General features: G+C 47.2%; 2 protein-coding genes and 1 pseudogene across 2 annotated transcripts; 2 read left to right on the forward strand and 1 right to left on the reverse strand.

The window, feature by feature from the left end:
- Positions 1-31,142: 31,142 nt before the first annotated feature.
- On the forward strand, positions 31,143-34,716 carry LOC121837996 (peroxynitrite isomerase THAP4-like). The gene is made up of 5 exons (XM_042293943.1): positions 31,143-31,475; positions 33,340-33,511; positions 33,657-33,740; positions 33,815-34,160; positions 34,254-34,716. The coding sequence occupies exons 1-5, from the start codon at positions 31,143-31,145 to the stop codon at positions 34,714-34,716; spliced, it is 1,398 nt and encodes a 465-aa protein (XP_042149877.1).
- Positions 34,717-36,286: 1,570 nt separating this feature from the next.
- On the forward strand, positions 36,287-53,467 carry LOC121833397 (annotated as a pseudogene).
- A 6,232-nt stretch (positions 53,468-59,699) lies between these two features.
- LOC121833399 (P2X purinoceptor 7-like) lies at positions 59,700-61,276 on the reverse strand. Its single transcript, XM_042286639.1, has 3 exons — positions 61,271-61,276; positions 60,249-60,470; positions 59,700-59,894 (listed from the first exon to the last, which is right to left on the reverse strand). Exons 2-3 carry the CDS (start codon positions 60,440-60,442, stop codon positions 59,735-59,737), a joined length of 354 nt encoding a protein of 117 aa, XP_042142573.1. The 5' UTR covers positions 60,443-60,470; positions 61,271-61,276; the 3' UTR covers positions 59,700-59,734.
- Positions 61,277-71,701: the final 10,425 nt, after the last annotated feature.

Genomic DNA, 71,701 nt, shown 5'->3' on the forward strand with positions numbered 1-71,701 from the left:
TTGCGCAGCGCTCTTTCTTCAAGTCTCACAGACAGCGGCCACTCTTCCGCGGCAACAATTGACGCCACGTTCTCTGCTGAAGGAGGGAGCCCCAAGCAGGTTCGTAGTGCGGACCGGTGAAAAGTATCGATGTCTCGGATTTGTGCCCTTGCAACAGCCAGTAGTGGCAGTGAATAGAGCAGCCCGAACATAATGAGCCCTTTGTACATTTGAAGTAGTGCACGTTGGGATGCACCCGAGGAGGAGCCTCCAAGCTGTCTCACGACACGTAGCAGTTGACGGCAACTTTGAAGTCTCTTGCGTACTTCAGGTCTCCATGTCACCCGATCATCGATAATAACGCCGAGATACGTGTGGAGTTTCACTCTTTTAACTGGCGTTCCAGCAAGTTTTAGTCGTAGGGCATTCTATGGTGCTCGGCCTGTGGGTTGGTAGAGGAGTGAGGCAGTCTTTTCCGCAGATAGAGTAGGGCCTAGTTGCGCTATGGCCAGTGCAGTAGAGTCCAGCGCCACCTGGAGTCGATTACGAATCCCTATAGCGTTCCTTGAGGGCCCGACACACCACAACGCAACATCGTCCGCGTAGATTGCCATGCCTATCCGAAGAGCTTGATTCTTTGCTAGAAGACATCGAGGGAGGACGCTCATGGCAAGATTGAAAAGAAGAGGGCTCAATACACTTCCTTGGGGTACCCCTTGAGCAATATGTCCAGATGTGCTAGTAGCATCGGCCAATTTCACGCTCATGGACCGTCCAGACAAAAAAGCCCCAATAAAAGATAAGAGTCTGCCACAAACCCCAAAATGCTTTAGTCGGTGGATGATGGTTGGATGTGGCAATGTATCAGATGCACGACTGATGTCGAGGAACACGCAGTGTACCATTTGCCCGTAGCCTTGGCTTCTTCTAGGGTTGAGGCAAGGTCTCCTATTGCATCCCCAGTGCACCTCTTGGCTCTAAAGCCAGCAAGTTTGTGCGAGAAGGCAGTCACTCTATCCAAAAGCCAGGTTAGACGCTGAAGAACCATTCGTTCAAAAACTTTTTTCAAGCAACTTGTAAAGGAAACCGGCCTGTAGGATGAGGATTTTTCTATCGGCTTCCCTTGTTTGAGTATGTGAATTACTATCGATTCTTTCCATGCATCTCGAAATGCTCCTGTCCTTCATATGTCGTTGATCTTTTCAAGTATGCCTGGGTAGTGTATAGGATCCAGGTTCCTGAGCGACTGGTAGGTTATGCCATCGGTGCCCGGAGCGCTTCTCTTTCGACAGTGATGGAGTGCTTGAGTGAGCTCCTTTAGGGTGAAATCTGAGTAAGTTGCCACCCTTAGCGAAAAGTCGTTCAAAATCAGTATACTGAAAGTATACTAATAGTGAACTTAGGGTATGTACTGAAATCGTTCTAGTTTCACACTTTTATGAAACAAAATAGTATACCTTTAGTACACCCCAAGTACATATGTAGTATACCATAAGTGCACCTCGAGCGTACTTATAGCACACTACAAATGCACGTTTAGTACACTACGTGTATGCTTTTAGTGTACTAAATGTACACTACCAGTACATATAGGCGGAGTGTCCCAAATAACTTGCAACAAACTTTAAAAAATAAATGGAGCGTTCTGCGGGAGTGAAACCAACTGTACGCTGTTAAAAAGTCTCTTGCGAAAGTGCACGAAATTGTTTTAGTGCGCCTATTTATTTAAATAAGATTAACAAGCTAACTTTTGAAATCTTCGTTTAAAGGCCGAGGTGTGAAATGGAAAGTTGTAGAGCGCATTAAGAAACACCCAATTCAACCATTTTCAACAAGGTGCACTTTGCAAGCTCCTTTTCCCTAGCCTTCAAAAAAACGCCCGCGAAATACAAAAAAATACCCCGTGACAACTCTCTTCACCAATCACGGCGTGCGAGCGCGCCGCGAATGTGCGTTCTTTGGAGGCGGGAAAAAAGCACAAAACGTATTATGTTTCAAACACTTTAATTGGGTGTTTCTCAATGCGCCCTGCAACTTTACAATTGATATCTTGGCCCTTAAAAGAATATTTGAAGGGTTAGCTCATTAATCTTAGCTATTTACATAACCAGGCACATTAAGAAAATCTGTGCACTTTCTCAAGACACTTGCTAACGACAGTTGATTTCACTCCTGCAGAGCCCTCCGGTGTTTTTTTAAGTATGGTGCAAGTTATCTGGGACGCCGTGTATGTCGGGCGTTCTGAATGGAAAGAACGGTCTCAAATTGACCAGAAAAATCGGCGCCTGCATTTAAAAAGCTGACTTTTCAAAGGTGTTTCTTTGAACGGCTGTATTCCAACCTGTGAAATTTCATCTCATACAGCTCCATTCTCGTGCAATGTTAAGAAACGCCGTTGACAACTCAATTGATGATGGTAATACAGAGGCGCCACCATCGGGAGATGCACTCTTAAAAATGAGTCGGGAAATTAACGAGGAAATCTATGGCAGCTCTATTCCTCGTGAGAATGACGTACTGGCGTCTTCTGAAACTGTCTGAGAAAAGCCATTAAGAAGAGGTGCATTGCATTTTTCAACTGAAAGTATGTATGTGTAGCATACAAACATTATGATCAGTGTTCTTCGCATAATTGATAAGACAGAAATTGAAATCCTACTTATCACTTTATTCAAGTTTCCGAGCCTGCCTCACTGTACACTCTCGTTTGTGATGATGGTATGCCATTACATCCTGCGTAAAAAGAGAAGAGAAAATTACCCTATGCCAATCTATGATATAACATCACATAATTCGCTCAAAGGACCACTATGTGAGGAAGGCAAGATAGTAACAACCTCATCCCGACAAAAGGGCGAGGAAAATCGGACAATATCGTTTCTGAAAACCTGATACCTGAAAGAAGCTCTAACACAGCACAAACAAAATGATTGGCATTTTCTTAATACCTCCTTTTATTTTGCTGTGAACGCACATACAAGTCATACGCTATTACACATTCAGTGGTGCGGCTTAATTTATGATAAGTACTTTTTTTATATAACTTCGAGCTTTTAGAGAAAAGATTCAATATAATGGGTCGGACTTAAATGGTTGCTATGAACTATCCTATATATTTACACATTATCTGATATCACAAAAGCAGTAGAGCAGGGTAGGGCTGTACAGCATGAATTTTAAATTTCTAACCATTTAAAAGTTGGCATTTATTTAATTCATTAGTATTGGCTATTATTCTTTGACAAAGAATAACTGGGCGAGTTGGTACATTGGTAGTCTTTCAACTTCATCGAATAATCAGGTCCTTTTAATATTTTTTTCATGCTTTTGCTTTTTCTAACTGCTCTGCCGTTTGTAGCGGCTTTCGCCGCCACTAAAAAACGTGACATCCAAACTCACTTTATTCACAACACAAAATCGCAAACTTGGAAAGCGTGCCGCTTCGGCATACACAAACAGATCGTCCGTCCCTACGGCGCAGGCATCAGCACGGGCAAGAAATCATGCTGCTCGCTCTTGTAACGTTTTTCACGCTCCCGCTTTATGAAACAAATCGTTGACGAGAGACTGTTGGAACCACACGTCAGAACTAGCATGACCTGTGATTGCTTGAACTGCCGTCAGACTGTACTTGAGCGCTCCGCAAAAGCGCCGTCGGGCGACCGTCGTAGGGACGGCGACCAGGACAGGCCCTCGGCTGGCCCTCGGTTCCGCAGCACGCGAATCTTTCTCACTCAGCGGAGAGAGCCATAAATTTTGTAGATACGCTATTTTAAAATAACGAAATAAAACCGGGTAGAGCATAGTGAGAGTCAAGCATAGCTTAGCAAGCACACGGTACAAGGCAAAGTTTGAAACAGCGGCGCACTTCGGCAGAAACAAAAGGAACTTCCTCACCTTCGCTTTCACCAGTTGGCCATGACTGTCCGCCACTTACGACGCTGTGTCTCCCAGCTCTCAGCAATCGCTTCCTAATATTGAACACGGTATTCGTAAGTAAGCTATCTAAAATATCCGCAAAAACTGCTAAAACGTAAAAAGGAAGCGTTGCTCGAACTCTCTGAAACTCCAACGGCGGCCGAATGGAAACTGATTGCAATAGCGATGGTCTTGCGCAGTTTTCAAGTCTCTTCTTTTTGTTCTTTGTTTTTTTTTTTGTTTTTTTTTTTGAAGAAAAAATTAAGCAAATTAATATATTAATAATAGTAATGTCACTTTATTATATTCGTAAAAAATTAACAAAACGTTTAGTCTATCTTAGGTGTTATCAAAACTTTCGATTTTCTTTTTCAGTGTAAAACCGAAACTATCTCAAGCAATTTCTCCCTTGTCGCCAAGGCTATTTTGATTTATCAGCGCATGCTTGCACCGTTGGTATTTCGGCTTTTCTGGAAGGATCGGCTCTCGCGGCACATAAGTAATGAGAGCAACGTCGTGTTTTGAAACAATGAGCGTGTCCGTCTTTTTTGACGAGGGAAAGACACGTAAAATTTACGTCGCTTTTTTACAGTGTGGAAATCTCGATCGACGGTGTTGTTCGTTGTTGCAATCGTAGGTCTCTTTTCACGTTACTTGAGATGTCTTAAAGTTTTGCAAGATAAACCTAAACCATGAAACACTTTCGGTGAAAGCTTGAGGTTGTTACATAAAGGCGCCGATTTCTCCAGCCAATTTCAGAGCGAGCTTCCATTCATAACATCACTTCGCTTACGCGGTTCGGAAGTTGATTTGCGCTGCATGCGACCATGCAAGGTGGAGCATCTTATGTCCCCATTATTAGCCGTGGTTTCTTTTGCCTCCTGTCCTACTGATTGCTGTGGATGCAGATATCTGAAACAGCGTATGTCATGTTGATGCACTCTTCATGTGTGTCGTGCGACTCGGCGGACATTACATGGGTGAATAACCGTGGCAACATATTTCTAAGTAATTAAAATCCGTAAATTTACTTTTTTATTATTATTGCTGTTTTAAAGGCGGTCGTTATTGGAGCCTAACACAATCAAAACTATTCACGAGACAGAAAGGGGCTTTAAAATATTTATTTATCAAATTTCGCACTTCTTCCCTCGATTCAAGAACCACGCGTGGCAGGGGCGGGCAAAGTGGAGAGTGAAATTAGCGGTTTTGACATGGCATATCGGTGATGGCATGTTTGTTTGTGTTAGCGAGAACTTCTCATACTGGAGTTCTATGCATTATTTACTTTTCTAGTGAAGTTACAACCCTCATAAAGTGCTGTTGCATTCAGCATGAACGAAGTTGCACTCTTTTAAAAGCGTGCCCTTGGTGGATGCTCCAGCATCATACTTCCAGCGGTTCGACTGAAGGGAATAATTATGAATAGCATCCTGCGCTCTGTCCAGTGCGCTGTTTTTAATCAGGCGACGAAAGGCAGAGTTTTAGCTATGAATAACCTAAAACTCGTCACCTTTTTGCAAATTGTTTCAGTTGGGCTAGAGTTTATTTATAGCCCCTTTAAAATTGAAAATTCAACATGGTCAATTACAATGTCAATTAAAAAAGCTAATTAGACAACGTACTGTGACGTTTATTTACTCATCTAATGTCCACCGAGCCCCACAATACTTTGTGAAAACGGCATCGGCCTATCTATCGCGTTTTTAGTGTGTTGATGTTAAAAATCGCACTATATATATATATATATATATATATATATATATATATATATACATATATATATATATATATATATATATATATATATATATATACCCATTATTATAATTTGAGTACACCAACTGCAAGCACTGAAAGTAGGCCTTTAGTATACTGAAGAGCACTTTCAGTATACTGATTTTGAACTACTTCTTGCCGCGGGCACTACGATTCTACTACATGTACTAGTTTTGTACGGACGAGTATACTTTCAGTCCTCCGCCATTTTTACTGGAAGTATACTTTAAGTACACTTAAAGTATACAATCAGTACAAAGACCGCACTGAGAGTATACTTTTAGTATACTTCAGTACACTTCGAGCGTACTGATTTTGAACGACCTTTCGCTAAGGGCAATGATGTCTTTTTGTCTTGAGGTTGACTCACCTGGGTTTGCGGTGGATTTGTCAGTCTTTCTCGGTAATGACGTGGTGGAATAGAGCAGCGTGAAAATTCATCCGCTAATAGCTCTGCCACTTCCGTCATGGAGATATCAGATTTGATTGCAAACCCTGCAATAGGGTGTCGTGGAACCTCCGCGCCGGAGAGGGCTCGAGCGATCTTCCAAGTGCGCTTGCCTCCACCTGGACCACCAAGCGATGCGCAGTCCTGGCTCCACTGCCACCGCTGAAGTGCCTTGGTGTGTCACCTGAATTTAGCCTCAATTCGGTTGTAGCGAGTCCAGTCCCATGAGGCGTTGGTGTGAAGCGCCCTTCGTTGTGCCTGCCGTCGGGCTGCTCGTAGGTTAAGCCACTCGAGGTCAGGAGAGGGGCTTGTAACTGGAACTGTGACGGATCGCGTTCAAAGCCGCAGGCACCCCGCAAGGCATGTAGTAAGGTCATTATAGTTGCTGCCTACAATGGCAGAAGAGAGGTACTGGCAGAATAGGTCCTAGTTAGTAACTTTGCAGACCTTGAGGTTCTTTGAAGGTGCTCTGGGGTGTGTTAACCTGATGGGATCATGATCACTCCCTCCAGTGTCCGGTTGGGCTGTCCACAAGCCGGCAACTTGTGACGATACCCAAGTTATGTCTAATGTGCTGGCGCAAGTTCTACATCTACAAAATGTCTTCGACCCGTCATTAAGAGCTCGCAGTTGTAGGGCTGCCGCAGTATCTTTGAGCTGTCGTCCCCTGGCGTCCGTTCGGGTACCACCCCAGGATTCATTGTCTGCGTTGAAATCTCCCCATATAATAAGGTGTCCTCGGCTACGTTTTTGAATTTCTTCTAGCACCTTTGCGTCCCATACGCCAGGCGGGGAAATATATGCAGAAATAACCGTTGTGACGTGCCGGCCAACTGCGATTATCACCCCGGCGTATTTTGCAATCTCTGAAGACAACTCCGAAAGATCAAGGGGGGCATGATCACGGACATTGTCAAGGACCAATATTGCAACTCGCGATCTTCCATCGGTACTTGGAGTTGCACTGTGATGAAAGACATAGGGAGACAAATGGACCTCTCCTGGGATCACGTACGTTTCTTGTAGAGCCAGTACATCTCTTCGTTCAGTTGCAAGAGTTTGGCGGAGAACGAGCAAACGTGTGCGTAAACATTCCACTGAAGGATAGAAGGAAACAATGGGCTACGTCTTCCTCTATGGGGAGTTTTCTGCTGTATTCTTTGTGCACTGTTTCGGGATTTCTTGTTCGTTGGCAGCGTTGGTCATTCAAGACTCCTGCTAACATACCCCAAGAAGAGAAATCACAGTTTGCGGAATCGCCGTGACTGTGCGGGCCCATGATGCCTCGATGTTTTGCAATATAGCAAACGCTATGTTCGCAGCTCCTCTGATTATGGACGTCCATCCAGAGGCTTCGCCAGGAGATGCGCTTTTGTCCTTAGCGCCTCCCCCTTGTGTGGAAGAGCGCTGTCTTGTTTGTGGCGGTTGCTTGGGTGTTTGCTTCTAAGGCTCCGATGTAGCCGCTGCGTGCGCACCGTTCCCATCACTTCCGTGGGCTGCTTCTGTATTAGGAGGCGAAGAATGGGTGTTTCCAGTTACAGACGCGTAGGTAACAGCTCTTGACTTCCAATGCTGTTTTGCCTGTTCACTCAGTATCTCTGGCTGGGCATTCTCTTCGCCAGACCGAAATGCCTTCTGGCCCTCCAAGGCTGACCTGGCCGCACGAAATCCAATTGAATTGGTCTTGGAGTAAGTGAGTATCTTCCGCTTTTTGAGCCACTTCGGGCAGGCATGTGATGTAGCCTCGTGATCTCCCTCGCAGTTGAAACATCTCAGTGTCGGTGACTGACACATGGCATCGGTTGCTTCGTGGTGTTCTCCGCATCGTTTACAAGCCATAGCGCGCTTCCAGGAGACCTTCTTGTGACCAAATCCACCGCAGTTGTGGCATTGGAGCGGTTTCTCCTTATAAGGCAACACAGGGTGACGAGCATACCCCAGCAGAACATAGTTTGGCACCTGACTGCCTTAAAATATGAGTTTCACGACGCGTGATTTTCCAAGTCGTCTGATGTCGGCGATCTTGCTCTCTGAGCGGAGAGGATGTTCCAGCTGTTCTTCCGTAGCGTCCATGTCAACGCCCCGGATGACGCCAACTGTTGTGGGCCCAGACAAAGCTAAGTAAAATCGAACCGGTATATGACATAAGTCCATGGTTTTCAGAAGCGCCTGTGCAGCTTGTTCGTTCAGACCTTCGACGGCAATCAGGTTGAGACGGTCGTTGTACCGGACCTGACAGGCAGATTCCTGACATATGCCTTTCAGTGCTCCCGTAAGCTTCAGGCTACTGAGAGATATTAATCTTGTTTCTTGATTAACTGGCACGAATTAATGATAAAATCATCGGTTTGTCGCTTTGATGGACGTAGCGTTTCCGTGCTTGACCACGAACACGTCCTTTTTGTCCTGTTTCTGGTTACGAGATTCCATTCCCCAGTGGAGCCTTCGCTGTCCATGTCCACAATCTCCGCGACGGAGGGCGTCGATGCAGAGTGCGAACATGCAGTATCTTTGCAGTCCAGGACTGGCTCCTGTTCTAAACTGCCCGCTGAACTTTGTCCAGCTGGTAGGATGTTGCTTATCTCTGGTGTGGACATACCTTAAGTTCGGCGGCGTGCCGCGGCCTGCGGATGCCTTAAATGCTGAGATCCACCCAGAATACCTGGTCCAAAGAACCAGTAAAAAACGTTTCCAACCCAAATTTCTGAAGAGGTAGAGATTCAGCGTCTCTAGATTGGCTAACTTCGTTGCCCAATCCCATTCCTTACGGCTTTTGCTTTTGACTTAAAACGAAAGGGAATTTTTCTACCACGTGGGGGCGCTGTCGCACCACCCCTACTAGTACTGTCTGAACCACCCTGAACAACTCTTTCGACCACCGTGATTGAAAGTGTGCGCCAATGTACTCATATGAAACGACTGTAGTGAGTTGATAGAAATATTTTTAATGCATTAGCATTAGAACGTTCGTTGCGACAAAAACTAGGAGGTGTCTTTTGTTTATAAGCGCCGAAAAAAAGGGGAGAAGGACGGGGAGAGGATTACACGTGCGACGCTCCGATTGGCTTGAAACGCTGACGTCAGCATACGACAACCTCTCTCTCTCTCCCCGGCATTGACAAACTGACAAATATCGCCGGTTTTTTTTTTTTTTTTGTGACAATGAGTTCTTTCGTTTTTGTCAGAGTCGTCGCACAGCTGGCGTGGCGCCAGAGATGAGAAGGCGCCGCGGCGAGGTGGAACGCGGGCGTGCTTAGTTGCGGCTCTGCCAATGCCGGTTGCTCTTCGCTCTTGGTTACCGTCGTAGCGGTGCGTGGGCTGTCATATGTGTGTGTGTAGTTAAACGCTGACTGCGGTTGCCTCTACCACTGATATATATGCGGTTCCTTTCACGATCGGTTAGGATGTGGCTATTTTCATGAGATATGAATGATCGCATTCAAGTACGTCGACGTACTCTGAACGGCGGAGTACGAAAAAGGGGTGGAAAAAACTACAGGAAGATCCATTAGTTGACTCTTAGGGAATGCGTTAGCATTCCCTAGAGAAACGCGACGCTTTGGGAAACGCTAACATTGACCTTTTAACGAGGCCAAAATTAAACAGCGAAGAATAGAGGAACCAACGGAGAAAGCCAGCGCAGAAAATTGAGGAGGTCACCGTTAGCGAATCCCAAAGGGGGACGTGTGTGGCGTTTCTCAGGGGTCATGCTAACACATTGACTTCTTAAAACGATACACTGAATGGATGAGCAAATACTTGTACATAATCTATAATATGTTTTTTAGCACGTGTCAGCTACCCGTTGAATGAAAAAAAAGTAAACTCATGCCGATACACAAATAAGGTGACATCATCAGTCCTTCTAACTTTATACCGATTGCTGTCACCTGTATCTGTTGTAAACTACTTGTGCACATTATTCTAAAGCATATTAGAACATTTCTTGATGAGCACCATATTCTTTCTCCTCAACAACATGGATATAGAGATGGTTTCCTAACAGTCACCCCAACTGCTTGAAACTTTGCATAACGTGATCCCTAGCATTAACAACAGAAAGCATGTAGACATACTACTGCTTGGTTTCTCAAAAGCATTTTATAGACTATCACATTTCAAGCTGATCTTTAAGCTAAAAAAAACGCTATTGGCGGAAGACTGATAATCAGTTGGATTGAAAGCTACCTACCAAACAGTTCCCAGTTTGTGCAACATGGAAACGAGGCCTCAGGAGCTGTCAGTCACTTCAACCGTTCCTCAAGGTTCCATTCTTGCGCAAGCCCCCTTCCCATTTTTTTTATAAATGATAGTTCAACTAACAATGTTGTTAAAATTAGAATATTTGCAGATGATTGTATCATATACGTGAAATGAACCCATCGAATTGTAGAGGTCACCACCCAATGACTTTGTAAATAGTCTGCCGCATTCCTGTGGCGCCCCCTCTCGCTGTACTTACTTGTTGTCGCCTGATTAAAGGCATTCCTCTGGTGCGTTCTAAAACGTGTCGGTCGCAATCTGGCTCGCTACACCCTGTCCTCACGGTACGGGCCCTCAATCCATCAAACATGGTGTCAGAAGTGGGATCCATGGTCCGGATGACTTCCACTTTGCTGGGATCCGGCCTGATGCCTTCTGCCGAAACAATAACTCCCAGGAAGGAGACCTCGGAGACTCCGAACCGGCATTTGTCTTTGTTCAACGTGATGCCAGCTCCTGCTAGACGAGACAACACCTGCTTGAGCCGAGCGTCGTGTTCCTTCTGGTTACGTCCAAAAACGAGAATATCGTCGATCATATTGGCGACGCCCTTTTGACCTTCGAGGATTCTGGCCATTTGTTTCTGAAAGTACTCCGGCGCCGAGGTGATGCCGAAGGGGAGTCTACAGAAACAATAACGACCAAAAGGAGTGATGAAGGTTGTGAGCTCCTGCGGGCCGGCTGCCAGCGTGACCTGATGGAAGCTTGCTGTGGCGTCCAACTTCGAGAATATGGCCGCGTCGCCCAGGAGCCCAAGGACCTGCTCGACTGTCGGCAGGATGTGGCGCTCTCTGAGCACCACTTCGTTGAGCCGTGTCAGGTCGACGCAGAGTCGATACGCTCCGGTAGGCTTCGGGACGACGACGAGTCCGGAGCACCATGGGGTTGGTTTGTCGACGCGACGAATCACTCCGTCGCTTTCCAACTTATCTAGCTCGTGCCTGACGACCTCTCGCAGCGGGATGGGAATCCGACGAGGTGCGCTGAGCGAAAATGGCACGGCGTCTGGCTTCAGGCGAATGGTGTACTCGTCCTTGAGTGTGCCCAGTCCGCGAAACAATTCGCCATTTATTGTTGTCTCGGGAGCATCCACAGCACCTAGGAATTGTACAACCTTGAGAGCCTCAATCGCCGGAAGACCCACAAGAGGTACAGAAAGGGAGTCGATCACATAGAGCCGCTCAGATCTTGTTTTCCCTTGCCACTGCAGTCGTGCCAGATACGACCCCAACACACGCAGCGGTTGACCTCCGGGTCCTGTCAGCAGGCTTTCAACCTTGTCAAGCTTGGCCGGCACGTTGGGAAAGTCACTCGGTACGGCAGACACTTCCGCTTCAGAGTCCACCTTGAATTCCGCGGTGTAGTTATTCACGGTGACGTCCACGTACCTAGCCTTAGCGGATGTTCCCACAGCGTGCAGCTGGATAGAGCCTTGCTTGCCTTGCTTGACTTTCTTTGCACGGCACACCTCAGGGAAGTGTCCCTTCTTTCTGCAGTAGTTGCAGAGCGAGTCCCGTGCTGGGCAGTCTGAACGCGCGTGAGGCGCGCGACCGCAAAACGAACAGGCCGATGACTCACGGAGATGCCCTGCTCTGGCTGGATCCTCCGAGTGACATCGCTGGCGTCAGACGCCTCCTTGGGATGGTAAACCACCTAGCAAGATTCCTGCCACACATCTCTGACGTCACTGTTTCCATTCGAGTCCTCTTGAACAAAACTACGAGCTGGACTTGGCAGCATGAACAAGAAGCAGTGTTCGCAAAGATCAAGGAGCTGCTCACTTCAGACCGGTGCATGGCCAAGTACCACCCGGCGTATGCCACGACGGTTTCTGCAGACGCAAGCTCTTTTGGACTCGGTGCCGTCTTGCTGCAGACTCAGCCGTCGGGAGAACGTCGACCGGTCGCCTTCGCTTCGCGGTCAATGACAGACACCGAGCAACGATACAGTCAAACGGAAAAGGAGGCATTGGCGACGGCGTGGGCCATCCAGCGGTTCGACGAGTTCGTTCGTGGTATAAACTTCGACGTGGAGACGGACCACCAGCCCCTTGTTTCGCTGTTTGGAAAGATGGAGCTTGACATGCTACCTCCGCGGGTACAGAGACTCAGGCTCAACACTCTGCTCTATCAGTTCCAGATGCTCTTTGTGCCTGGAAAGCTGCTGGCTACAGCAGACACCTTTGCGCGGATTCCTCCTAAGGCGCCCTGTCCTTTGGACACTGTGGAACTTTTTGCCACAGAGGTAGCTGAGAGCACATCCGAAGTTCTGCCTGTCAGCTTGGAGGATGTGAGGAAAGCACAAGGCTCTGATGGCGAGTGCAGTGCACTCATCTCCTTCTGCCAGCGCGGGTGGCCGCAGAAGTCAAAGTTACCGCTGCATCTCGAAAAGTATGCTGCCGTGATGGATCAACTATCTGTTTGCAACGGTGTTCTTCTTAAGGGTGCCTACTTAGTCATCCCTTCTTCACTGCGGCTGCAAGTGCTGACGTTGCTGCACGAGGGACATCAGGGAATTAAACGTAGCAAAGCCCGGGCTCGAGAATCGGTATGGTGGACAGGCATAATTGCGGAGATCACTTCCATGGTTACCAATTGTGAACAGTGCGCCTCCACTCGTGTGAACTTGTCGGAGCCGCTGGTCTCCACCCCTCTCCCCGGTCGTCCGTGGGAAATGCTCGGCAAGGACCTATTCCACCTCAACGGACAAACCTTCATCCTGGTGGTGGACTACTACTCCCGATTCCCAGAGGTTGTAACGCTAAGAAGCACGACAGCTCAGGTTGTCATCGACGTGATCAAGAGCATCTTCGCTCGCCATGGAATTCCTCAGCGCGTAATGTCTGACAACGGTCCACCATTTTCTTCGAGAGAGTTCACATCTTTCGCTAAATCTTACGGGTTTGACCACATCACCAGCAGCCCTCTCTTCGCCCAGTCTAATGGAGAAGCTGAGAGAATGATCCGGACGGTAAAAGACCTCTTTCGGAAGGCAGATGACCCCCATCTAGCCCTCCTCAGCTACCGAGACACCCCAGGAGTGAACGGTTTCAGCCCAGCCCAGGTTTTGATGGGGAGGCAGCTGAAGAACCGAATTCCTAAGCGCGACGAGCAGCTCCGTCCATACTGGCCAGTGAAAGACAAGGTTGCCAGCAATGATTTAGCCTACAAAAGACAACAGGCTGCAGACTACAACCGGCGTCACGCGGCCAGGGACCTGCCGTCCCTTCGAACCGGAGAGCAAGTCTGGGTGAGACCTGATCAAGTGCGCGCGACAGTGTTGAGCCCTGCTCAGCGACCACGAAGTTATAATGTGGAAACAGAACGGGGTGGTGTTTTTCAGCGAAACCGCCGCCATCTCGTTCCTTTCGGTGGAGAGGCACAACCACAAGATCAGCCCGAATCAGCGCAACATGTCTTGGTTCCTGAACAACCACGACCTGCAAGCCCGACAGGGCCGCCCCCTGCCACTGAGCCGGTCCCGGTCCCAACTGACAGCGACGGTGTTGTGCGAACTCGTAGTGGTCGACGTGTTGTTCGGCCGACTCGTTTAAATTTGTGAAGTATTATGTAGTGGGCTTCCTCCATCATTCACCTTTCATAAAGGGGGGAGATGTAGATGTAGCCACCTATTGACTTTGTAAGTAGTCTGCCGCGTTCCTGTGGCGCCCCCTCTCGCTGTACTTACTTGTTGTCGCTTGATTAAAGGCATTCCTCTGGTGTGTTCTAAAACGTATCGGTCGCATCCTGGCTCGCTACACCCTGTCCTCACGGTACGGGCCCTCAATCCATCAAACACGAATGATCACCTAGTGTTAATTAACTCTTCAATTGATCAATGAGAGGTGCGCTGATTCGCTCAACGTGAGAAAAACCGTTTCCATCTCTGTAACAAGGAAAAAATCAATTTGTGAACTTCAGTGCAGCTTTGATGATGTAACGCTCTCACAGATGACTGAGTGTAAATATTTAGGCTTAATTATTACTTCAGATTTAAGATGGCTGCTACACGTAAATCATGTAACTTTAGAGGTACTAAAAAAATGTATGGACATAAAAATAACACTCAAGCTAGCTGCCACATCCACTTAACGCCTGGCATACACTGGTCTTGTTATACCAACGCTAGAATAGGCAAACATCCTATGGTTTCCTCACTCGAAGAATAATATAGCTAAACTTGAAAATATACATCACCAAGCAGTACGATTTTTTTTAAATAAATACAGGCGCACCATTAACCAAGTGAACTTTTTAAAACGTCTGGTCTCCTCACACTAGCTAATATGGCTAGCAACTTAGGCTTAAGTTCTTGTAATTTCTGCTACTCGATGCTTTCAAATTTTGTCAAATTCATGTACGCTTCTCTTTTGCATACTGTACAGACTAGGCACAAACATTGTAAAGCCTTGACTCAGAAATGTTTAAAAACGATTGCTTCCGTTAATCTTTCTTTCTTTTAGCTACGAAACAATAGAATCAACTAGGTTCTGTCATTACTAACACCACCTCTATCAGATAATTTCTATCTGAGATGGAAGGTGTATTGCGCAGTGATGTGTAATTAAAAATGACTTGTTTTGCATATTTGTTTTTAGTTTCAGTTGTGTTTATACGGTGGTTGTATTATATGGCTTAAAACTGTATGTTTACCCTTGTGCATTATTCTTAAAGGTATTGCTACCCTTCTTTAAATCCCAGTGCTTATTGAACAAATTACTTTCATTTATATGTTGCGGGTTTGATGAAATGTGAACGAGTGTGCGGTTATTTTTGCGTGCTCGTTCCTGATGAAATCCCTAAGGAATTGGCAGTATTTTCAAATAAATAAATAAATCCACCATTGTATCTTCTTGTAATATTTTGGCTTACATAAAGTAGACGCTTGTTTATGGAAATGCATTTTATGAAAATACAAAGAACACGTGTTCTGCGTAAGTCCCCGCAGGCAGACGGCCTCAATGCCTGTAGCTCTAACTGGTTTCTACATTCCTTCAATTCAAACCTGGAGCCCAGAAGCCCATGGGGTGAGACTACGGTGTCTTACTAGAACGAGCTAATGCACTGTAAAGGAGTAAGGTCGCAGCGACCTCACCAAGCTACGGTGGCAGAGAGAAACACCCCCTAATGTGACGGCATTAAGAAAGCGCGCCTTTCCATTCTAGCCCGGTCGCAGACGTACATGCACTTTCGGCTTCTGCGAAATACCCGCACTGTCTGCTCATCTAAACACCAGGGTATCTTGCTGTGTATATGCTGTGTATATAATATGTATATAATATGTATATAATGTATATGCTGTGTATATAATATTGTGTTCTGCAAATTGTGTTTGTCACGTTCTGCAAATCAAAAACAGAAGAAGAGAAAACAGAACTGGAGAGGAAGCCACAAGGGGGCAAATTTCAGCAACAACCCGAACAGGCAAACGATCTCGGCGGTGACCCAAGAGTTCGTCTGTTTTTTTCGCAGGCGGTTGTCATGACGTCAGAACGCTGAGCTCTGTTTGGCTCTGATTGATGAATAGTGGGCAGATCTCGAATGAAAAAGAAACCAGGATTATGGCTTCGCCATTCATTTATTTAATTCAGAATACTGTATGCCAGATGCCTGGCCCAAGCAGGTAATCATAATTAACGAACAAACAAGAAATGCAGATATGAATGCAATGAAAGAACCAACGCGCCAATAAAAATTAAAAAAAAAATAATCGGCGGGACGGCAATTCTGATTAGTAAATTGCTGTTCCAGAGATTGTTTGAACTTAGGTGACGGAAAACGGGCTTCCGAAAGAGAGTTCCATTCGGATATGGTATGAGGAAAAAAACTGCATAAACGAATTTATTTTTGCGAAAATGAGTTGTAATTAATGTTTAGCTGGTCCCTGGTGTGATGGGTTTTCCTCGAGCCTAATGGTTAAAAAAAAGTTTTCTGAAATTATGTTTGTGTTATATGACAATCGACCCCTTCAAAATTCTGCTGTTTGTTGGCAGCTTTGCAATCCCTGCTCAATGGCGGACTAAAATGATAACATGACGGCACGCTTTACGCATTTATTTGGATAAGAAGGCAAAGACACACCCACGAGAAAAATGTGATCAGCGCATTGATGTTGCACTTTTGACGCTGCTTGATGGGTTCTTCGTTTCCGAGCATTGGTTGCATTCCGACGTTTGCTACCTCATGGAATGACTTGCCTTCTCCAGAATATCAGTTGTTCCGCCATTGCGCAATAATTCCGGCGCTCTAATAATTGGAACGTGACTTTCTAAAGGAGTTTACATGTTATTAAAAGCAATATTCAACCTAATTATGTTCGTAATTGTTGGGATGGAACCTGGTTGTCTGTCATAAGCTTTGATGGTGACGTTATTCATTTATATTTCCAAAATATTAAAAGAATGTCGTTGATTTTAATTACTTCAAGTTGGTGGATGTCCTTTTTAGTATATGGGTTCCATATGACCGATGCAGACTCGAGTTTAAAACCTGATAAAATTGGTGTGTGCAAGAAGCTTAGAGTTACTATGGGCGTGTTTGAGGCTTGTCCTTTTAAAGCACAGCTCTGTGAATGCAGAAACAAATATTTCAAAATGTGTGTTCTCCAAGTGATATTGCCAGTAAGGGTAATATCAGTGTAATTACATTTAGTAGCTTCAGGTATACTAAAATTGCGGAGGTGATACTGAAATGAGTTGGCATGTTTCTTCCGTGTGATTCGGAAACACAAAGTTCGGTTAATATTGAGATTCACTTGTTACACCATCCTTCAATTTCATCTATAGACGTATAAAGCGCTGCAAGGTCCTTGGCAGCAATGATTTTCTTAAAAAGAATACAATTATCTTCAAAGAGTTTTATTAACACAGACTGGCAAAATACATCAACTAAATCATTTATGTTAACTAAAAATAGCAATGGTCATCGCACACTTCCCTGGGATACACAAGACGGAACAGCAAGGATTTCGGAAACAGAACCATAATTATTGAAAATTGTGCTCTACATTGTAAGTACGCACATATCCGATATACAAGATAAAAACAAGTTTTCAAACACTTAAGCTTATACAGTAGTTTTTGTATGAGAAACCTTTTCGAAGGCTTTACGAAAGTCTTATACCCCATTCACACGACCGTAAAGGTGCCTTCAGCTAAGGGACCTTTATTCTCTGCGGCCGATCAGTTAACGATCTTCCGCGCGTGGCGTGTGCTCGCGACCCAAGAGCACGGGCTGATTCGCCGATAGTAAAGGGACCTATCTTAAAGGTACCTTTATGTTGACCGTGTGAATGGGGTATTAAAGGAGTATATATACTTGTCCCGACTGATAACGCTGCCTAGAAAATTTTTGAACTGTTGTTCCCAGTTGTTTAACTGTGGACATTTCTTTCCAGAGCCTACGGTGGTGTGGCGGTCAAATGATATTTTTTTCGTAAAAATACAGCTTGTGTAACCTGCCACAAGATGCTCTACTAACTACAGATCGGTATGACTCGGACGCAGTTCCAGTTATCTGGCAATCTACCCATAACCCCCAAAAATACTTTAAAAAATCTTGGTAAAAAATTTAGATAACTGCAAAACAAAGCGTTAAAAAACAAAAATCAGCAAAGAAAAAACTTTAGGAAGATTGTTTGGGTCGGGTAACTATTTACTCTGCGCTACAACCACAAAACTCCACCTTTCATATTAGTTAAGTTATTCTAGTAGAACCTCCCAGAAAAATTTCCTGGTCGTCCTTCACGATAACTCCGATGACGTCCTCAGCTAACTCAGTTTATAAGAAACGAAAAAATTTACCCCGCCTAGCCGGATTCGATTCAACGACCTATAAATGACACCAATATTTTTTTCTTTTTTTCTATTGTGCTGTTTTACCAACTCATCTATCGAAAGGTTGATTGTTTTTTTTTAAATTTTTTATTCTCCACAGCTTGTGGGTCGCTACCTAATCGACGCCCATTCGGGACGTGCCTCGCTCGCTCCCCGAGAGGTCACTCACATAGTGCGTGTTCAGAACAGTTTACTGAAACTCACGTCGTTGAAGAGCCGCTCGTCGCTGTCGTCCCGATGACCTCCGTGACCGGTCCCTTGTGAAGTCGCCAGCGAAAGCCCCCTCCTTTGTCTCCGTTCCCCTTTTTAAGACCTTCCTAAGCCCTTGTCCCGCCGACCATCCAATCGGGAACCTTGCTGCGAGCCGATCCTCCGACGTCAGAGCTGGGTGAGGGGGCGCTTGCCCCGTTCCTCCCGGAGGGCTCGGACGTTCCGCGACAGGACGGCGACGGGGAACGGGAAGGTCGCGGGCAACGAAGGAGCGCCCGACAGTACGGCAGCGGGGAGCGGCAAGGTCACGGAGAGCGGAGGAGCCAGGCAGAGGGTCCCCACAAGCTATATACCATTTCTTTCTACCTTTGATAACGCTTCGGCGTCTCGTGAACCTTGATTGCGCATGCGACGCCAGATAGCGGCCAAAAAGTAACGAGCGCATGCTGTGGGTCAGGCGTTCGATAGTGACGCCCTGATGTTCACACTACACTGTTAGCAAAATAACACGTCCAGACGTGTAAACCGTTATTCCATAGCGGACACGTCAAAACGCGTTCGTTTTACACGCAGCCGTGTGTGCTATCCGTCTACACACGAGGTGCCCTGCAACCTTAACACGCTACACCGTGTATGCCTTCCGTAAAACACGGTTTGAGCGTGTTTTACGCTGCGAACGACCACGACTAGACAGCAACCCTACATACATCGCAGACAACACGAGTACCACGTATTACACAGCACCGACATATACACAAACACAACAACGACACTGCGCCCGACACTTCCTACACGACATTCATTTCTCCCCGCGACGCATATAGGCTTGACATGTGCTGGTGAGCTCTTTGGTAGCTGACCGTTACAGATTGATAGAAGAAGACACAAATGGTGAGCTCTTCGGTCGCTGACCGTTACAGATTGATAGAATTAACAGCAACCGTAGACGACCTTAACAACCGGCTACGACTAAACAATATTATCATCAAAGGGATCGTAGAAGAATCCACTGAAATCCCTGAAATGCTAAAGACAACCGTCAGAACGTTCCTCTCAGATAATCTAAACGTGACGCCTGGCGTTTTTGAACGTATTCACCGCTTAGGGCAGAAGCGTCAGGATTTCCATCGACCTATCATCATAAAGCTCTTGGACTTCGGGGACAAGATGGCTATATTCAGAAACGCTCCCAAGCTAAAAAACCTTAACATTAAGGTATGGATAGAAAACGACTATTCTCCGAAGATACGCCTCGCACGTGGCAAGCTTTGGGAATACGGCTCTACGTTTCGAGCGGACAGGATGAGAACCAGACTTCTGCACGACAAATTGTACGTAGGCGATAAGGTGTTTGTTTACGACGTTCCGAGCGAAAGTGCGATTGAAAAACACTGTGTCAGCGGCACGCGCCCTTGACTACCTCCCTCAAGGTCACCTGATCGTGCCTCCCATGCACACCAACTTTCATTTTTGTTCACAAACTTTGGCAGCATTTTTAACAAACAAGATAAACAAGAACAAGACGTCGTCGTGTTTCTTCCACCCAGTCTCAGGTGGTCTAAAAAAATGGTAAAGATATTTTACTTGATCATGTGCACATGTGCAATTCTGAGATTATTTTAGGCACAGAGACATGGCTGAATAGTGACGTTCCAAGTGAACTGCTTCTTGATTCAGATTTTTCTATATACCGTAAAGATCGTACTCATCGCAGAGGAGGAGGCGTTTTGATTGCTATGAAAGGTTTAGAGTCTGCTGCTGTGACAGTCACTACTAATCTTGAACTTCTATGGGTTGAAATTAAAATATCGTTTCAAAAATTTGTGCTGGGAGTGTGTTATCGCCCCCCCAACTCTGGAAGAGATTTTGTTGATGAACTTGGCACCAGCTTGGAAGAAGTGTTTGTGACTTATCCTGACAACATTATCATCCTAGCAGGAGATTTCAACTTTCCCGGCATTAACTGGGCGGACAGTTCTGTTGTTCCTTCATGTAGTAACCCCTTAGAGTGTTTAGAATTTATGCACCTGCTTTCTGCATATGGACTTCATCAACAAATTGCTCAGTCAACACGTGGCGATTCAACATTAGACTTGTTTTTTATCACTTATCCTGAACATATCTCTTCCATACATTTCCTATCGCCAATTAGTGATCATGCCCTCATAGCCATCAATCTTTCACAAAAGGTACCAGACAAAGAGAAGACCTCGAAAGTCATTTGGGACTACCCTAAGGCAAATATACAGGATCTGAATTCCGCTCTCCTCCGGGCATTCGTAGACTTCGAAAACTCCTTCAATGACCGTTCAGTCGAGGTCAATTGGACTTTTTTCAAGGACGCACTGCTTAGCTCCGCGAACCAGTTTATTCCTAAAAAGATACTTACCTCAGACTCATCTCCCCCCTGGTTCACAGTGAAAATAAAGCGCATTTTAAATAAGAAAAAAGCGTTTATACCGCAAGGCTGTACAGTGAAACACTGGTGAAATTCGGCTTCATTTTCACGCGTTTTCCGAAGAGTGCAAACGCGTAATCCAGTCAGCGAAACATAAGTTTTTTAATGTTGACCTAAAAAAGGTACTAACTGAAAATCCCAAAAAGTTTTGGTCTATAATTTATCCTACACCCAGGGGCGCCAAACCTCCCACCGTAGATCCACAAGATAACCCATTATCATCCGCGGTAATTGCCTCCAATGTTAACGCGTATTTTGGTGAGATATTTACACGCGAAACTTTTCCAGAACCTTGCCTATCTAGCATCGAAAGCCCAACGGTCATGCAGGATATTTACCTCTCCATAGACGGAATTTCGAATGTTATTGATCGACTCCCTGTGAACTCTTCACCTGGCTGTGAAGGAATTAACTCCAGACTCTTAAAAATAACGAAATATACTTCCGCCAAATTTCTGCTAATTATTTTCGAGCAATCCCTAGCTTTCTCCCAATTGCCGTCTGATTGGCTAAATGCTAACGTAGTACCCATCTTCAAATCAGGTAATCCGAATGAGCTAAAAAATTACAGGCCCATCTCACTGACCAGTGTGTCATGCAAAATTTTAGAGCACATCGTCTTTAGCAGCATAATGTCACATCTCGATAGTAACGATTTGTTGTTCTCTAATCGGCATGGCTTCCGCAAAAAACTGTCTTGTGTTACCCAGTTATTCAAACTCACCCACGATCTTCATACCAACATGCACTCTTTAAAACAAACTGATGCAATATTCATAGACTTCTCAAAAGCTTTTGATCGTGTTCCCCATAACAGATTAATACTTAAGCTCCTCCATCTAAACGTCAGTAGTAACCTTGTCTCGTGGATTCGGGCCTTCCTGTCTCATCGCACCCAATCTGTGATTGTCAATAATGTCACCTCCTCTGCACTGAATGTCATCTCCGGCGTCCCTCAGGGTTCAGTTCTAGGCCCACTTCTTTTCCTAATTTATATAAACGACATTGCTTCTTCCCTCTCTGCCACCATGAGATTGTATCCTGACGACCTTGTGCTCTATTGCAAAATTTCTTCCATCAATGATTGCATAATTCTACAAGACGATCTAGAAAAATTAACTACCTGGTGTGAATCTTGGCTCATGACGATTAATCTGGATAAATCTAAAATTATGTCGTTCTCCAGATCAGAAAATAAACTCACTTACACCTATTCTATTTCATCTTGTGAACTAGAACGTGTGTCCACTTTTAAATATCTAGGAGTGTTCCTTTCTGCAGACTTGTCATGGAAGTGCCACGTTGACTATATCTGCTCTAAAGCAAATAGAACATTAGGAATTTTAAGACGACATCTTTATCTCGCAGACCCGTATGTCAAACGTTTAGGATACACTACGTTAGTTCGGACGAAACTGGAATACGCGTCCATCATATGGAATTCTCATCAATTGTATCTCATTAACCAACTCGAAGCTGTCCAAAATCGTGCCACTAGTTTTATTACTCGCGATTATTTTTAGGAAAGGATTTCCTGTCTAAAACAGTCCATATCTATCCATACATTCGAAACTCGTAGAAAAAACGAAAGGCTCTCTTTTATGCACAAACTATACTACAACCCATGGTCACCAAAAACATTTATTTTCCCGGCTCACCATATTTCATCTCGCCTAGATCATCCATGTAAAGTCGAACCCATTTTCTCTAGAACTAACGCCTACACATACTCACCTCTCTCTCTATGCATATCTGAATGGAATAGCATGCCCTCAAGCCTGGTGACGATATGTGACCATAACCATTTTACGCAGGAGCTTGTTAAGTTGTTTGAGTAATCTCTGTTTAATGATGCTTTCTCATTGTTCTCATTCAATGTTTTCCCCAATTTTCGTGAATTCGATGTACCCCCCTTATGTAATGCCTCACGTAGAGGCCCTTAAGGTAATAAAATGAAAGGAAAAATGAAATGAAAAAACACGGCGCAATGGACAGCCGTGTGTTAGAACTGCTTGCGTTTAAAAGGTCTGGAGGCAAAATCTATAATGTTAGTCCGTTGCGACAAATAACGATATATTAACATTAAATCTTAAACCGGTCATAAAAAAGTTCAATTTTTTGTTATTTTCTTTCTTGACCAGTGTTATGAGCACTTTGAAAAGCTTGGATCAGATAGCACTATTGGAACAACGTACAAGAAACATACCTGCTGCTTCTACAGTTCTGGTATGACACAAACATAATTTCTTGTTATTATACATGCCGATAGTTTGGTTTTTACGTTCTACATAACTGGAGATACCGGCACGGCTATGGCTCTGCGTCTGTCTATACTGGCAGCCAGTTTGCTTGCCGATATGATTTTTGTGGCTGGTATCATTTTGCGTCCGATGACGTAGGCAACCACCGTCTTTCCAACGCAACGCTTTACCTCAGGACCACCGGTATCACCAAATCATACATGCAGAAAGGCGACCGCCATCTTCCAACTAAATGTCCATCGTCTACAACCGGTATCGTTACATATGCCATACATGTCGAAACGGAACATAGACCGACGTTGAGCTCACACGAATTCCTCGGTCAACTCTTCACTTCGACGTCTTGGGGCGACTGTCTTGAATAATGAGCACCGCAAGTATTCAACAGCCGTACCAGCCGTGCTGCATAGCAAAGCCAACGTGCACGGCCACAAACCGATCGTGACACCAAGCCGAAGGTACCGCGTCACCGGTCGACAGCAGCAAACGGCCCGTTGCTCGTACCGTGGCTCGTACACGGCCAACTCGGCGTCTTTTCGTGGTTCCTCTCGTCGCAACCAGCTGCAACCGCACGATTCCTCAACCGATACCGGCGTCGGCTAAAAACGAAACGTAAAGCGGCCGCCCAGTGACTTCCGCTTCCGCTGCTCGGCTGGCTCGGCCAGCTCGGCTTCCCCGCTTACCCACCTCCCGTCGTCAAGGAGAAGATGGCGGAGATAGGGGGACGTCTGCTCGTTCGTTGTACGGGACAGACGTTTGGCGGTCCGTTTCTACTGCGACTCTGGTTCTCAACTCGACGGCGCCTCTCATAGTTCATCCAGGTGTGGTCAGCCTGGGCAGCGTCAGCGCAGCACGGCCGGCCCGCCTCGTCCGATCGCCGGACCGTCGACGACTTCGAAATGCGAAGTTCGGCCGGTAGGCCTAGGATCCGAAGGTGTCTGTCTTTCCTTGAAGCGGTAAGCAAATCTCGCCCCCTTTTCGTTCTACTTTTAAATTAAGTTAGGTGCGCTTCAGTGTAAGCATGCGTGCCAAGTGTTCGTGACAATTTTGAGCTAGAATAATTGTGCTTCATCACGGTTTGTCATCTACCGAAAATGTAAATACTGCCGATGAACGAGGAGCCATGCTTGAAAACAATGTCTGTACGGTGTTAACTTAGACATGGGCGGCTTAAAAAAAAATAAAAAAAGACTGGTGACGGTTGGATGCGAGGCTGCTCCCAATGCAATGGGACCAGCCTCGCATCCGCAGCCTTACATGCGTTCCGAAAGGCACTTAGAGTGCCTTTCGGAACGCATGTAAGCAATATTGTCACGGGTGGTGACCAATACACGAGAAATAAACAGGAATAAATAAACGTTTAATGTGGCGAACTTGTGCCAAAAATAAAAGGGTATAAAATATAACAACAGAGCGTCGCGGGCGTCGAAGTCGGCGAAGCAGCAGGATCGACCGCTGAGGCGAAACTGACTCGACAAGGCCGTGGGCGGCCTCTTATCTAGAGTGAGTCACTATCTCAAAAATTCCGTGGGGAAGGTTCGAGCGTAGCGCGCTCGGGGCGAGAATGAACACGCACTTTCTAGAACAACAAAAGCAGGGATGAACGATAGAAGTTATGTTCGCATCAAGAATAAACGAGAACCTTCTGCAAGTCTGCGCCCTGCATTATCTCCCTCCTTTAAAAGCGCATCGTCTCGATGCAGCACAAACCGAAAACAAAGCAAAAAGAAAAAAACGGTAAACTAAACAGTCCTTTTGAACTCATAAGGTCTACAGTCCTATCGAGCGTAGTACGGCTTCAGGCGTACGACGTGGACGACTTCTGGTCGTGAAGGGCGGCTTGATGAAGTCCGTGTTCCATCGGGCATCACCTCGTAGTTCAGATCCCCGAGTCGACGAAGCACTTTGTAGGGTCCGAAGTAGCGCTTCAGTAGTTTCTCGCTGAGACCACGGTGGCGGATCGGTGTCCACACCCATATCCGGTCTCCGGGTTGAAAGTGGACGTCCCAGCGACGAAGGTTATCTTGACTCTTGCCAGTTGATGAGCTTCCTCCGCGCGCTGGGAGATCAGTTGAACGTCGTCGTTGCCATCACCGGTTGGCACGTGAGGCAGCATGGCGTCGAGCGTCGTGGTAACCATCCGGCCGTGTACCAGTGGGAACCGTGTCATTCCCGCGGTATCTTGAACAGCTGCGTTGTACGCAAACGTGACGTACGGCAGCACCTCGTCCCATGTCGTGTGCTCTACGTCGACGTACAATCAGCACGGAATGAAACCCGAACGCCGGAACGCGTGGCCATCGATACAGGCTGCTCCTCCTGGAGGGCCCCTGAGAACTAATGAAAATGCACCTTGGTGCGAGGGTGCGGGTCCTACTAAGATATCCTCAACCCTCGCGCTGGGCGTCTGGTACTTTCGCGTTTCGCCGGTGGCGCGCTGTAACCGCCGTCACTCGGGGTGCTCTTCTGTCGCCGCACTGTCGCCCGGTCGACACCGGGCGGCCGCTTAACCTGGCTATAGCATTTTGCGATAGGCTCTGCTCAGGCAGGGTAATGAATTTATTCCACTCCGGAATTTATACGCCTGGCATATCGGTGGTTACCGAAGAGTACCTCGGCGAGCAATTTCGATTTTTTTAAGAATCGACTGATAACCTCGCACGAAAGAATGCGCATTGCTCATAAAACCGAGGCATCCGCGTCGGTCTGTTGCAGCATTTTTTTTTCATAAAGAATATGAATGTGCGAATAAACAAAATTTATTTCGCGTTTATGACGTTTCACTATTTCTCAGAAACCGCGCGTGGCACGATGTTTCCGTTTACACGTCATCGAGCTCTCCGGGTCTTCTGTGCACGAAATGTTTTAATTTTAATTTCGCCCTTGCGATACGCAAAGTGATAATGAATGACAGCGCTGCAGAAATATCACTGGGAATCCGATACACAAAGCGAGTGACAGTGCTTTTTGTATCGAATGTGATGGCGCTTACAGCGCGCCACCGGCGAAGAGCGGAACTCCCAGACGCGCCGCGCGATGGTCGAGCTCATCTCAGTAGGCCCCGCACTCTCGAACCCCGGTGCACTTCCATTAGTTCTCAGGGGCCCTTCAGGTGGAGCAGCCTGTATCAGCGGCCACGCGTTCCGGCCTTCGGGTTTCATTTCGTGCTGATTGTACATGGAAATCATGTCGGCGATCGTCTTGTTGAGCCGCTCCGTTAGCCCGTTGGTCTGCGGATGATGAACGGTTGTTCGTCGATGGCTGGTATGACTGAGCCGAAGAACTTCTTGAGTCAGCTGTGCCATGAAGGATGACCCGCGATCTTTAATCAGTATTTAAGGTGCGCCGTGTCGAAGGAGAATGGACTCGACGAAAAGTTTGGCGACTTCTACGGCTGTTCCCGATGGCAGGGCTTTCGTGTCGGCGTATCGTGTAAGATAATCGGTCGCGACGATAATCCTCCGATTTCCTTGCGTCGATGTTGGGAATGGCCCAAGCAAATTCATTCCGACCTGCTGGAAAGGCCTAGTCGGGGCAGGTATCGGCTGCAGGAGTCCTGCTGGCTTCGTCGGAGGCTTCTTACGTCGTTGGCACTCATGGCACGACCTTGTTTACAGATGGACTGTTTTCGAGAGTCTCGGCCAGTAGTACTTGTCACGAATCCCAGCGAGCGTCCGGCTGTAGCCAAGGTGTCCAGCCATCGGGTCGTCGTGGCATGCTTGAAATATTTCTTCTCGCAGGCTGGCCGGAACAACCAGCAGCAAAGCAGGGTTGCTCGTTCCGAAGTTCTTCTTGAAGAGCACGCCTCGCCGCAGAACGAAGCTTGACAAGTCTCAGGCCAAGAATCGCGGAACTGAACTTCCTTGGCCTTCGAGGTGTTCGATCACGGCGCGAAGTTCCCGGTCGTCTCGTTGAAGTGCTCCCATGTCGGTATCTGTCACTGCACCGAGAAAACGGGCGTCGTCGTCTTTGTCAGTGCTTTCGGGAAGAGATTCGACTGGGGCCCTAGACAAACAGTCGGCGTCGTTATGCTTGCGGCCAGACTTATGCACAATGGTCACGTCGAATTCTTGCAGTCGCCGACTCCAGCGACCGAGGCGTCCTGACGGGTCCTTGAGGTTGGCGAGCTAACAGAGAGCCTGGTTATCGGTGACAACACGAAACGGGATCCCGTACAGGTACGGGCGGAACTTGGTTAACGCCCAGATGACAGCGAGACACTCATTGTCGGTCGTCGAGTAATTTTTCTCTGCCTTGGACAGTGCCCGGCTTGCGTAAGCGATCACCCTCTCTGCTCCGTCTTGTCTTTGGACGAGTACCGCGCCGAGTCCGGCGTTGCTGGCGTCCGTGTGAACTTCCGTTTCCGCTGATGGATCGAAGTGTCCGAGGATAGAGGGCGACTGGAGTCTTTCCCTCAATTCGTTGAACGCTTTTTCTTGCTCCTCCCCCCACTGGACGTTCACGACGTCCTTGGTCAGATGCGTGAGCGGTGCAGAACTCTTGGCAAAATCGCGAACAAAACGCCTGTAGTAAGCGCACAGTCCAAGAAATCTTCTTACGGCGTTCTTGTCTGATGGCTTCGGAAATTCTGCAACAGCAGATGTCTTAGCAGGATCAGGGCTTACACCTTGAGCACTCACGACATGGCCCAGGAATTTGAGCTCGCCGTAAGTGAACCGACATTTTGACGGCTTTAGTGTCAATCCAGCATTCTGGATAGCCTGTATCACGGCTCGGAAACGTCTCAGGTGCTCGTCGAAGTCGCTGGCGAATACCACGACGCCGTCGAGATAGACGAGGCAGCTTTGCCATTTCAAGCCGGAAAGAGTGGTGTCCATTACGCGCTGGAACGTCCCCGGTGCTGTGCACAGTCCGAACGGCATCACTTTAAATTCGTACAGTCCGTCCGGCGTGACGAAGGCAGTCTTCTCACGATCCCGTTCGTCGACCTCGATCTGCCAGTACCCACTCTTCAGGTCCATCGACGAATAGTATCCGGCATGGCGCAACCGGTCCAGAGTGTCGTCGATGCGTGGCAGCGGGTAGACGTCCTTTTTCGTTACGGAGTTTAGTCGGCGATAGTCCACGCAGAACCGAGGAGTCCCGTCTTTCTTTTTCACCAGGACTACCGGTGAAGCCCACGGGCTGCTTGAGGGCTGCACAATGTCGTCATCGAGCATTTCTTAGACCTGCTTCTGGATTACTTCTCGCTCTTTCACAGAGACACGGTACGGCGACCGATGAACAGGAAACGCGTTGTCTTTAGTGACAATTCGATGTTTCGCAACAGTCATTTGGCGCACCTTTGATGACGTAGAGAAGCACTCATTGAACTCGGCGAGAAGTCACTGAGTTATCGTCGTTGTGGGGTAGGCAGGGTTGGGTCGATGTCAAGCTGCGAAGGCGGCGTTGTCTTAGGTGGCCACGAAGAGAGGTCTTCTGATATTCCGGCGATTGCGGCTGCGTCCGGGAGTTCCTCGGCATGACCCACGGCGGTGCCTCTCGTAAGGTGCTGGGCCTCCTGTCGGAAGTTCGTTACGAGTGCGACAGTGCGTCCGTCTTGGAGCTCCGTGACGCCTCTTGCGATGCCGATCCCTCTTCCTAGAAGCAACTGGGTGCTTCCTTCGAGCAAAACGCCGCCGCAAAAAGTCTCATCGACCCCAACGGGTACGACAACACTTGACCGCGGCGGTAGGTTCACATGGTTTGTGAGGACTGGTACCACGGATGACGTCACTTTGGGGTCCTCCTGTAGTGGAGCAGGCTTTCGAAGCGTCAGCCGGTTTGCTCCGAGGTCGATGACGGCACCATACTCGCAGAGAAAGTCCATTCCGAGGATAACGTCCCTCGAACAGTCTTGCAGAACGACGAACTTGACAGGGCACGTCTCACTGTCGATCTCGATGCGCGCAGTGCATCTCCCGACCGGTGTGATAAGGTGCCCTCTGGCGGTTCGTATCTGAGGCCCATCCCACGGCGTCGTGACTTTTCGAAGGCGGCGGGAGAGCCTCCCACTCAAGACTGAGTAGTCTGCTCCGGTGTCCACGAACGCAGATGTATCGTGGCCGTCGATGACGACGTTTAGGCTATTGGACACCGTTGCAGGGGCGTCGTTTCGATCTCTGGTAGCGTTCGAGTGGGGGCCCTCCGACGTTCGTGGAGGATTTTGGCGTCGGTCGTCTTCGGCAATCCACCTCCAGGGGTTGCTGCGCCTAGTTTCCCCGGCGAGGAGCGAGGGGTGACAGGCTTTCACGTCGGGGTCGGTGCATCGGCGAAGCTGGACGTCGTGGTGACGGCGATCGGAACTCTCGGCGGGACGCAGGCTCGGAGGACTGAGGTCGTCGCAGGTACTCGTCGATCTCCCGAGGTCGTTCACCACAACGGGGGCCGGGTCCTTCCGGTGGAACCCGCGAAGCCCAAGTCGTCGGTATGGGCATCGGCGGTAGGTGTGGTCTGCTTCCCCGCAATGGAAGCACAGAGGGCGTCGGTCGGGCGTTCGCCACACGTCGGTTTTCCGGGGTGCGCGAGGCTCCGGGCGGGCGTACTGCACCGGGTTGTCGTGGCGTCTGTCGTGTTGCGGCGCAGAAGACTGACGTCGGAGCGGCGCGACATTGGTGCGAGGAGGCGGCGGTGGCCGTCGAGCCACTGCGGCGGAAGTCAACGTGGGCTCTTCGGGGGCTGCCAGGATGACGGGAGCCTATGGCTGCAAAGTTCTCTGGACATCTTCCCGCACAACCTCGGCGATGGAGAGTGAGGCCCGGCGTACTGCAGCGGGCAGGAGCTTCTTGAGTTCCTCCTGGACGACTTCACGGATCATTTCACGCATGCCGGGGAGGGTGGTGGCAAGGTCGGATCCGGATGTCGCCAGAGTGGTTACGCCGGGTGTCGCTGGTAGTGTTTGGCGCGTGCTTGTAGGGCCCGTTTCATATTCGTCGCCTTTGTGACGAACCCGTCGACGGTTGTCGGGGGTTTGCGAATGAGGCCGCCGAATATCTCACTTTTCACACCCCTCATCAAGTGATGCAGCTTCTTCTCCTCGGTAGCCTGAGGATCGGCGCGGGCGCTCACGCGGAGAACATCCTCAACGAAGCTGGTGACGCTCTCATGTAGGTCTTGTGTTCTTGTTCGCAGGAGATCTTCGGTCCTTTCACGTCGGTGTTGGCAGGCAAACGTCTTCTTCAATTCTTGCTTGCACGCCTCCCACGACGTCAAAGAAGCCTCGTGCTTTTCCAACCAGTGCCTCGCAGTTCGTTCCATCGAAAAGTAAAGGTTCTGCAAGCAGTGCTCGGCTGACCACCCGTTATGGCGGGCCACCCGTTCATAGTGTTGCAGCCAGTCCTCGATGTCCTCGTGTGCGTGTCCGTGAAACGGCGTCGGAGTTTTGGGTGCGACGGGCAGGTATACGACGGCAGGAGCGGCCGGGGCCTGCGCCTGGTTGTCTATCATCGTCTTCTTCGGCTTGGGCTTGTACAGTAGCAAACCGTATTCAGGATCCTCTCCCTTGATGCGCCGGCTTGTCCGAGTTTCGGGTTCCGCGGGGAGTGGTCTTCTCACTGGGCTCGGAACCAGACTTGAACTGCGGACTCTTGGAGGGGAACGCTGCACAGGCATGCGGTACCCCGCACCTCCATCAAAATGTCACGGGTGGTGACCAATAAACAAGAAATAAACAGGAATAAATAAACGTTTAAACCGATATCTGAACTTTTCAAAATAAGCCCCGGACGAGCTGCCCGGGACGTTACTATACCTAAAAATCAAGACCATACCAAGGGATGGTGATCGGATTATTATATTTCTTTGATTGAAGAGCCGCGATCGGGCAATCCGTCGGCCGGAAGCCGCCGGTGCGATTGACGCCACCGCGGAGGAGCCCTAGCGGAACTGACGTCACAGACCTCTCGCTCCTTGGCAGACTGGGTTGTCCCGCTGCAGTCCTAATGGAGAACCGCGCCGAGTGTTCCTCATTCTGATCCAGTTTCTTCCATAGTTATGCCGCGGTACTGCGCTGCACAAGACTGCTCGAACAGCTTATGTTACAGCGGCAGGCCTGCGCATAAGTTTCCGAGTGAGCCCACGTTGCGCAAGCTGTGGATTCGCGCGGCCCGTCCTTCCCAGCCAACATGGAAGCCCGGGAAAGGCGATTGTCTTTCCACGGAGCACTTCGAAGACGAGGACTACAAGACGAGCCCGAAGTTACTGCAAAGTCTAGGCTTGCCTGTAGAACAGGCCTCTTTGAAGCCTGGCGTGGTGCCATCGCTCTTCACGCGAAAACGCAAGCGAGAGCGGCACAGCGGCGCCATGGAAAAACGGCGACGGAAAGAGGTGAGCGCAGCTACTGAAATATTTTTCTGCTTGTTTCCGAGAGGAAAGCACGAATGCGAGTGGTCGTGAGATTAGCGTAGTACATTCCGCGACGCTGTTAGCGCGAACCTGCTAACTCGCTTTGAGGACGAGCGCGGAGAAACGCCGAGATCGCGTTTTCGCTAACAGCGTCGCGCAGGGTAAGTGTGTACTATATCCGTGTTCGCTATCGTGCCCTTAGCCGGACGAAAGGTTGCCGCCAATCGCAGGTGCTCCACTGTCGGTATCGTGTACATGGCGAGACTGCAGCTATACTCTGTTTCACCTTATGATGTACCGCAGGAAAGGCTACAAGCGCGAGCTTGTAGCCTTTCCTGCGAGCTCACAGCGTAGGCAGCTGCCTACGCTGTGAGCTCGCGATTCTTGCCTTCGTTGCGGTACAACATATGGTGAAACGGAGTTTTAGTAGCTGCGGCGATGGCACTCGGTTTTCGGGCTCATGTGCTAGAAACTTGCTTTGAAGCTACGAGCTTGCGCCGGCACCTTTGGCTCAGTTGTGAAGGCTGGTATTTATCTTTATTACTACTGATAAATGCCAGATAATTTTAATTTGAGAAATTTGGATACACCAATGAATATCGAATTTTGATTTGGGCTATCTGAAAATGGCACATAGGACCGAGTTGAACCATTCCTGGGAGAATACGGTTAATTGATGATCTATGTACTTCCTTTAGGTTCGCAGCGGGTATATTCGGAGCTTGAGCAGGATGTGCAAACTCCGCGGCATCTTGAGCATGTGCCATTCTTTATTGTGGTGCATAAGGAGACGCTGCTGAATTTCGGAATAGGATACTCACAGTATGAGTGCCACGCCATTTAGAAAAGTGTGCCTGTATACATCATTCTGTTTTGAAAAACTCATTTTCCTCACTGGTCTGCTCTTCCTGACGAGGTGGTTAAGCTGCTGTCACTTCATCTGTTCAGTGTTAACCTGGAAGGCAGTTTCTCTCAACTGCGGAAAATAAATGAAAAAGAGCGCTGCAGTTTTTTTTTAATGAGAACCTTGTTAGGGTACATATTTCCACCCCTTGTTTATATTTCTGATTACTATGACGATATCTTAGTTATAGACCAACACGCGGCCCTGACGTCACGCAGCTGCGGTGGCACTGTTGACGGCACTGCGCAGGCGCAGAGGCTTCACTTCACGTGAATTCGGTTTCTGCGCACGCACACTCCCCACACCTGGTGTGGTCAAATGCAGGCTTTTTTGTAAACAGTGTGCCGGTCTATAAGATCTTGTTTCGTCTATGTTCTTCCCATACATTGAATACATGCTCGCAATAATGCTTCAAGACGACAAGTGCCGAGAATGCCTAAAAACCTGGTGGTGTATGGAATTAAATTGCAGCAAAAATCAATTCTAGTGCCAAAAATAGATGCTGCTAAACGCGTGCCAATTTAGAACAAAAATAAACACAGCGAAATCTTTTGCTGAGTTACTCTGTTTTAATCTCGTGAAATGTGGTGTTTATTTATCAAGTTCACTAAGAACACCAGCTGGCCATTTATGACAGTTGCACCCCAATCAAGAGGCCATTACAAGCGCTTGTTCAATTTCTGGACTCGAGGCAAGGCCACTAATTAACCTCGGTCGTCATTCGACCGTTTCATCTTAGTGTTCATGACTGTGCACTTGACGGTGTGATTTGCTTACCAGTTCAAGCAAAGTCAAGATGAGGAGGGTACACAGAGTAACATGAGCCTAACGAAGATAAGGGCTTGGGCCAGTCACCCTCATTTGAGCAGAACCTGGGTGTTAGCAGCATATTGAAAGTGTGTTTGTTTGCATGTTGTAAGTTTTTATGCCTATCATTTATAGATAATTGCTGAATTGCTGAAGGCACCGGCGCAAGCAAAGGCCACACTCATCGCTGAAGAGGTCAGCACATCCTCAACCCCTTCTGGTAACGACACTGAGCAAGGTCCCGACTCTGGACATGAACCAATGCATGATGCAAATGCTGGCATCGAAGAACCTTGTTCGAGCTCAGGTATCTGCGCTGATTGAAACTGCTCAGCTGACATATTTTGTAGTACTGCATCCTGCCAAATTAGGGTAATCTAGTCTATTGCTGATTACATGAGCCAAGGATGATTTTGTTTTGAAAGACACTTTATTTCCTCTGCTGTGAACAGCCCCCTCCATCAGTAACGCCAAACAGGCTCAACCTGACCTTCGGAACGCTGCTACGCAGACTTCGGGCATCTACAGAAATCGAGGTACGTATCTGCAAGAAGAAATTTCACAGAAGGCAGCATTGTTCAGATAGTTGTAACACGTTATGATGGCACAGGCATACAAGTCACCTTGAAGACTTCATCACGAAAGTCCCAAACGAATCCTGTCCTCGTGACACCACGATGCTCCTCACCAAATCATGTCCCCCAGGCTCCATTGAATTGGATGTGGCCTGAAGGGCTGACTCTGTCACCTCAGCCGCCAGTGCGCAGACAACCAGCTCCACCACCGGACCCACCACAGCTGCCAACAATAAACAATGAGCTGCCCAGTGCAGGCCAGGAAGAGTCTGTTGAAGAGTGTCCCACGGAGCTGCCAGAGCCACACGTGGAAGCAGACAGCCTATACCTCCCCTCTGACGCTAGCTTCCTCATGATGATGTCCGACACCGGCTTTCTGAGGTTGGTATTAGTCGGAAATATGTCATCTTTAGTAACGACTGTGAGAGGGTGTGTAAGAGGTTGCTTCTTTTTTCTTTTCTCTTTTTATTCCAGGGATGCACAGCAGAACACTGCATCTGACAGCGCACTCAGTCAGCATGAGAGCAGCAAAACCGTCGACTACGTCTCGGAACGAAAGTTTATTGTTTTCGAGTCTTGTTTGGACGAGCGACTGGGTAACTGTACCGAGTGCACTGCACTGTGCCGCATCACAGAGAAGAAGATCAGAGGGACATGTCTCCGGGTGCACAGAATGTGCAACAATGGCCACCAACACACCTGGACCAGCCAACCATCAGTGAATAGGAGGGCCCTGGGCGATGTGCTCCTAGCTGCAGCAACGCTCTTCTCTGGGAGCATCGACAAAAAAGTGCTGAGGCTCCTCCACCAGATGGGCGTGCCCTGTTTATCGCACGAGACATACTTTAAGATTCAGGGTGCCTTCCTTCTACCGGCGATCAGACAGGTATGGCACGTTTTCAAGCTTTTCCTTTCCTATGAAAGAGGTTTATTTTAGGTGCCAATACTTCAGGCTCAGCACTCCTATGGGATCCTGAATGGTGTAGTACATGCGTAGGAAGCACCATACGTTTCTGTCTACAAGTCACACATTCCTATAAACGGCTGTTTTTACAAAAAGCTTGATATATACATGTTTGCAAGTACGTCCTCAGGGTGCCTCCATCTTGCCAAGTTGGGGTGTGCTTGGGCGCGGCCATAGTCTGATTACGACACCTTAGTGAGGCATCGTAATCAAATTTAATGTGCCCAAGTGCACCCCAACTGAGCAAGGTGGCGGCGCCCCGAGGCCGTACTTGAAAACGTCTATCGGTGGCACATCTTTATACGGGCCGCAAGGCAAAACTGCATTGATAAGCTGTCATATCTATATTGTAATATAAGCAAAAGTAAGAGCCAGCTTCAATGTTCTTGCGAACTACCGTGGGAAATTTGTTCTGATGTGGCCGGCTGTAAGCTCTGCTGGAAGCCGGCATATTGCCAAGCTTCCGATTGTAAGGAAAAGCTGATCCGCCGACCCGAAGGCCACATCTAATGGATCTAGGTCTGTACGATTCAATACACTCCAGCACCCGAGGCTACATCTAATGGATTAAGGTCTGTGCGATGCCATACAAACTACAGGCTCTGCCGATTCTCCTTTGTTGTAACTTTTATACGGCCTTGCACAGCTATGGTATATACTTGCAAAAAAAGCGGTGTAAGTCGCACCTCTGTGTAAGATGCACTGACAGAAATTTGAGGAAAGAAACAACTTATGTGCTGGAAAATATTGTAAATAGGGAGAGCTGAGATGTCCTCTGTTCCTCTGCACCTATTTTTACCACACTCCTGGGGTGGAAAGGTACCAACTGTGTGGACAAAGCAAGTATATACAGGGCTCATTGCACATACTTCAAGCTCGAAGACTCGCCGCATTCCATGTTTGGTGAATTGTCGCCCTATGTGTTTCTAAACGTGGAGGCAACGTTTTTAATTAGTTCTTATTCTCCTGCTTCGTGACTGATTGCACCTACTGGATAAGTGGACAGTGTAAAGGACAGATTTTGATTTGGGGAATAAGTAAAAGAATCAAAAGTAAATGTTTCCCAGTCCGATCGTAAAGATTAATTGGCGAGTACTCTATTTTTATACGGAGTGGCATTTCTTCAAGGTTAAAACGAGCCCTCTCTTGAGAAGGCGGCTCCTCGGCAGCCAAACGGTCCTTGTTGATTGCTACGAGGGGAACAAGACCTGAACAGGCAGGGGTGTATGCGACCTAAATAAGTGCAAAACTATGCTTTCTTGAGTTTCAATACGGAAAATGTCAAAAGCTATTCATCAACTTGCCCATGCATGGATAATAGAAAGTAAAAAAGTGTTTTGCCAATCTACCTAATAGTGCATATGTGCCTTCAATATTTATACTCACGACTCGAAGCATTTCATCCCCTCGTTTTGAAAAGAAAGAAAGACGAATTACAATTTGTCAATGCTTTGATCGCATTTACTGGGATTCAAACTTAAATTCTGAACTTCCATGGACGTTCACATAAAGAAAACAAGCTTGCAGTATACTTATAGGTGAAATGAAAAGCATGTTCAGGATTTATGTTTGTTTACAAAAGTCTTTGCAAATAAACTTCCAGGTGTGGAACAGGAAACAAAACGAGCTCTTCGAGCAAGCAAGTGGACGAGATCTGGTCCTCGCTGGTGATGGGCGGTCAGACTCCCCCGGGCACTGAGCGAAATCTGGAACGTACACCGTCGTCGACGTGTCAACCCTATTGAAAAATCCACCAGCCCGGGTCTGGTGTGTTTCTGGCGTTTACATCAGAGCGGAAATTCAGACACGGGTCTTGGCGTATTCTGGTGCCCTGATGTGTTCTAGTGTGCTGACGTGTTCTAGTATCCTGACGTGTTCTAGTGTCTTGACGTGTTTTAGTGTCTTGGCGTGTTCTGATGTGATCCGGCCGACCTAGTGTCTTCTGGGGTGACCTGGTCATGCATGCACGATATAATTTAGATGCAGAAAGGACTGCTGATGACAACAGCTAGCAAATTGTGCAAAAAGACTGCTAATTTTTTGCAGGTCTAGGTGTTCATTCTGCCATGAAACAAAACTGCAAAGAGAATGAAACTTACTATTTTATTTTTTTTCCCAACATGCACCACTCGCAAACATTCTCATGCAGACTGGGCTGTCCATGGCTCTTTTCTTCCATGCCACTTTTGCCAGCACATCTGGATGGCTAAGATGATGGCTTCGGCAAGTCGGTATTGCGTGATAAAACCTGCAGTGCATAAAAAGAAATACACGAGCAGTTATTCATAAAAAAAAACTTAAAATAATAAAATCACAACTACAACAGTGAACAAGAGGTTATGTCGTGTCGAGCCTGATAATCAGTCAATTTATCACTCGGCCCGGCCTCCCACGTTCTATCTGATTTCGCCTACCTGTGGGCAACATAATACAGTCAAACCTGACTATATCAAACTCTCAAAAAACCGTCTACCACTTTGATACAGCGGGCAATTCTCTATAGAAGTTTTAATGAATTTGACAACGAACAAGCACGCCACATTTTGAAAAGTTGTCCACGCTCGAAGGGGCTCTCCCCCAAGGATGATTCTCAAGCAGGGGGAAAGCCAGCTTGCAGAGCGAAACAGCGCTCTTGGCAGATCGGTCCATGGGGAGACGCTGCAATTTTCGTTCGATGTAATTGCATTTTTCGCTATGCATTTGTATTGCAGCTACCGGTCCATTTACAAATAGTTGAAGGGCACAAGGTAAGTCCTATACTCCACATGCATTTGAGGCCATGTTGAGGAACAGTTTTCTCGGTGACTATTAGGAGTATTTCTGTCATGCATATATCATTTTGTTCGAAACATTGTGTTTTATCCACTGAACTAGAATTATTTGAACCAATCTAAAATAAGTTTTTTTAAATATTTTTTTTATTCTAGTACTGAAATTTTAGTTTTTTTCATCTATTAAAAACTTCATAACTCAAAAACTGCTAGGTGCACATTTTTAATTTTAGTTCAGTATTTTTGAACATCCATGTATGTGGTAGGAATAAAAAATCAACCCTCTATAATGTCAGGTTAAGGAAAAAATGGTACCTATGTACTAAAAAACACTGTTTCGAGATTGAGTTTAAAGTAAAAAAACTGGTGAATAACGAATTTCTATTGGCACCAACAGCCTTACAGTCATTTTTTCAATAGCCGCCAGCTTGAAAGGCATTGCTAAAGTCATATCTTCGCCTTTAGGCTTATCGCATTGCTTGCCGGGCCTCTTTTGTGACCTGCCATGTCGTTTGGTCCGTAAAGTATATTAGAGTGATGTCAACTTTAGATTATCTGTTACTGGACAAGCTTTTAGGTCTTGTGTTGATTTTGTTTTGTTGGAGAATTCATCGATAAATAGGGAGTGTATCCCAAAAGGAGGCGTAGTCACCTGCTACTTGCTTTTGGAAGAAGTGATTTTCAGCCTGAAATATAGCTTTCCAAAAACACTGGGACAATGGAAAATGTGCAGAAAGAGCTAAACTTTTCAAATTGCGAAAAAAACTAAAATCGATTTTTTTTTTCAATTTTACCTCACCATGTGCCCTTAAATTAACCGGGTTCGATAATATCAGGTTTGACTGCAGATCGAATATCATGGCCTCGCACCCAGTGAGAAAAGAAAGCGCTGCACCCGAAGTGGCATTTCTCCTTCTCTGTCCACATTCACCTTGTCTGACCTCTTAGTGCCTCTCACTGTACATGTGTGCTGCACAAGGCAAAATCAACAATAGGTTCATAAAAATCTCAAATCATAGTAAATCATAACTCACACTATACAAACATTATGTGTGCCATTAAAGTTGCGACGAGTCACACGCTGCTCATCTACAGCGTATGACTCGTCGCAACTTTAATGGCAGACCAACTACACGCTGTATAAATATTCCCATAACCAAATTTTTTTTTTTTTGTTCAGAGCTAAGCACAGCAGCCACAACAGGTGCTGTGCCCCTCCAGGTTGATCAGAAATACCCACCTGGTGTGGTAGGGGCTGTTTTCCCACCACACCCTCCTAGAGGAGACGCCTGCAGGCTTGCCCTGACACACCCTTGTCCAAGAGCTCCGCAGGCTCCCACAGTGATTGGCTGACCATTCTGAGAGAGCGGCCAGGAGCGGCAGCCTTTTCCACGGCGTGTGTAAATGCTGCCTCTCGCATTTTGATGCCAGGTCCAAGATGAATCTGCAGTGAGTAACACTGTCAAGAAAATGAACAAAAAGTGGAGAAATACAGGCAACAGAAATGGACTCTCCACTTTCGTCTGCAATCATGTTCCTGCTTTGTTTCACTGAAATGCTGAACTGTAGATATATATAAAAAAAATGAAATAAATTAAAGGGGCACTCTCTAGTATTCCAGGATGGCATATTTATGTTCCTAACTCAACCTATGTGCTCTAACATCCCACAAGTCCAAAACTTACAATCATGTGTGGCCTATTTCACTATTAAAAAATGGTGATCAAAGATAGCGAATGCGGTTGAACCGAATCAAGGCGAATAGGGTGGAACGGCGAAAGACACTTGTCAGTCGATTGCAAGCGAGGGCCTCTTGTGCAGACGAGCAGGGCTGGTTGGCTGCTTGTCCGGACGTGAAGCTATCGCTTGTGATTGTCTGATGAGCCCCGTTCGTTCCTCACCTACATTCGGCCGGGTTCAGTGCCGCCATTTGTATGTCTGAGATTCACTATCTTTTATCACATTTTTATTAGTGAACTAAGCTGCACATGATTTAAACTTAAATATTCGGGATGCTTAGACCACATAGAATGTGTTACGGCCATAAATAGGCCGTCTTAGAAAGCTCCCGAGCGCCCCTTTAAGAGAAGTAATTTCAGCTTTGGAATATGCATTAAGAAAGGAGGTCCATTATTGCTGTACACATCAAATACTAATAATGATATAAAAAAATTGTTTCATGAAAGCTTGACTTTAATGAACCATTTAACAATTTTTAAATTCGACATCGCCAAGTATGAAGGAAGTATACTGCTCTGCACTCCCATGTTTTGTACAAATATTTGCAACCTCGGGCAGCCGAGCAATGTGAAAAAAAAACAAAAAACCTTTGGCTCCACTTTATGACAAGACATGAAAAAGAAAACACGAATGAGTGTGCTATTACCAAAGCTCACTACCTTCCCTTTCTGTGTTCCGAAATAGGCATCAATATGTCTCACCAGTCAGCTGCTTATCAGCTGACAAAGAGGACGTGTTTTCCAGAGCTCCTGCGAAGCTAAGCAATATTTGGTGCATTTAGTTTAGTTGCGAGTGTGTTTATGGGTACTAGAAAGCACTTTTTAAAGTAGCGATAGGATAGGCTTGCTTGTTGGATCTGCTTCATTGGTGGTGTTGCGCGGGCACACCCCATTGGGGTTGATCCTCCAGGTTTACCACCCTGCTGTAAAGCATTTTTGCTCTAACTCTTGTGGTTTTATGAGGTAGCAGAAAGCAGTTTTTAAAGTAGCGATAGGATAGTTGGGTTACAGCAGGCTTTTTAGGTAGGGTCATAAGACCAAACCACCTGTACGTTTGAAACCTTCGGCGGGCTAGTTGGTTTTGTGGACAGAGACGTTACCCAGGCTTTTTTGGTTTTGGCGCGATATTTTTCGTGGGGTCGCGCTGTGTTTCCGTAGGCAATGGTGAATATGCGAAGGAAGAAAAATGCGCAGGCTAATGTAAAAGGGGGACCCGATGTAGAATCTGAAGAGTGTGGCCGTTGGTGCTGCATGATGGAGTTGGAGCTCAAAACTGTAACAGAAGCCGAAGAGAGCAACTTTACCTGTCGGAGTTGCGAGAAGGTAGAACTTGGTTTTGGGAGAATAGGAAGGGAATGGGCGGATACGGTTCAGGAGTCGAAATGGGAGATACGGGTAGAGCGGGAGAAGCGGGTTCAGCTCGAGGCGCAGGTCGGAGATATGAATAAGAGGGCCGAAGCGGATGTGGTGGAGATGACCAGGAAATGGGAAAGTAAGGTAGGGAGCGTGGCGGGAGATCTGAGACGATAACAGGCACAGAGAGCCGAGGTTGAGCGACAGGTAGGGGAGCTTAGGGGAAGAGTGGAAGGCGGAGTTGGAAGAGCATAAGAAGAAGTATGAAGTATGGTGCAGCAACTGACAGGAGTAGTTAATAAGAAAAAGGGTGAGGTGGCAGAGAAGACGGCGAGGGGGGGGGGGAGGGGCAGACAAAGGGGGCCAGTTAAATAGTGACGAGGTGATTGACTCTGTAGGAAAGGAGCCTGCACAGCTGTATAGTACTGCAGTACAGCAGGGCTTGAGAAAGGCAGCAGAACTTGAGGCACAAAAAGCACAGAGAGCTGGAGGGGGTGAAGACAGGCAGTCGGTGGTTAAGAGGGTGCTGGTGGTAAAAGACTCAAACATAACAAGGGTTAAGGAGGGGCTGCTGGACAGGGTGAAAGGGGATGGGAGGGTAACCGTATGGCTCAGTCAGGAAAGTGCATGGTAGATGCTATGGCCAAAGCAAAGGTGGAGGTGTGGAAAAACGGGGAAGGAGAGAACCTAGTGTTTGTACACGCAGGACTAAATGATGTGTTAAAGGGACGGAGCTAGAACCTCGCCAGGCAGACAGAGTTGGGGTTACGTAAGCTGAGGGACGTCTCTGAGACTGTGCATGTGCAAATATGCACCGCCCCGGAGGTCTGGGGACAGTCTTTGAAGATAGAGAAGCGGGTGGTGGAAGCTAACCGGGTGATAAGGGGGTTGAGCCGACGATTTGAGTATGGAGTAATGAAAGTAAACAGGGCGGTGCACAAGCTCGCTCCGCCCCTTTTACAATGGGCATCCACTACAGTGGAACCACTGGGAGCACGGTAGGCGATAGGATTGGATGCCACATCATACATTTTTTGCGGAGCCCCGGAGCCCTGAGGGCGCCGGTGTAAATGAGGGCCAAAATGTAGCTACAGCGGGGAGGGTTTGGGAGCGTGAGAGGAAGCCTTGCAGGACTAGGAAAAAGAAACAGCGTTCATAAACACGCAGGAGGGCAGGAACAGAATAAAGTGGGAGGAGATTGAGGAGCGATTAGAAAGCGACAACTTTGCAGTGTATGGATTAGCAGAAACATATCTGAAGGATATGGAAGAACCACCATACATACCGGGATATCATTGGATGGGATGCAACCGGGCCAATAGGGAACACAAGGGAGGGGGATTAGGGGTGTTAGTTAAGGTTCGGGAATGGGAAAGGGAACGAGAGGGCTGCAGGGAAAACATGTGGGTAAGGCAATATTGGGCGTTTGGACACAACCCTGGGTTTTGTTTATCTAAAAACAGGCGGTGATGCAGGGGAGGAAAATGCAGAACACTTGACATGTATATCAGGAGACGTTAGGGAAATTGCCACTAGCAAGGAAATATTTATCTTAGGGGACGTGAAGGCATATTTGGAAGACTTTGATGGACATACAGATACAACAGGGAGGATGTTAGAGGCGTTCTGCAAAGGTTAATGGGTTAATGTTAATGGGTTAACGCTCAGGTGAAATGTGATGGAAAAATAGCACGGGAAAGAAAGAACTCGCACTCGACTATTGACTACTGTTTAATGTCGCGTAAAATATACAACAGATTAGGAGGTATGTAGGTCTAAGGTCTGGGGAGCGATCATAAGAGAATCAAAATCAGATTTGGCACAATAAAACCAGAAATGCAAAATCAAAAACAAGAGGGTAGGAATAACTTAAATGTTAAACGGTTACAAGAGGCGTCTAAGCAGATTGAGAACATTGTATCCAAGCAACCGGAAAGAGAATGGACATATGAAGACTAAGTGTTTTCAAAAGAGAGTTAGAGAAATATTGAATCAAACAAGGATAAAGAAAACTAAAACGCAAGCCCAAAAGGTGGTGGGATAAAGAGGTTAAGGTAGCAATATCGAGACGCCAAGCGGCATCTAAAGAACACAGATGGGCAAAGAAAAAGGGGGCCACACTAGCCGAAGTAGCGACAAAATGGGAGGAATTTCAGGAAAGAAAGCAGGAGACATTAGCATTAATACAGGCCAAAATTGGGAGAGCAGGGGTCCAGTAGATGATAGAGATAAGCCAAAAGGATAGGAATGCGGCAAAAAGATTCTGGGAACACATCAGTGCACAGGGGAAAATGACCGAGGCGTACCAGCAGGCACTCACAACACAGGAAGGGACAAAGGTAGAAGGGGATGAGGCAGGAGAATACATTAGACATACAATCGAAGCAGTATTTTCGGAGTTAGAATCAAATCAGGTCGTAGGGAATGGTAGCGTCTACACAACACACGCGGAGGATCATAGTGAGGAAGAGGAAAGGACCACAGAGGAATGGGAAAAAAGTAGAAGGAAAGGTTCTGGCTGGCACTGAAACAGGTCCAGACGGCATACCAATGAGATTGATCTAGGCAAAACAAGCAAATTGAAACTAAGGCAGGTGATTGACCAGATACTTATGGGAGGGAGGTACCCAGTGGACTGGAAATTGAGCAGGATGAGATTATTATATAAGGGCAAGGGAGAAAAAGACAGTGTCAAATCATACCGACAAATCACAGTAACTTCAGAAATATACAGATTAGCTATGCAAATTGTAAAAAGAAGAATGGAAGAATGGGCAAAGAGAAAACAGATTCTGGGGGAGCTTAAATGGTTTCAGGAAAGGTAGACGACTGGATGAAAATGTATTCATAATCACTCAGTGCATAGAGATAGCAATGACAAGTCAAAGGCCATTATGGGTAGCATTTTTAAACATCAAAGGGGCATATGACAATGTGAATCAGGAAAAACTCTGGAACCAATTGAAGGGATATGGGCTAGAGGGAACCACAGTTAAGTTTCTAGAATGGGTTTATACGGAGAATAGGGGTGATTATAACATGGGAAGCCGAAACTACAAGACCAGCAGCAATAAAAAGATATCTCAGACAGGTTTGGCCATTGTCTCCCCTGCTCTTTATGATATACCTCAGTGAGATGGGAAAAAGTTAGAACAGTGCAACCTAGGTTTTGATCTGACTAACATGAAGGAAGGACATAAGTAAATCAAATATTGCCACGGTTGATGTATCAGCTAACCTCGGGATAGGTATTATTGGCACTGCTAAACTGTAATTTGTGGGACACAACTATCAGATAGCACTGATGTCACTGTCATCCGCATGTACACTTTTTCAAAGATAGTTCACCTGCTCGTCCTATGGCAAGACTATGGCTATGGGTATGTTCTTTTATTTTTATTTTTAGAAGGAAAATAGGAATGGAACGAGCATAATTTTTTGGATATTTAGGATGCTTAGAGCCTGTCGAATGAGTTATCACCAAGAACAGACAATCTGAGAAACATCTTTAGTGCACCTTTAAGTCAGTACCTGTGTTTGCCTTTTTGTGTGCCTTCCTGTTTGTGTCCTTGTTTTTTCTGCCACTAGTCTGTTGTCCTGAACAAGTCAATGAAGTGAAAACAATAGACAAAATGTCTTGTAGGCCCAGATACGTACCTCACCATCTTGGACAGCAAAGAGAGGTGGCCAACAGGAGGCCACGGCCTCACCAAGTGGAGCAGCCACTGCAGCACCTAGGATAGCAAATTAAAGGTTAGAGCGACGAGTTAACATCAAAATCTTGATTTGTTTATACGCTAGGACATACTGTAGCTGTAATAAAGAAAAAGACAGCCGCACAACATATTCAAAATGACGTGCAATGCAGTATAAATAAAGCACAATACTCCTTCACAACGTCAATCTAGCCCTATGCTCAGGAGCTATGTTAGTCAAAACATTGAACCCCCTTTCTTTGTTGTAGTAATAGCAGGAAGCATGCATATTCCTAAACAAAATGTATGCTACAGTTGCTAATAAGGTGAGATTTCAGCAATGCATGCCCTCAAAATGTCTCGTAATTTCACTCCACCAGTAAATCACTTTCACTTGTTTTAGGATTTTCAGACCATTAGCAAATCGCTTTAACTTGATTTATGACGATGCAAACCTGTAGAGGTAACGTCAGCTCTTTCTTGCGGTACTTTTAGTAAGGTGACACAAGGGCTGTGGTCACTACCATTAAGGTGGTATTGTTGCTTATGATGTTGCCACAGCCAGGCTGCTTTATGCACTAAATAAATGAACACTACCTTTTGAAATCACGCCTTTAAGATAGTATTTATTCATGTAAGATACTGGCAACCTTACCAACTCTCGTTATTACAACTACTAGCCTGTCAGGTAAGCAATGACTGTATCGTGCTACGCTGCATAAAAAAGTCATGAAATGATGTCTTCCTGTTCTGTCATCAACCTTTGTTGAGTTAAAAGTCTGGCTATAGTAGTATGACAGTGTTGTCCTGCCCCTAAAAAAGCGACTTTTGATCCCTCTGCTCCTGTGTGCAAAGAGGGTGAAACACTATTTTCTTAACGGTAGAAGGGCCTGAAGCATGTGAATAACAGTACTGGGCAGAGCCTCTCCTGAACAATCAATTGACTTGCTCCACTAAATTGAGATTGTCACTACCTGCAACTACATTATCAGCAGTTCAGATTGCGAATACATAATTAGATTTGGGCCCACCAGCACTGCCATCCTGTCAGTAAATTAATATCTGCTTTTATACAGATGAAAAACAAATTAAGATTTGCAACATACAGTCGGAGGCGTCTTGGGCAACGACTCAGCAGAATCTCGATAATACAAATCTCTGGCCCCCATTCCACTCCCCTCACTTCAAGTGACCCAAATATTAACTGGCAATGCAATTTGTCACTACGTATTGCGCCATCTAGCGGCTACAAAATAAAAGACTGGGTAGGCCAGGACAGCCCGGATCGCAAGGACTGCAGGCGGGTGCATTTAGAAACCAAGTGAGAATGTGGCATTTTGGATCGGCGTCAGCCTTTTTGGGAACCGTTCTTCTTAAAAGTAAGTCCCGGCTTCACGTCTCCATGAACCCAGCGGGTTTCTGTAGCATCTTGCCTACTCCTATAGGAGTAGGTGAGATGCCACAGGAACCCGCTGGGGTTCGATAGGGTTCCCCCCAAAAATAAATGTCGCTACTGCTGCGTGAAAGACTGTCACAGTCACGAAGGCGACTCAAGCGTCAAACTATACCGCTTCCCCTCGAGATCTTCGGAAGTGACACGGCAACAGAAGTGGATCACTGCAGTGTGATGGATCAGGTAAGTAAATTCTACAGTAATTGTTGCTGTTGAAGTGAACGAAAATAGATGTGCAGGCTTGGAAAGTGGTCTGACGAACTTGTTTTGCAGACTACTCAGCAAAATAACAATTTTATACAAGTTGTTCTACGAGTCACTATAGTCCGTTGCAACCTAAGAACGAAGGGCGAGGGTAAGACGGGTCGGGGAGGAGGAAGCAGACGGAACGCTGGAGAAGAGAGGGGAAAACCTCCTCTCTTTAGCGTTCCGCCTGCTTCCTCCTCCCCGGCCCGTCTTACCCTCGCCCTTCGTTCTTAGGTTGCAACAGACTATAGACACCACATAAGGAAATACAATAGGAACAATTGGGCCGATTGTTGCTTCGCTGTGACGTTTAGAATCAGGCGATCAGGCCTTCAAGAAGCGGAAGGCCCGTCCCGGCAGTCGTAGTTGTATGTGCGCATAGCCGTTTGGCACACGCGTGGTCGTAACCAAAACCTTCCAAACCTGCGAGTTCTCAAATAGTAAATTTTCGCAGCACATAAAGCTTTGTTTGTTTCGGCAACAAAATTTAACGCTGAATCTGGTAACAAATGTGACGGCATGCAGAAAACAGGATGCGTAAGTTTTTCTTTAGAAAAAGCTCAAGTGAAGCGTAAATATCCTTCTCAAATGTGCACCTTGTTGCCTGTCACCTTTTCACACCCGGCTTGCATATCACGGTACAGCCATTGTAACGTGCATACTGTTCTCTAGCACGCAGAGTATGTTTCTAATTACTCACATTTTCTAGCCGGGGCCGAGCGCGAGGAAACAGGAAGAGCGTGCCGCACCAGGCTGGGGCCGCGCAGGAACGATGGAGCCGTTCTGACTGGTCTGGCTCATGGCGACTCCTGGAGCGTTCCGCCAGCGAGGTTCAGATCAGGACCGGCGGAAACGGCGAGCCCTGGCCACACCGACCTAGGCCATGACGATCCCGGAGTGGTTCCGCAGCGAGACTCTGGCTCTGATAGCCCGGAACAGCTTGCCTACGCAGCGCTGGCGTGGGGAGAACGATCCGCAGGCCTGGACACGGACAGCGACTGCGAGCTCTGAATGACGGGCGACAACCCGGCTCGGCGGGCCGCAGTGCCGGCTCTCGAAGACGGACAACTGGGAAGTATAATAAACCGATTCGCAATCTTCTCGTTGTATTGTGTCACTCCCTGGGAGACGAGCGAAGCACATGCCGATCGCGCGGCGATTATTACAGAGAGACCCCACAAGTGGTGAAGACAACTCAAACTGGTGTCCAAATGACAACTCTAGAATATGCTTGCCGGCTAGCAATGCTGGGTAACAAAGACTTTCGAACTGATAGCCGCCCGGAAATTTTTCTTCTGTAAAGCTATACATTCAGGCTCGAATCGTTCACTGAAAATAAAGCTACAAGTCTCTCAGCAGACCTAATAATGCGAAATCCCCACATGGTAATGCAGCAAGCACAAAAAGAAACAAAGAAATATCCTTAATACTTACCTTTTCTCCCACGACCGTTTTTTCCTTCGCGCTCAGCAGCTCGCTGGCGGGGCAAATTGCCCAGTGTGCACAGACGCCGCCGGCGATTCCTAGCACTTCTAGCAACACTAAAGTTTTCCTTTCGTTTTTATTTTTATTAACCCTTTTAGGTACTTTAAAAAAATGTTTGTGTATTTTTAGGACACATTCAATATAAAATAGTGTTTTTTGGACCCAAAGCAATACTCATGTAAAATGTTTAACGTATCTTAGGACATACATTTTCTGGTTTCGGTTTCGCGGTCTCGACTTTTCGCCGCGAGGGGTTTCCAGATACTCCGTCGCTGCCGTCGCTCCGTCGGCTGCGATGTGCATGGCGGCGCCCAAGATGCGTATCGTCCACGCCGTGCTACGCACTTCGACCTGCTGTTACAAAGGTAAGCAGTGCTTTGCTCTGAAATATGCTAATTTTGAATTTTTACAAGTTCTGGATTCCATAGCGCTGACGTATTTTACCCTGAAACGTATGAAGGTCGGGGGAAAAAAAGTACATAGTAGATATGCGAAGGCTCTTTCACATGCTCCGATTCTCGCCCGAAATCGGTGCGATTTCTAGTATATGTGCGATTAAAATCGCAGTCGCACTGTCGCAGTGGCTCTGCAACTGGTTTCCACCAAGTTGGTATTTTGCCGCAGACCCGGTGCGATCGCTTTCTCGTCAATCAGCCGTTCATTAGCCAGCTTTCATCCGCGAAAATAAATGTAGGCACATAAAAGCTTCTGATTTAATGCTTCGTTATTATAAATTTCTGGTTACATATTGCATTCCTAAAACATGTACGCTTATTAAGACGTTTTTGTTGTATTTTAGACAAAGTGAAACGCGTCGCGTCCGTGTCCGAAGCGCCAGCCGCTCCGACAGAAATCGCGCGGTTGTTGGAGCATGTGAAACCAAACATTGCGATCGCACTCGCTGCGTCGGCTGTCGCACCGATTTTTTTTTTTTTTTCGCACAGTCGCTGCATGTGAAACTGTCTTAAGAGAGGAGTCGCATAGTAGCTCTGTGATTTCTGTGGTGTTCCGTTCCGTGCTTAGATTTGGCAGTGTTTCAGTAGTTTCCTTTAGGGGCGGGCGTTCACTCTGAATTTTACATACCTGTGCACGAGGAATCGGCTTTAATTGTCGGGAGAAAGCGTCCTGTTTGGCGTGGTTTAGTACATCCCTGTTTTCTGGTAGAATTTGACGTGGTGCTCTTTTCTTTTAGGCTTCGTATTCTACTGCTACCTGAAGGAAATTCCATCGGGATCTTTCTACCAGACACGGTGTCGCGATCGTCCCTGTGTGGTTTTGATTCCAGAAAGTGGAACAGTGTCTGATGCGGGACCTAGTGATAGTGAAGTGAGTGACAGTGACGAGGAGAACTTGCCAACGAAGGGCCTAACAACAGAACTTCCAACCGATAACGAAACTGAAGGCAGAACGCCCGCCTGTCCACTTCTGTCAACGTCAAGAAAGAAGCAAAAGTCACCGACGCAAGTTTTTGACTGGGGAAAAGAAGACCGGTGTTTTCTGGAGCCTGCGGAACCCATGTTTACGGCCTCTGATGATGTCAAATGCCAACTGAAATATTTTCAAGTTTTCATTGATGACAAGCTGCTGACGATTGTTGACGAGGCAAACCTGTATTCTTTCCATCAGGCTATTGCATGTAGGTAAACGTTTGTTACACTGTGCCAACATGCTTATGCAAAGTACATATTATTTGAAGTGAATCGTTGCATCGCCCCTTCAATTAAGCACCTTATAAAATCAAATGTGGTGTTTGAGCTCTGTACATCTTATATAATTTTACAAGAAAACATGTTTTCATTCAACACCATACATATATCCGTAATGTGTGCTCACCAGAGGCACCCTGGTGTGCATGTCAGGCCAGTTTAGTGTGCCTTGGTGTGGACATTAGACCCGTCTGGTGTGGCGTAGTGTGCACATCAAGCCATTCTGGTGTGCTGTGTTGTGCACATCAGACCAGCCTGGTGTGTTTTGATGTGCACATCAGACCACAGTAGGATGATGTGATGGGCACACCAAACCAGCCTAACGTGTTCTAGTGGGGACAACAGAACACGTTAGGCTGGTCTGATGTACGCACCAGAACACAACAGGCCGGTCTGATGTTTACGTCAGAAAACACTAGGACACACCAAGCCGGTCTGGTGGATTTTTCAATAGGGAACGAAGAAGGTTCTCCATGTGGAAACAGTGCAGGTAAATTTCCCCTGCTATAAATGTTCCGACGCTTCTGTTCTTCTGGAATGAAACCTTTCTGTAATTAATTGAAAATGAATGGCGAAAACAACATGTTTCAGACATGGGTTGTCTCATTCAACAGCTCTAGTTGACTTCGTTCTGGATACTTCATGTTCGGTGTGATAATGCAATGTTTTATTTGTCACTTCAGTCTAACGAAACGAAGAGCAGCTGGGCAAAGGTGCTCGAGGGCCTGAAAAGGACTCTACTGATTTGTGAAGCCAATGGATTGACTGTGGGAGGAATCATCACTGATCGCCACTCCATGATCAAGTCATTCCTTGCCAAGTGGTACCCCCAGATTCGGCACATGTTCGACTGCTGGCACGTTGCAAAAGGTGAGCCATAAGTAATCGGGGTTCCAGGTTATGAAAAAAAAAAAAAAAAAAAAAACATTTAATTGCAGAACACTCCTACCCTTGCCTGTCACTATAATTTATTTCTTCGTATGTTGTACTGCAGGAAAGGCTACAAGCGCGAGCTCCTTGCTGTATGGCAACTGTTCGGCGGCACAAGCTCTCGTGCAGCAGGAGCAGCTGCCAAGGCCATGAGCTTGCGCTTCTAGTTTTCGCTCCACTACAATATAAGCTGAAACATAAGCCGTGTTTACATGAATGCGACTTAGTCGCATCGAATCCAGTTGTCGCATTCAATGCGGTGATGTAAACAAAATAACACTGTAGGAGAGCGCATCGCATTCAAGTCTCTAGACAGAGGTGGATTGAGATGGCGAATGCACATTTATTCAAAACATGTAAATGGAGGTCGCATCGCAATTTCGATCGGGGAGGATTATGGGAAGGCACCCGCTCTGGGAGCAAGTGAACAGCTGAGAACATGGCGGCGGCCACCCTCGGCGGCGGCGGAGAGCAGTCCCGTGTAGTCGCCCGCAATTTTCTCCAGAGAAGAACCGCAAGCTTTTATTGTCAAACTATGTGAGCGGAATATAGCAAATCTGCTCGGTAAAGCGGCCCTTGTCCAGGCCTCGCGAAATAGGACCTTCGCGTCCGAAAGAGTCCCTAGAGCCTTCAGTGCAAGGACAGACGACGCCGATAAATCTGAGCACTGCATGCTAGGTAGAAAGAGGAGCTCCAACCTCGGTGCCGTTGCTGGCTGCGCCAGAGCCCTTCGGCCTCAGGGTCCGGTCGCGGTTGGCAAGGTTGGGCGAGGTGGCGTCCCCAGAGCGGTTGGGAACGATCTCGCTCACCAGGCCATGCGCATGCACGTGCCGACTTGGAGCCCAACATGCTTGGGTTTTGATGTTTCTTCCGTCCCGTAACTATTTGCGCAGCATCGAAGACAGCAGGCACAAACTTTACACTCGACGAAAGCGTCTAAAAAGTAAAGTGTCCTAGAGTGAGGTATCGCCATGTTTTTTTTATACTTGAGAAAATGGGGCAGGATTGGGTTTTTCTTGTTTTTGGTGTTCATAATTATGAACTCTTTATTTTGTCAAGCTGTTGTTTCTGGCAATGTAAGCTTGGTGCTTAGCAAAATGAATACAATGCTTCATTTTTCAGGCATCAAGAAACGCATAATCTCAGCTGGGAAACTCAAATCCCTTGTGGGGCTCCAAGACTCGGTGCAGGCGACTGTCAAGCACCTCTATTGGTGTGCGGAATCCAGCGATGGAGCGCCGGAGGAGATCCTTCCTAAGTGGACTTCCCTGGTGGGGCACGTGGCTGACTTGCACGAACATGCCGACCCCCTGTATCCAAGGTGCCAGCACGGAGACCTGGGGAAGAAAAAGTGCCCTCCTGAGGGCCAGTAGACCACAGCATATTAACAGTATTGACATGTTAGTGTTTCATACCAAGTGATGCTTTGAAGTATAAACCAACTCATGTTTGCAAACAAACAGGTCCGGCCAATAGCAATGCCACACATTGCGCAATGAGATGTGGTCAGACATGCTGGTCTGCCCACAGGTCTAAAACAAATGTTGCCTTGCACGCATGCTTGTCAAAGCCTTATGATTATTTACTTTGAATCTTTTATAAGAGGAAGACCAGCGCTCGTGGACCATAGAATTACACTTTCAGCGTTCTCCTCAATGCTTGGGTATTTAGAAAAAGGTCTACTGGGAGGCTGTCTGCTTTTGTGTGGTATGAATACCCGGCCGATTCAGTCAAGGCAATTCGTTTTCCAAAGACGTTGCCATGCTGACAATTGTCGCGTTCATTTACGCTTAGAAATGGCCAGAATGGAAAGACTCTGAAAAATGCGACGAGGTCATTGCTCATGCTTTGCGATTTAAGTGAGGTAAGGCAAAGTGAAGGCTCCTGCACCATTCGTTGCTGACTAACGCGCCCGATACTGCAGCTACATCGACATATTAGTTCCAAAGCGAGCAGCGCTAACTCACCGGGGCACCGCCATGTTTCCCGGCATCTCTACCGAGCCAGTCACGTGATTTCAAAATCCCTCGCCTAGGTACTGCAGTCAACTTGTAGCCGTAGTTAGCGCTTCAAGCGAACCGGCCCTGGTGTGCCTTTTCTAGTGAAACCGCAATTTGCTCACACATAAAACTTTTGAATTGGCCTCAGGTTGAATTATTCTCTAACAATTCCAACCAAGTTGTTGCACTGGTTCTTAGTTTCAAGGTGTTTTGTTATGAATGTGGCAAGTTTACTGGCTCTCTATACTGGTTAGTGCGTGTGGCAGCCAGGGTCTTCCCTGGCTGCCACACAGCCAGGGAAGAACCTATGACTGCTGGTAGAGGGGAGTGAGCCGATAGGTGGTAGCTTCAGCTTTCTTCCGCGTGCATCGCCACCGCGCGGTGTTTATACGGACCGCAGGGACCTGTACCTACATGTTCGGGCACACGAGTCAACCAAGCACGACGATTTGGTGCATCATGCCTTTGCAAAATTAAAATCGGCATCGGTTGGTCTATTCGAGAAAAAATCTAGGCATCATAAACACGGGCAGTAAGCAGGACTGGTAACAGCCTATTAAATTTACCCAATTTAATCTGTTCTCATCAGCTCTAACCCTTTTATTAACCTCTGGATATCATATATTTTTAATTTAATTACACAAAACTACTACTTTTTGCTGTTTTCTTATGAGCCTTAGTGTTATTGTTGTAATAGCAGATTTGAAACCACACAGTCTGTAATACAAGTGTCCTACTTCATCCAGGACTTCAGGCACACGAGAAGCTAAAGAGCATCGTGCTGTCAAAGCCACTGCTGAAGGACATCCCGCAGCTCTCAACCTCAGCGCAAACCTACGCAGCTGAGTGCTTTCACAGCACTGTGAACCAGTTCGCACCGAAGTGGACACACTTCGGTTACGAGAGCATGCAGGCAAGGTATGCAAGCTAACCAATTGTCTGCATGTGCCCGCTAAAGTCTTAACTTTTCAGAGTCTATGTGGCAGCGCTGCATTTCAATGAAAACAGCGACAGGCCCCAGGCGACTACTAAGGAAGGCAAAAAGAGGTTCCTGGTCAAGCGGCCTAAACAAACAAAGAGGCCAATTGGATCTCCCATGAAAGGGCCCTGCACATACGGTAAGATGTCAAAACGAGTACAACTACCACCTTCTAACATCTAGTCTTAATTTCAGCCTATGTACAAGAGCTCATGAAGGTAACCCTCGCCCTCAATTGCCACTGCCCGTCGTACCGAGCAGCACGAATGGCCAACTGCGTCGAGGCTCCCCCACCTCTGTCCAGTGATATGATCGCCCCAACAAGGACCTGCTCATCTCTAACCACCGTTCCCGGTTCAACTGCTAAGCTGAAGCTGAAGGAACATGTACTGTCGGGAAAAAAATGAAATGCGAACAGAAGAGCGCGTGGCTTGCGGTACAAGCTGCGCCGCCTGGAAGCGAGCCTAGGGGCGAGGGTGCATGGCCTACCCGATGAGTTTATGCCCTTCACTCGGCACTCCCCAAGCTTCGGCAGTGCGCCTCTTAGTGCACTCAAAGCTATCACCACTATCTTTGCTCACTCGGCGCATGCAGCACGAGGAAGCTTGCTGCTTGTAGCAGCTAAAGCGCGCACTCTCTCGGAGCGAGCGAAGATGGAGGTGGTAGCTTTCAGTGCACTAAGAGACGCACTGATGAAGCTTAGGGAGCGCCGAGCGTAGGGCATAAAAATATCGGAGTGGGCCACGCACCTTCGCCCCTAGGCTCACTTCCAGGCAGCACAACCTGTACCGCAAGCCACGCGCTCCTCTGTTTGCATATGATTTTTCCCCGACAGTACATTGTGCAGGAAATTGAAACATTTATTTACACTATGCACAAGCAGCAAAGCAGTTCGATCTGACGTGTCAATCGCATCTGTTCCGAGCACGAGCCCCCGGCCACCAGCTCCTTTTCAAAACGTCTGTGGCCCATTTCCTCGTCTTTGGTCTCCGATTGTTGGTACAGACTCCCCACCGAATGGGTGTTACCCCATTTTAAATTTCTGTTATCTCTAGTGGATAGAGAAGTTGGTCTTTTCAGAAGACTGCCCCTGTCCGGGCGCACTATACATGCACAAATCCTGCCGTCTCGCCCACAGAAAACCTTTTCAACTCTTCCTATCTTCCAGAGTAAACGTGGGAGCTGTTCCTTCAGAAGGACGAGCCCGCCCACCGTCAGACGTGGCGATTGCTGGCCTTTTGTCTCATGGGCAGATCGAAGTTCTCTCGGGTAGTCTGACCTCCCGTTACGCAGAATCTGTTAAAGAATGCTTTCCTTTGTTTCCATATTTCTCGAAGCATCTCCGGAGACGACGCAAAGTCTTCTCTTTCAGCCACTGGAAGTGCTGTCATTCCTCGTTCCCTGAAAAAGCTAGTCGGTGTGAGCGGCTGGCCTTCGTCGAGCTTATTGTAAACGAATGTTGTGGGACAAGAATTTAGCATCGCCTCAATTTCACATAGGACTTTGGACAACTCTTCTGCGTTCATAGTTTTTCTCCCGATCACTTTTCTTAGTCCCACCTTCACGTATCAAACCAATCGCTCATAGAATCCTCCCCACCAAGGAGCACGCTCAACAATAAAACGCCCCTCGATTGTCGCATTGGCGAAGTGATTCACCACTTCTGAGTGTCGTAGGATCTTCCGAAGTTCTGCCAGGTCTCTCGAGGCTTGCTTGAAGGTTAGCGCATTGTTTGAGTAGATGATGCGGCAAAGTCCCCTCCATGACACAAACTTACGGGGAGCTACAAGAAAACTTCTCGTTGAAACGACTGATACGAGCTCCAAGTGAACCACCCGCACGACTGCACAAGTGAACAGCGTGATGTACGACGTCCTTTGCCTGTATGTACAGCGGTCCTGCAAAATCTACACCGACTACCTCGAAAGGTTCAGCCTGTGTCGTTCTCGCACGCAGTAAAGGTCCCGCTGGAGCACTGGAGCACTCGCCAGAATAGCACTAAATCGCTGGCACGTTACACACAGCGCAGCATCTTCTTCACCAGCTCTCGTACCCCGAAGGATCCAATACCTCTCGCGGAACTGGACTGGAGTGTCTCTTAAGCGGGAGACACATGTACGACGAAACCTTCCGATCCGACGTGCAGACTGCCGGAATGAACTTGGGGGGCGAGGGTTTTCGTAGCATCGGAGAGCGTTGAAAACCCTCGCCTCCGACCGTCGTATTGCGCGGTCGGACGTCGGATCGGACGGTTTCGTTGTACATGTGTTTCGCGCTTTACTCCTGCGTGTAACACCATCCTGTGAGCGTCGATCACAAGTACCGTGGAATATCGATGCTCTTTCAGTAGTACGATAGGGTTTCGTTCATCATATGTCATGTTGTCCGATCGGAGTCGCACTCTTATGCAAAGCACTACCTCTTGGTTGATGAAACTACTGAAGTCTCGAAGAGGAGAAGTGGATGGGGTCTCGGTTCTGCTGGTCGCACGTCGAAGCTGGGCAGCAAACGCCAATATTAGCTTTTAGCCAGTATGTCCGCGCTCCTTGGATTTCCTCTGCAGTCAGAGGCCCCGATTGTTTTCCCGTTAACCTGACGTTGTGAAGGAATTGAAACCTCCACGCTCTTGTTCTGTTGAGTTTTGAAGCCGAGCTGAATGTGGTGACATCAAGCAATGATGCAGATGGTGTTGAAATGTCCAATATGTCAGCTCTCCGTCCCGTCTTCTCGAGCTTATATCGAGGTGGCCCCTCGCGCTTCTCCTTGGGCCATTCTTTAGCTGGCAGCGGCAACCAACTGGTCCCCGAACAACAAAGTGGAGTGGAGACCAATCCAAATGTGGTCAGACCTCGTGACATGAGGTCGGCGGGGTTCTCCTTTCCCGGCAGGTGGTGCCATGTCACACATTGGAGTTCTTCTGTGGCATTCCAGCAACCTTGTCATTTGCCAACCCGATGTCTGCCCTATATGGAAGGCCGACTTCGCACCTCCCATTGGTCTTGGCGATCATGGTTTCGGAGTCTCGCATGACATCGTTGTCCGAAGGATCGTCCACCGATACGTCAATGACACCCATCCTCTGAAGTTACCAGAATTGCTTGAGGCTTGGCATGGGTTCGGGCTCTTGAACCGCCGTTCTCAGCACGACCACCCTGGAGCAACTAATAACCGGGGAGCTTGACCCTTTTAGTCCCTGAACCGCCCATCCGAATACGGGCTGCACTGCAGTCAAGCTTCCTCTGTAGGTGAATCTTTCCAATGATGTACTCCCAGTAGTGGTCCGGCCCAAGCAGGATATCGATGCCCCGATGTTCCAGTCCGGTCATGGCGTCTCCTACTAAGCAACCAAGCTCCTTTAATGTCGCGACGATGGATTACTCTGGGCTCGGGAGATTTTGTTCGCAGAGGGTAGGTGTTTCTAGCATGTCGATTTCATATTCTTTGTTGTACCGTTGGTCCCGCAAAGTAACCTGCACCCTGCGAAACGTACGTTCGGTGCTTTCGCCTCTGAACACGCCGAACGTGAGGATCTCCATCCCGAGTTGTTTGCAACCGAGTCTCTGGGACAGCTCCTCCGCAATGAAGGAACGTTGACTGCTGCTGTCAAAAAGAATTTGGGATAGTCTTCTTTTGGTTTAGTTCTCGGCCGATGCGGTCACCGTCTGCAAAAACACTGCTGGCTTGCTGTTCTTTCCATTGATCTGAAGACTGACCGGTGTTTTATCTTCGCTTTCTGTTTTATTCACTTCGAAAAGTCGTTCCAGTACGTAATCCGGGTCACACATAGTAGACGCATGCCATCCTTCACACCTGGGCCCGTTTTCTCGAACGCGAACCGTGGTTTAAAGTTAACTATTGTCCCTAGAAGGGGGAATTCCAGGTCACGTGAATTGGAGAGCAGGGGTGCCGAGGGAGGAGCAGTACCTAGAAGCAAAATGGCCGCGGCGTCGCTGAATGAGGGCTAATAGTTCTGCTTGGTTCTGCTGAACATTAATTTCGATCTGGCTGTTATATTAATGACGCACCATCAACCTATTAGCACGTCAAGCAAAGCGATAGTTCAGAGGGACTACTAAATTAACCAACGGTAGCATTCCGCGAACGCATCACTCTTCAGCAGTCCGGGATCCAAGACATATGACGGTACATAAGCCTTGCAAGTGTTTTTATGGTGAGTAAAAAAAATGGTTTGCGAACGAGTGTAGGTATTTATTTATACTAATATGTTTATTTGTTACAATATGCACACCAAGTCGTGAGCAGCGATTACTTTGCGAAGAAAGGGGGTTATCCTCAATAAAGTCTTCGTTGTACTGTTTTTTTGTTCACAGTGCGCCGACAGTATGCCGACAGCATTGAGGTTTCTACATATCTCCGGTGGCCAGCAATTCAACGGTGACGAGAAGCTTAGCTTCTTGTCACCGGTGAATCGGTTGGGCAGACGGAAGAGATGGCAAACAGTTGAGATCAGAATCGCAGAAACATGCGTCGCAAGGAACGAAAACGAGACTACAGCACCGGCGTTGCCAGACTGGAAGAAACACGGGAAAGTTATGCGTTGTTTATGGCCAAACATATTGAAGGAAATGTTTCTTACATTTTCGAATATTCGTCGAAAACACTCTAGAATAGTAGCTAAAATTTCTTCGTACCATCGGAAGCAAATAAATTGGTCTTCATGTACAACATTACTATATTTTGACTTAAAATACCATACTAGATCGATGGCAACCAGCGGAAAAAGAGGATAAACAAAATGACTGGCTTGTTTCACCGATAGAGGGCGCATCTTATTGCCCAATCAAAAATAATTATTGTTCTATATCCAGCCGTTTATTACAGTACCTAGGTACTTTTCCGTTCCTAGGCACCGTGGTTTACCAAAATGAGTTTACCATCGCTTCGAGAAAACCGGCCCTGGTGCAACGAAAGCATCTGTTGCCAGCCTGTAATCTTTTTTTTTTTTTTTTTTTTTTCTCAGTGAGCTCAATATTGGCGTTGCAGTCAGGTGTGGCGTGTTCTTCGGATTTGCAGGACAAACACTCTAAGCCTTCAGTCTTGCCATGCAAGGCCGCTGCGGTAGAGTTTCGAAGGTTCGTGTAGTTTGAAAGTTTCTTCGGCAGTTCTTGTTTAGGGAAACGAATTGCAGGCTTACCGCCAAAGTCGTCCTCTTGTTCCTCTGACGTCCTCTCCCGGCTCTCGACTTGAACTCGAATAAATTTGAGTAGAGTCCGTAGAGCTCTTAGATGAACATTCTCTGTTGGAGACTCGGGACTGGTGCCCGTCACTGCGGTGGCGTTCTTGGTGTCCTCCAACGACATCTTCCGGCTGTAGTCCAGGGACATGTCCTTCGGTAGTGCTCGCAGTAGGAGCGAGTAGAGCATGGCGCAGTAGGATTCCTCGCCCACACCCAGTGCTCTAAGTCCCCAGATGTGCGCCTGAAGACTGTCGTACAAACGACGCAGGGTTCGGGCATTGCCCTGTAGTGGTACCTTCTGGATGTCCATCAGACTTTTCATGTGGTCGTGTACCAGAGCCTCTTGCTTGCCGAACCGCTGCTGTAGAAGGTCGATCGCGTCCGCATAGCATTGAGCGGTTGGCTGTAGTTCCTGGATGGCAGCTGATCCATCTCCGGTAAGCGCTGATCTCAGGTAATTAAACCTTTCCGATGGAGTCAGTTCCGGATTCTCGTGGATTGTGGTTTCACTCCCAGAATGCTTGCCAATTCTTCCGGTTGCCGTTGAACTTGATAAGTTCTAATTTTGGAAGCTTGACTTTCTACGGCTGTTGCTCTCCAATCGTTCGAGGGACCACTTTCTCGTTGGCTGTTCTCCACGCCTTTCGCCTTCTTTCTGAGCTTCGTGAGGCATGTCACAATCTAGTCGGTATAATCTACGATTTGCGTGAACTCCATTTCCACGTCTCTTTCGGTAATCAAAGGCTCGATCGCGGCATCTACGTGGCCGAGTTGATCCCGAGAGAGGCTTATGCACTCGATCAAAATCTCTAGGTCATCGATGACAGCCAGAGTCAGCTGAAATAATTTTTTCGCCTCGCTGAGGAGTTTCGTTACTAGTGTTTGCAGACTCTTGCGTTTCTTCTTGAGGATGTCCGTGATCTTTCAGTCTTGTCTCGATGGAATGTTGCTTCTGTCGTTCGATAGGTATTGCTTCGGTCTACCAGATTCCCTTCGTTGAATCGTTACGTAGCGGGTTTCCGCACAAAATGCAGGAACTTCTGGTGGTCATTGTTGGTTACGTTGATGCAAACATTTATTTACACTATGCACAAGCAACAAAGCAGTTCGATCTGACGTGTCAATCTCATGTGTTCCGAGCACAAGCCCTGGGCCTCGCGCTCCCAGGCCACTAGCTCCTTGCCATGAGCTCCTTTTCAAAACGTCTCTGGCCCATTTCCTCGTCTCCAGTCTGTGATCGTTGTTACACATTGTTTGTAAAGTAAAAAATTGGTTAGTTTGCAATAAACAGTGAGTTTCTTATATGTCAAATATTTATCTCTTCATTCTAACATTAATTATGTAGTGCTCGTGCAAGCTGTTGCTCCCAAGTGCTTGGTAGGAAAATACACATATTTAAGAGGTTTGAAGGTAGATAGCATGCGAACTTACTCAGCACTACGACTGCTTGAAGCCCGTGTAGTCTGCAGGGTTCGGGGCGGGGAACTCTTTGCGGACCCTGGTCACCACGCAGCTGGGCAAGGTGACCCGGTTCTCCTTTCCTAGCCTTCCGTGTACCCACCAAACGAATTGGCAGTATGCCGTGTACCTGTACTTACTGCAATAACATAATAAAGTTATTTAGTTACACTGCCAGGTATCCACTTGGAACTAGAAGGCATTTTTGTTTTTAGTTCGATGGCCAGCAGGAAGACGCCACAAGCTGTAGTTTCATTAAAACATGCTTATTCGAGCGAGCAAGCATGTAATGAATGGTTTGCTTCTAAATTTTGGGTATGTTCTTCAGGCCACCAATAAAAACCAGCCTGTGTCGGAAACTTCAATTGCCAACATTGAGGCACTGCCTTTTCTGGTTCATCTAATGCAAATCTCGCTTTACATTCTCCCTTTATTTACAAAGCGGTGCACTTGATAGTAAAAAGGTATGGTAATTTAGTTTCACTGTACGTACGCATTTATCTCCTTTATGTTTCTCGTGCTGAGAGGCCGGCAGACTCTCAGCTTCCTGTACTCTAGGTCCAGGATATTTCTGTTCAGGCAGTATAGCTCGAAGAGCCTATGCGTTGTAATGCAGGGAAGGCTCCCAGCCTTCTCTTTGACCTTGCACTGCTCCTTGCAGCACACACTTTCCACTGGTGTGGACATGGTGCCACACCGGGATTCGCAGCAGCACCTGTTTCCCAAAGGTAGAAACATGAATTAGTGCATATGTCAACATTTCTGTAATGCTGTGTGGGCACTGGTGTGGCTACACACTTTGTCTCTTTCTTTTCTCAATCCAATTGTGTCACCCAAACACTGCTCAAGCCTCAGATGCCTTTTGGGAGTATCCACAACCGCGATGCAGTCACTATACAGCAGCTACATTTTTGCGTATAATAATATAGTAATACATTATTCATATTCCGGAATCTTTGACCCAGGCATAGAGGGCCGCAAAAAAGCAGTGCTGCCCATGCCACAAAGGCCTGAGTGCCCAACCTCGGGCCCAGCATTGCGCAAACACGTGCATAAAAAAAAAAGAAAAGAAAAAACATCTACAGCGCGCGCGTGAGTACATCGACGGTGCATCGGCACTACGTGCAGGTTCAAGCCCGCACGCAGCTGACGCATCTTCAGTTTCTAACGCGCCTACGCGGGGCAGGTGCACGGGTAGCCCTGCCTTAGCACTGACAGTTTCTAGCAAAAGGAGGCGCATCTTTCTGTAGCCCAAACGATGGAGCCGAGAAGTTCAGGTTGGAGCTTACTCGCCGCCGCTCGGCGATACCAAGAGCATGTCAGTCGCTAGTACACCTGATGACATAATATATAAAACCCCATTTATCATCGGTTCTTCGAGGCTACAAGTCAACTTCGCGCAACCCCAAACCATTCGGTTCTTCGAGGCTGCAAGTCAACTTCGCGCAACCCCAAAACAATCGCTCTCCCGGGCCTATCCAAGACATACGTTGCGCCATGTGCGCGTGTTCTTACCAGCGTGTGTTGCGTAGCCGCCGCCTGTCACTTCGCGGCAGAACGTCTGGCGAGGACTCCGCTGCAGGCTCCGGTGAAGTTTCATTGCTGTCCGACGTCGCGGACGGGTCGCAGGCGTAAGGCAGCACCTTACGCCTCTTCGCTGGCAGGTGCTCGCGCTCCTCATCCGAAGGTACTGCGTCGCTCCCGCTGCAGCTACTGCTGCTGCTGCTGACGCTCTTGGCGCACGCACGTGTCGCCATAACAAACGGCCACGCCACCGAGCTCGAGGTAGACGCGGTATGTCACAGCAAACCAACAAAGTTGTGATTTTTCGCGTCTCCTGAGGCAGCTGCGCGAGGTCTCTGAGCTCTTTGACGTCACGAAGCGAGGTTCCGGAGACGCTCACCAGGGGCACCTTAAAATGCTTATTTTCCGGTTTATTAAAATTTACGTGGTATTTTCGCTTTAATAGCGCCAGTAAAAAATAAATGACGTGCCATTCTTGCGATTAAGACCAAAAACGTCGACCCGATTTCACAGTTCGGTTTCCCATTAATGTGGCGAACTTGTGCCAAAAATAAAAGGGTACAAAAGATAACAACAGAGCGTCGCGGGCGTCAAAGTCGGTGAAGCAGCAGGATCGAACGCTGAGGAGAAACTGACTCGACAAGGTCGCGGGCGGCCTCTTATCTAGAGTGAGTCACTATCTCGAAAATTCGGTGGGGAAGGTTCGAGCGTAGCGCGCTAGGGGCGAGAATGAACACGCACTTTCTGGGACAACAAAAGCAGAGACAATCGATAGAAGTTCGCAGCAAGAATAAACGAGAACCTTTTGCAAGTCTGCGCACGGCAATGTAGCGATCAACGAGACGAGCGACGGCGTGAAGCTACGAGTGCCGGCGACGAGCGACGAAGATTTCTCACTGTCGCTGCTTGCGTCCCTCGGTTTTTGGGTTTTAGAAAACGTCGCTCATCGCCTTGGTCGCTTGCACCCATCGCTTTGGTCGCTTGCGCCCATCGCTTTCACAATGTGTGTCTCGTCGCGCGGCTGACTACCGTATTTATTCGAATATAAGTCGACTTTTTGTTTTTTTTTGGAAATCGTGACCAAAGAATTTCGACCTCCATTCGCGACCAAATTTTGTGACCCTACCGGGGGCGTGGAGCTATTGAGTCACCGAGCAGGCGTTGCCGTAGAGCTGCGCCGCTTCCCGTTTTTCAAAAAGCTTTTGGTGCACGAAAACAGCCGTAGCCGATGTCCCGCCCGCGGTAACCGCGCCGCTCGCGCGCATCCCGGGCGTCGGGATTCGCCATCGCGCCTGTAGCGTTCCCCCCCGCTGGGCAACGGGGAATGGGAGGGAGAGGAACGTGATCCGCCTTGCACTTTGCCCTCCATCCTCGCAAACGCGCTCAAAAAAAAAAAAAAAAAAAGAACTGAGTTTATTTTAGTTTGTTGCTCGAGGCGGCTCGGCTCGCGTGTTGCTCATGGCGAGTCGACTAGCGGCGTTGCTTGCGTTTGTATTTGGTCTTCCGTCGCTTCGCCCGTCTCCACCTTCCTCCGTTTATTCTTGTCGTCATTTTACAACGGTGTCAGTGAGGTATTGTTGCCAATTTGCGAGGAAGTCTACCAAGCTGACAAGCTTTAGAGAACAATGACATGTTCAGAAGTTCTGACGGTGATTAAGTTTTGGGAGTTTTGGGCATCGCCCCGTGATTTAGCTGAGAGTGCTGTAATAAAGGTTTGTTTCTTTCTTTTGCCCTAACTTTCCCCTGTTCCTGAAAAAAAAGGGTCGACCTATATTTGAATTTTTTTTTCGTGGCCGACCTATTTTCGAGTAAATACGGTAACCATAATTTTTATTTTGGGTTACGTCGGACGCAACTTATGCAAAACGGGAGCTGCTGGTTCATCATATAAACCAACCATTTCTGTGTTTAATTAAAATACATCACTCACCTGAAATATCCTGCTTTCCTAGAGTTTATGCTATAGGAATATGTCACTTCAGATAAATTTGTTAATTTCTACTTTTGGCCCCTGCCCCGCCAGGTACATCTGGCCTAAAGGAGTATTTCGGATCACCTTCCAAGACCTGAGGCAGGTCGCATTCAATCCAGGAGTCGGGGGTGTCTCATGGGCGTGTTGTTGGTGCTTCTTACTGGATGGTGCTACCGAGGGAAAAGTGATCATGCTTAAGGAAGGCAAGTATGCCAAGTATGGCCGCCGTAAGTACACATATTGTTTTTACCTTTGCTCGAATCCACTTTTAAGAAATACACACTTCGCATGTGCGTACCTCTCCATGCTTCTATAGTCGACGTTTTGTTATTCCGGAATGCTCCCAACTCTGTCAGCTCTAGTTTCTCTAGACGATGCAAATGAAATGCAACACTAAACCACATGCTCTCACAAAAGTGCTGAACTGAAGCACTGTAGAGGCTGCTCTAACCTTTACAATGCACCACAAAATAGTTGACGCCAAGTATATCTAGTTTTGAGACTGCGTTTTATCAAAAGCTCTGCTGAAACAAATCTGCCACCTTATAGGCAATGCAAAAGAACCTAGCGTGCCTAACCTAGAGGAGGGCGTTTTTTTTTTGTTTTTTTTTTTTTGTTTTTTTGCATAGGCCAATTGTTTTTTAAACCAATGCATTTTGCCTTCTTGAAATGTTAACGTCATGTGACATACGAAAATACTGCAAACCCTTTAATGTGGGCGAGCCCTTAATTTTTGCGGCCTTTAAATTTGTGAAATTTAGTTGCCGCGATTATGTCCTCTCTGACCGATTTGAGATGAAATACGGGCCACAAAGATGAGGGGTTTGCTGTTCATTGGAGTAAAGAGCAGGTCACTTTTGTTAGTATGCAAGAGTAAAACCAACAACAACAATCATGGTTTCGTCCCTTCGTGAGCCTATCTGTGTCTATTGAATGATGTGAATTTTATCTTGGTTCGTTAAACGTTGTAGCCTGTACGTTGTGGGATGTCGTCTTCAACACAAACAGTGGTTTTCCTCTGGAGCAGGCAGCATGGACGCGTGCCGCAGCACAACAGAGTTCATTTGCAGGTTGTACTGCAGTTTAAAGGAGGATTCGCACAATATGGGGGAATTACGATTCAGTGGTCTACCTCGGGCGTGGACAAGATTTACTCATTCTAAAAAATGTCGGCTAGAAATCAGGAATTCGCAACGAATGTACTCGCATGGTTGAAAGGGCCAGACAAGCCTTGCGGGCGCTTTGTTTTCTTGCCTCTCAGTCCTCAACCAACTCACGCATCAATCTGTAGATGTTCCGATAGGCGGGAGCACTTATTTGGAAAATGGTGGATGGCAATACGCATAGACGGTTGTTATCCTTATCAGAATTCTGTATTATGGTCAAAGGTGGACTGCATATTTGCAATACATTTACTCAAAAATATGTCATACTAAAAATACGTAGTACAGCCGATGACAAAAACAGAATGGCTGGGCGTTATCCAGCACGTGCTTGCGCTTTTCACCCCGCTGTGGACGGATGTGCTCGCTCGAAGCTCATGAGACGCTGAAACGTCATCGAAGGTAGCAGGGAGGCTGGTGACGAAACAGCCGAGACTTCTCCCTGCCTTTCTAATCCTTTCAGTAAGCGTGTGCTACTATAATCTAACTCGGCTTAACCTGGACAGAGCTGAGGAGAATAGACTTGGCGAGTGCCCTTACTGCATAGGCCTTTGTACAGCGGAGGCGCTTTCTGAATCAAGAACATTGTGTATTTTACCTTCAAAAACTCCTCATTTTGGGGGTCCAAAAGGAATTCTGAGGCATATTTTTGTTTGTATTGTCCTATTAGGCATCGACTCCTTCAACTTAATGCGGAGCCGACCCACCCTGTTCAAAAATTTAATGTCTGCCAGGTAATTGTTTTGCATTTAGTTAATATATCAGTATTCAGTTAGGTATAGCAAGTCATTAGTCGTTGAGATGCAGACTCCCTGTAAGTCAGTCATGTTTAACATTCTTAACAATGCTTGTCAAATAATGGCACTGTCGAGGACATGTACTCAGCTCGAACAATCGCTCGGCACAAGCTGGTCGTGTGGTTACAGGCAGCAAACATCCCGGTTGGAACGTCCCACCTCGCAATGAAGCTGAAGACTAGGTCAGGGCCCCACTCACAAACGTCTATACTTTGCATCTCTTTAAGCTGGACCACTTTTCACACTACAAGCCATTGCAGCAAAAACAGTATGACACATGATTATAGGCTCGACGTACCATGCCGTCCAACTAGAAGGTCACATGGCTTGCTTTGTGCACTGAATTTGCAAGGATGGCTTGAAGCTTCTGTCGTGGTTAACTTTAAGCTGAGATAGTTTGGAATAATGCTCTCTGTTTTTAGTGTTGCCCGGCACGGTTAACAATTTGGTGATATAGTACTGCATTGAAAAGTCTGCATTCATGACTGTATCACCTTATGAATGCATACTAGCTACTAAACTCTCCGTTCTGCAGAGAGATGAAATGCACTTTGCTTCCAATTGCAGCTACTTCTGGAACTTCATGGTATGAAGCACCTTATGGCTGCAAGCTCTGACCGATCTCGTTCTCTGGTCTGCGCAGGCCCATTGCAGGGAGTCACTCCGGGAGCCTCACCAGAGGATCCTGCCCGTGGTCGTTCTAAATCTTTCTGTTGTAGGTATGCATCCTTTCTGTCTTTCCCTTAATTGTACGCGGGCGTTTTCTTTTCATTGTCGCAGATTTGACTCAACATTGGTTCAGCACACGAATGGACGCTCTACAACTGTATCCCCCATATTTTGTTCAAGATAACTTTTTTTTGTGAAAGTTAGATTTTTTTATGGAGGTTAGTCTTTTTTCTTTTTATTTACAAATTTATTTGAGTTTCCATGGTCAACACTAAAACGTTATGCCAGGGGCAAGGACAAGTTCACTGCTCTAACTTGTTTTCAACTGATTGCAAGAAACTTTGTTAAAGTCGTGAAACCTTTCCAGCGCTTGCTTTGCAGCATGAAAAAAAATTATACATAGGACATACTCCGTTTTTTAGACTGCTTGCTCATGCTGCAGGTCTGCCTGCTATAGATGTCGTGCTACTGGAGAGCAGGTTGGTTTTGCCATTGCTTTTTTCTTAGCCGTTGTCTTAATAGTTCTTGTAAATTTAGAGATTTTCGTAAAAAGCAAGTTGGGAAGAATATTTTGTTTGATTAGTTAGCTGAAAATAATGATTTAGTACCCTTTAGTCAGTAAAATAGATACTATGTGCCGCTGTTAGTGTCAAGTCGAGATCCACGCTTTTTAGGCATTTTGCGCAGAGTAGTACCCATTTTTATTGGTTAGCCTCTTGGTGCGCCAAGTAAACTCTTTCTGTCCAGACACCTGCCCTTTCTTTTTATTTGGCAGGCTCTGGCAATAAAATGATATAGTGTTATTCCTCGTTGGTTTAAAAACCTAAGGAAAGAAGTTTCTCCATGTTTGAACGCAAACTTTTATTCAGGCAAAAAAGAAATAAGCCAGTAGCAGACGACGCGTAGCCTCAACAGTGCTTCGCGCCGACAGCGTTGCGTCAAAATGGCGGTCGTCTCCTCTTTGCTGCCTTCTCTCCCTCCTTCGGCGCTCTCCTCGCATTCCTCCTCTCCGGCGCCTTCGTCACCACACCCACTGGCTAAACTCTCCCACTATACGGCTCTGCATTGCAGTAGTAGTTTGTTTTTTGTAGTCTTTAGAGTTAAATGTGAATATTTGACAGAAATCTCCAGTGTTGGGGTGAAAGAGGGTTAAATTAATGCATTTGCTCATTCGCCTTAATTCGGTACCCATCATTTCAAGGCCTGTGTGGCCTTGCCCTGGGGTGTGACTATTACTGTGGCTGTGAAGGAGCAGTTTTTTAATAGGTACAAGTACAAAGTATAAAAACAAAAGGATCTATCTGCTGATCACGAAAGAATATGCTAGCAATTCTAATGTAGCTCTGCCAATTACTTGATTGTGATTTGTTTTTATTTTCAGCTACTAGGGTGCCTCAAGATCTGGAGATCCTAGTGGCCACAAGCTTGGACTCAATCTTCTTATGAGGTCTGGCCAGGACTATGGGGAGGTAATCCCAGCAACAAGAGCATCACAGTATCTCCCTGCCTGTGACCTTCGATCAGCGTCATGACAGGGGAGTCCTCGTGCCACCAGGTGTTAGGTATGCCACTTGAAATAAGCATTCTTCTTACCCATTAGTAGAACAGCAAAAGCACTACTAAGCCTAAAATGCAAAAAAAAATCAAATCTTTGGTATTGGATGGAGTACCAATTCCAAAAAGGAGTCTGCAGACGCGATTAACATGTGAACTTAAAGCCCGCGGATGTAGGTTCGACGGAGTCACAGAAATAACTGCCGGCAGATGGCTTCGCTAGTGCTATACCCAAACAAGTCCTTAAAATAATAAGTATGTTACGTTGATGTCATCAATCTTATGCACCTATCACGCCCAGAAGTCGGGAGATCTGAAATATAAAAAAAATGAAACAGGAACATGCACATTGTCAGCTCTGCAAAGATTTATATAGTGAACAGAGCATAGCACGTTCAGCTTATGAACCCCGCAGGGGGCCCCTGTGAAAGCATGTGTTTGGAGAGTGGCGTCTTCACGGACCCCGAGCCCCGCGGGGGGCGCCTGCACCTTAGGTGCTAGGTGCTTGGTGAGTAGCGTCACCACGGACCCCAGCCACATAGACGACACCACAGACCCTGAGTAAAAAGTGGCTAAGACCCACCCACGTCTGGCTGTGCGTGGCGAGCCCGTGTCCGGGGAAAAGGGCATCCTGGTGGTTGAGCCGAGCCCGGGGTAGGTTTGGACCCTTCGGGGCCCCCCGAGTGAGGCAATACACCACTTCGGCCCCCGCTTCTCGTAGACGGGAGTCCTGGTAAGGTCCGGCCAGGATGATTCAGTCTAGTCGCCTTTTCTTCTACTATCCCCTCCGATCTTTCACTTTTACCTGTCCTGTTTCCTTCATTTCTTTCTCATTTCTCTTGCTCCTTTTTCTCCCTTCTTTGGCGGCAAGTGCTAACCTGGGGTGGCGACAGATACCTTTCTTGAACCAGACTTGGTTATAGTTACTGTGTAGCACTGGTAGTTTAGCATACCCAGCCAAGCCATACTTGCTATGGGGTGCTACCTAACCCCTTGTTGGACTCGGTGGTGGGCGGTGCGCCACAGTTTCTGAAAACCTCCCCACTTTTATGGGTTCCAAGTCAAACCAACCTGATCGGCCTCTGAAAAGAGGCCGCACCGAAGTTATTATCCCAGAAAAGACTCCATGTTTTCGTTCCAATTACCCAAAGTTTTTGGTTATTCACTCCCAAAGTGACAAACAGCTCTCAAAATTATCACCCTTCCTTGTTGCAAAAGTACTGGAAAGTGTTGTGGGAAAGAGCTTCAAAGCCAAAAAAATGTCTTCTGGCGACCTTCTGGTAGAAATTGAAACCAGCATGCAGAGTGCAGCACTCCTTGCACTGAGTACAATGTCCGACCATAAGGTGTCAGTCACGCCACATCGCACACTAAATACGATCCAGGGAGTAATCTCCGAGGAGGACCTTCTAGAGACAACAGACACTGAAATTGCTGAGGGTATTTCTGACTAAGGAGTCGTGGCCGCAAGACGTATCTGCATGCGACGTGACGGGCAGGAAATAAGAACAAAACACATCGTTCTAACATTTGAAGCCACCACACTTCCTGAAGCTGTCAAGGCCGGATACCTCCACTGCAGGGTTCGGCCGTATATCCCTAACCCCCGAAGATGCTTTCAGTGTCAGAGGTACGAACATGGCTCCCAGAACTGTTGCGGGAAAGCCACATGTGCGAAATGCAGTAAAACGGACCATAAGACAGACTCTTGCACAAACAGCGCACACTGCGCAAACTGCAACGAGGCCCACCCGGCATACGCCAGATCATGTAGAGTATGGATAGATGAGAAAAAAATACTGACTCTAAAAGTAAAAGAAAACTTGTCATTCCTGGAGGCACGCGGTCGTTTTGCTTTCTTGCGAAAGGGCGGCTACGCGCAGGTGGTGCAGCGGGTACATGCAGCACTGAAGGTTGCAGTGGCTACCCAGACGTCCTTTCTGGACTACCGGAAGCCACTGCAGTCCCCCCCGCCCAAGCTTAAAATCGAGCTGCCAGGACGTGCAGTATCGGCTGGGGGGTCTACTGCCTCCTCCAGCCACACGACCACCCCTCCCGCTCTCACGGGACAGCAGTCTGTCCGAGTTAGTGGGGAGGGAGCACAGAGGGCATCCCCTTCACAGGTTGGGTCGGCAACGGCCAAGCCTGTCCGTAGCCCGCAATCCCCTTCAAGGGAGAGGGGCCCACGCTCTCACGAGAAGACATCCTCATCCAAGGAGCGGCATAGTTCCTGTGCCACTCCAACACCCAAAGGGCAGGAACAGGAGGTCTCTGGCGCCTCCCTGCCTGGCACCTCCACCGCCTCTTTAGCTGGAAGTGGACGTGGTCGACGGCTGGCTCCTCGTGGCCAGAGCCTTTCCATACCATCTGGGAAGGTCTCGCCACAGGACCCAGAACCTATGGATGAATGTACCCAAGCCTCCTCTCATGCGTCTGACACAGACGACATGGAGTGGCAGACTCCCAAGGCCCGCCATAAAGGTAAAAAATAAGTAACACCCCCGAAGTAAGAATCTCCAACACATGGGTGCAACATTTCTCCAATGGAATTGCAGGGGATTACTTCCTCGACGATCTTGAATATCTTCTGCAGGAACACAAACCTGCAGCCCTGTGTTTACAAGAAACACATTGAAATACCACACATACCAACTTCCTCCGAAATTTTACTGTCTTTCGGAAGGACCGCCTAAATGCTACCATTTCATCTGGACGAGTAGCGATAGTAGTTCCAAGGCTGGCTGCTTGTATGGCCATACACTTGCACACTCCTTTAGAAGCAGTGGCAGTGCGTGTTCTAGTACATAAAGCCATTTCTCTTTGTTCAATATATTTATCACCCTCACAAGTGCAGAACTTTACTCTCTTTTAGATCAACTTCCAAAGCCCTTTCTTTTGATGGGGGATTTTAATGCCCACAATACCCTTTGGGGTGGGAATCTAACTGATGTTCGCGGGAAAATAATCGAATCGGTTTTAACTTCTTGAAGCCTTTGCCTTTTTAATACTGGTACTTCAACTTATTTTAGCGCCTCGTCCTTATCATCGAATTCCATCGACCTCTTCATTGGTAGTGCCTCGTTGCTGTTTGACTTCTCATGGAGTGTAGATCAGAATCCCTATGGTAGCGTTCACTTTCCCATTGTTTTAAAAAGCGCAGTCTCTTTTAAGTCGTGACAAAGTCGAACTCCGCGTTGGAAGTTGGAAAAGGCTGACTGGGCCACTTTTAAAAAGGAGTCAGAGTTGCATCCAGATACATTAGCTAGCTTAGATGTTAATGAAGCCTGTGAAGTTGTGACTAATGTAATTGTCCAAGCAGCACCGTGCTCTATTCCAAAAACGTCAGGACGCTTACCATCAAAACCAAAGCCTTGGTGGAATGAGGAGTGTAGCCTAGCTCGTAAGCAGCAAAACTGTGCATGGACAATAGTGCGCCGTTACCCAACAGTTGAAAATGTCATTAAGTTTAAAAAACTACGTGCTAAGGCCCGCAAAGTAAGACGCCAATCTAAAAAAACCACGTGGATGTCGTATGCTTCCTCAGTCAACAGTTCCACAGGCATAAAAGTCGTATGGGACAGGGTTCATAGAATTAGAGGGGATTACCGTGCATTTACTATCCCTCTCTTCACATTGGATGGCAGCAGTGTTCACACACTAAAACACTAGGCAAATATTCAAGGTGAACACTTCAAGTCTGTCTCGGGATCTGAGCATTATTCAGACACCTTTCTAAAATACAAGGCTGCCAAAGAGAAAGTACCAATAAAATGTACCGGTGGTTCTAACGAGGCTTATAATCAACCATTTACCCTTGTGGAACTGATGATTGCCCTTGACAAGGGAAAGAACTCGTCCCCGGGACCAGACCTTATTCATTACACTATGCTTCAGTGTTTACATCCTGCAACATTAGATACCATCCTATTGTTTTTTAACTCTGTATGGAGCAGTGGAACTTATCCCATTTTCTGGAAAAGGGTAATTGTGATTCCTTTGCTAAAGCCTGGAAAGGATCCATCATTACCCTCCAGCTACAGACCAATCGCACTCACCAGTTCCCTGGGAAAAACGTTTGAACGAATGGTGACCTCTAGATCGGTATATTTTTTAGAGCAGGAAAACTTCTTCGACAAATTTCAATGTGCGTATAGGACAGGGCGATCAACTGTTGATCACCTTGTTCGCCTAGAAAAAACGGTCAGGGATGCCTTTGTTAACAGACAACATTATCTATCTGTGTTTTTCGATATTGAGAAGGCATATG

Source organism: Ixodes scapularis, unplaced genomic scaffold (assembly GCF_016920785.2).
Source record: "Ixodes scapularis isolate PalLabHiFi unplaced genomic scaffold, ASM1692078v2 PGA_scaffold0__279_contigs__length_252992795, whole genome shotgun sequence".
NCBI lineage: Eukaryota > Metazoa > Arthropoda > Arachnida > Ixodida > Ixodidae > Ixodes > Ixodes scapularis.

Bases quoted from the DNA above. Each gene is read 5' to 3' on its own strand.
- LOC121833399 (XM_042286639.1), bottom strand. From the start codon at position 60,442: ATGTCCACACCAGTGGAAAGTGTGTGCTGCAAGGAGCAGTGCAAGGTC. The intron at 59,895-60,248 runs GTACGTACAGTG...ATGTTATTGCAG, and splicing joins AACATAAAGGAGATAAATGC to TAAGTACAGGTACACGGCAT.
- LOC121837996 (XM_042293943.1), top strand. From the start codon at position 31,143: ATGCCGCGGTACTGCGCTGCACAAGACTGCTCGAACAGCTTATGTTAC. The intron at 33,741-33,814 runs GTACGTATCTGC...ATGATGGCACAG, and splicing joins GGGCATCTACAGAAATCGAG to GCATACAAGTCACCTTGAAG. The intron at 34,161-34,253 runs GTTGGTATTAGT...TTTTTATTCCAG, and splicing joins TCCGACACCGGCTTTCTGAG to GGATGCACAGCAGAACACTG.